This window comes from Arvicanthis niloticus, chromosome 11 (genome assembly GCF_011762505.2).
Source record: "Arvicanthis niloticus isolate mArvNil1 chromosome 11, mArvNil1.pat.X, whole genome shotgun sequence".
Classification (NCBI taxonomy): domain Eukaryota; kingdom Metazoa; phylum Chordata; class Mammalia; order Rodentia; family Muridae; genus Arvicanthis; species Arvicanthis niloticus.
Genome location: NC_047668.1, coordinates 48,029,473 through 48,101,561, shown reverse-complemented (window position 1 = coordinate 48,101,561; position 72,089 = coordinate 48,029,473). Strand labels below are relative to the sequence as shown.

Here is a 72,089-nt window from a genome sequence, read left to right as displayed (position 1 = left end):
TTTTTGGCATAATGTTAATTTTGCAGAAACATTATAAAATAAATAAATAATCTTTCACCCAGTTTGCCAGACTATTAGCATCTTACTGAAGCACAAAAAATTGGAAGACTGTATATGTGGGAAATTAACATTGGTATAATATTATTAATTAAACCAGAGGTCTGTGTCTTACTGCTAAAAACCATATCATGATTTAGGAAAAAAAAAATCAATGCTCACACTTTCAAGCTGCATCTACAAGTGAGTTTGATTTGTCAAAAGATAAATAAGAACAGATAAGGAAGACACCTCTATTGGGAATGTGCTTATCGTGCAAACATGAGGACCTAAGTTCAGATCCCCAACTCTCACATAAACCCAGGCACCACAGCATATGCCTGTATCCCCAGAACAGAGATGGGAGAGAGACAGACAAATCCCTGGTAGTCACTGGCCAGCCAATCTACACAAGATAAGAAATTCTAGGTTCAGTGAGAGATACTCTTTTAAAAATTAAGGTGGAAAGTGACAGTATAAAAACACCTAACATTAACCGTTGACCTCCACAAAGATGCACAGGAACAAGCAAACACATGTGCATATGTGTACACAGCATACATTTGTTCATGGGCATGCTCTTGAGTGCACAAGTGTGCATACACACATACACACACACAGGAGAGAGAGAGAGAGAGAGAGAGAGAGAGAGAGAGAGAGAGAGAGAGAGAGAGAGAGAGAATGTCCAGATATACAGATAGTTATGTGTGATGTTGCCACGTTCTTGACTTACCAGCAGCACGTGTTCCAACTCCATCCTTCCTGCTAATAGGATATAGTGTTCCACTTCTTGATCTCTGTTCATCTGATACATGAGAAGTATTGTGGGATTTCATTTCCATTTCTCTAATCACGAATGAGTTTGTACATTTTTCATCATTTGAGAACCATCTGTCTCGCTTTAATTAACATCCTAAGGAAAAGCACAGAAGAGAAACTTGGTCAAAATATCCACTCCCCCCCCCCCCAGCTGCATGTGGGCAGAAAGTATGAATTACAGGTTCTCTGCTCCAAAAGCAGTCATTGTCTTTCTGTCTCTCTGTCTTTGAGCCCTGGAATGCACTCTGTAAGAAAACACCAGACCCCATCCTCTCCCTCGATACACTCTAAGTATGGGTTTAAATTCAAGCTAACCTGGAATCTTTAAAGCAAATCACCTTTGGGGCTCTCAGTTTCTTTATTTCTAGAATGAGAACAAGCGAAACCTCTCTGTTTCATATAAGAATGACTGAGTTAAAGAGACATAAAGCTTCTCCTCAGTGCCCTACCAGTAAGAGACCCTCCCAAATTGTTAGTTCTACCTGGGCTACCTTCCCTGACCACACAGACTACCAAATATCCCATTGTGAAATATGAAGCTTTAACACAGGCATTCTTCTTTGACTATGGAACAAGAAGATAGGATGAATTGTTTCAAACCTTGTCTTCTGGAACAAGCAAGCATTTAGGGTGGGTGGTAGCCAGATTCAACCAATAAAAATTTAAGATACAGCTAGGCAGTGGTGGTGCACGCCTTTGATCCCAGCACTTGGGAGGCAGAGGCAGGTGGATTGCTGAGTTTGAGGCCAGCCTGTAAGGGAACATTTCACACCTAAATCACAAAAACACACTCAAAAAATAGAGTCGTTTAAGGAGATTAAGTTTGCCTGGTAAAATACATGACACTTATATTTTTTTTAATAGTTTATTTATTTTATATGTATGATGAGTACACTGTAGCTGTCTTCAGACACACCAGAAGAGAGCACCAGATCTCATTACAGATGGTTGTGAGCCACCATGTGGTTGCTGGGAATTGAACTCAGGACCTCTGGAAGAACAAGCAGTGCTCTTGGCCACTGAGCCATCTCTCCAGCCCCGACACTTATATTTAAATTTTGGATGAACAATTAACTTGGGGTCATAAATCCTACTCATGTTATTTATCCAAAATTTAAATTTAATTGGCTTGTACTTTACCTAGAAAGTCAAGTAGAAGGGCCTCCCCATCTTTCTGAAATTCACCTGCCTGTTTCCCTACATAGAAGGTAGGTGTTACAACTATTATCCACTTTGCAGCCACTAGACTGGCTGACATCCAAAGACAAGAGAAAAATGAAATAATGCAGGTGATTGAACCAAAAACGTTTTGAGAAAAATGCTTCCATGATAAAATGCTTATTAGTTGTACTGGGTAGGACTCCTTCAGATGTAAATAACAAAACTTAAAACTCTTAAGGAAAGAGACCATAAGCACGATCTATGTTGTCCAACGTAGCGGAAAGCAAAGGTGCTGGGGCTGACTTAGATATAGCAGAACAAAGGACTTTAGTGATGTCATCATAAACCACTGGCTTAGTGGTACACATCTATAATCTCACCACTTGGGAGGTGGATAGAGAAGGATTAGGAGTTCAAGGCTAGCCTTAGCTACATTGCAAGCCTGAGGCCAACCTGGGACTACATGAAAATGTATCCCTAAAAACCAAACAAAATCTGGGGTTTTTTTTTTTTTTACCCTCTGTCTCCTAGCTGTGCTTTTCTCGGTCTTACTTAATGAAAGTTTGCTACTCAGTCAATCCTCCAGTAACAGGAGAGATTCTCATTTTTAATGATCCAAGAACAGAAGGAAAGCATCCACACAGAGATGACTGAACTGTAGTCTTCTAAATAAAACAATCCAACCTTGTATCAGGCCACCGACATTAGAGGATTAAAACCTACCCCCCTTATTTTGTCTTCCCAAAATAATGAGGAAACTACATGGGAAAAGATCTTTATAAACCACTGGGCCTTAACAGAAAGAAAGATGATCTTAAGATTCTATTACTTCTACTAACTAGACTCCAAAGGTATAATGGAAGGAAATGACTGACATCTGTAAAACTCCAAGAAAGGAAGGATGTATATGTGTCTAAACCCTTGAGTAAGACACCCTCGCTTTCACAAACACATAACTATCTATGTCAAATCTTTCTAAAGTGGTCTCCCAACCTACCAGTTATATCCTACAGAAATTTGTCTGAATGGAAGAATTCTATAATTAATAAATGCTTCAAGCTTGAGATTACTTGCTTTAATGGAGGAAAGGAAGGAAAAATTTTTCCAAAGATCAGTTATCCCCAAAATCAAACAAATAGACCAAAGTGATGGCTAGAGATAGAAGCTAGGATAAAGGGAGGGAGTCATGCCTCTCACAGGAAAGATTATTGGGAATCCATAGTAGATTCCAGGTAAGTGATTATGCTTTGATTAAGGTTTAATGCACAGACATCCCTTTAAAAGATGCAAGGCAAGTACCCAGTGGGTCGTCAGTAGATTGTATTGCATTACCCAGCCATGATACACAGTGCAAACACAAGAACTCCTGGATTCACCCTGGATCTAGATGCTCAACTCTCCTCTGCTTCTGCACTTGTGAAAACCTGTTTTCTACAGTGTTGTTTAGAATATTTGAAATAATATAGCAGGCGAGAATTGGTCAGTTTCTTACGCTGGCTGCTCGGAGACATGGAATGTAGGAATGTAGAAAATGTACTTTATAACTAGAAGCTCAGTGATCGGCTTTTGAAGTTTAATAGAGGAAAAACTGGGTGAAATCCCATCTCAAATTACCTCAGCAAAGCATTTAATAAGTTCTGAGGAACCCCACATGGGCCAGCCTCTGCATGGAGTTCCATTCAAAGGAAGCAGAAGCAGAACCCGGGTAGCATCAAAGAAAGATTCAAGTCTTTAAAGTGAGAGATGAGCACAGGGTTTCTGTAGAAATCCATCAGCCTAATTGCTTCCCTGAACAGTTTGTACGGCCCATGTAGCCTCACAGCACACTCGGCCACAAATGCCAACCAAGCCAACCAAAATAAGAATAGAAAGTTAACCACTCCTTACCTGCAAACTGGCTCTGCTAGGTGAGCAGGAATGGCGGGAGCTCAGGTCCCAGTAATTACAAGTTCCTCAGACATATGTGTTTTGGCTTCCTGACACCCTTGTCTTCAGTGAACTTGCAAACCAACCAGTCATGAAATGACCTTTCCATGTGGTTCATTTCAGACATTAATCTATCATGGGTCTATGGAGAGGTCCAAGATCAAGGTGCAGATAGAATCAGATGGCCACTTTATTAGGTGTCCTCTCATGACAAAGAGAGATGCAAAGTGCTCTGTCTCCTTGCAGAGGCACTAATTCTATCATGAGCTCCCTACTCTCCTGACCTCAATAGGTCCTATCTGTCTCCCAAAGGCCTCATCAACAGCAACCATGGTAGCACTGTGAGTCAGGGTTCAAACACAAGAATTTTTGTTAAGTCACAAATACTGCATCCATAAACATTAATTTTAATCTGGATAGTGGCAGACATGCTTGTTACCCACAAAGATCCTGATTTGTTTTTGAATAGATAAGAATCATTGTAATAGTTTTTACATTTAATGTGTGTGTGCATTGTGTTGTGTTGTGTTGTGTTGTATTGTATTGTCTTTGCAATCTCAAGCCTGCACACACATGTGGAGGTCAGAAGACAACCTTGGGTGGCAATCCTTGCCTTTCTCCTTGTTTGAGATGGGGGTCTTTTTTGTTTTTCACTGCTGCTGCATACAGCAGGCTAGGTGACCTATGAGTTTCTGGAGATTGTCCTGTCTCTACTTCCCGTCTTTCTGCTGGAGTAATGAAGACGATCTACTGCTCCCAGCTTCAGAGGATTTAAACTCAGATCCTCAGTTTTAGCAAGCACTTTACCTACTGACTCATGCCCCCAACCCCACTGTAATGTTTTTGATTCTTTAACATGCCTCTGGTTAATGGTTTTTAATACAAGCAAGAAAACTGTTTTTTAAAAACCTGATGAATAAAATGGATCTGAAAACCCCAGTAGCTGGAGGCAATCAACACATAAACCTCCCAGAGTATAGATGCCTGGTCCTGTTCATTCAGTGCTCAGGATTTGTCACCTTTATCTGTGTGTTGCCCGGAGTAAATTCTCTAATGAATTCCTCTTGTAGCTTTTCTTAGCTAGAATCGTTTGTTTGTTGATTGGTTTATAACCAAAGGAATCTCAGCAGACACAGTGTTTCTTATTCATTTACTAAGGCTCTAGGCCTGAGAGTGTGAGCAGATCTCATGAGAAGCACAAAAAAAGGGAGATCTCTTTGTTTTGGGAGTTAAGAATGTCAAGATCTTGCTTTTTTTCCAAGAAGTGGTGTGATGTCACATGATATGCCCTCGGTATGTCTCAGGGTCCTCATCTGTGAAATGCTAAATGATTCCGCAAAGCTTTCCAGTTCTGACAGCTTATAATTTTATTTTGAGCTCAGAAAGGGCTGATGGATGTGTTTATTTAAAATTGCTCTGCTGATGTTCCACTCATTCCCTGCAATCCCTCGAAGCTCTGTGCCAACCCTAAGATCCAGCCAGAAACAGAGCAGAGAAACAATCCAGACATCGGCATAGATTTGGAAAGCAGAGAGTCTGGGTTTCCTTGAGCCACGCTTCTGCTTTTCTATCCATGTAATACATGAAGTCATCTAATTGCAAAGAGAAGCCCCTGAATAACAATGTGGAACTTCGGTAGCCTGTAGAAAGAACTCAAAGCAGAATTAGTCCACCTGTCACAGGGAAAGACTCCCCTGAAATTTTCTTTATTGAGACTCCCCCTCTCTTTCCCCACATATGGAAGCAAAGGGTCTATCCCTTTCTCATTGTCCTCTCAAACGATCTCCTAATGCCACGCCTTCTCCGTGAGCCACACCTAAGCAGTGCCCACTAAAGCCCTTCCTTAGCTTTAGGATTTTCCCCGATGTGCGGCGTCCATTTGCCCTCACCTGGTTCTGCATATTTTTTTTTAAAAGTACGATTTCCTGAAATAAATTACATATTAGCTCGACCAACTTTTGCCAAATAGTTCACTTTTGTCAACTGACACAATCGAGAATCACATTGGAAGAGTTTCAATAGGGACACTTGTCACAATCGAGTTGGGCTGTAGGTGTGTGTGTGACTTCAGGGGTTAGGAGCATGTTTCGATTAAACTAATCCATGTAGAAAGACACGACCTTAAGTGGGCAGTACCTCTCTCAGGAATTTAAGTTCAATTCAGTATAGAGAAAGCGAGCTGAGCGGCAAGCAGGAATGCATGTGTTCATTTCTTGCTTTGCTCGTGGCTGTGGATGAGCTCTGAATAGCTGTTTTAAATTGCTCGCTGCCTTGACTTCCCTGCTGTGATAGGCCGTAACCTAAAATAGTGAGGTAAGATAATCTCTCTCTCTCTCTCTCTCTCTCTCTCTCTCTCTCTCTCTCTCTCCTGAGTTGCTTTGTGTTGGGGTATTTTATCACAGAAACAGTGATAAAGTGAATTAAGGCTCTGAGTGCCTCCCTTACCCATATAGCTAGAGGAGAGGTGGTGCCACTGGAAGGAGGAGAGATATACTTCCCAAGCGAGCACTAACTCCATCCCATACTTTAATTGCAGTTTAATGACCATAAATGCACATACTCACCATGCAAGAGCATAACCCCTAGACTTGAAGGTAAAAGTCATCTTGTGTACCCCTGACTGCCTATGACCAGCCAGACCAGTGGTATCACAGTCTGAATGCAGAAGGGTCAGCTTCTCATCTTGTCAAGGTCAAAGAGGGTAGAGGCGTTCTCCAAGCACTGATGCTATCCAGGGTGCCACTCTTGGAGGGGCGCTCCTTTTATCCCTTCTGGATACAGATCTGTGGCAGGCTAGTATCTGGCTTTAGCCACTGGCTCATGCAGTCTGACTCCTGCATCATTGCTGACAGAAGAAAGACGAGAGAAACAGCCTTATGTGACAGCAATTCCTTAGGATTCCATGAAGTTCTTTGTTCTGAGGAAGAGAGCTTTTCCACAGCTGACACTTGAGTTAGGGAAATGAGAGTGCTCTCCAGACTGACAGACACTCGGGTGAGCTTGAGCCTCTATTCTTGTTGACTATTATACTGAACCACCATCCGGCTACATATCCAACCAATCTCCGCCTTTCTGTGTTCTCCACATTTGAAGTCAACATTAAAATTCATTCATGTCACTTCCCAAATACGCACAGGATAAAGACCAGTACTCTTGCTCACCCATCAGGCCATATGCAGTCTGCCTGGCCGCCTCTCAGCTTCACTCACCCTATTCCAAGGCAACCACTCTAGCCTAAATAATGCACTGGCTTCTTCTGCCCAGGCCCTCTGTGTATGCCATCGTCTCTTCCAAGAACATTCCCCTTTAACTACCTTTAACTACCTCTTAACTCATATTCTTCCTTCTATAGCAATTTGCACCTCACTTCTTAAGGGAAGAAAGGTGATTGCGTGTTCTCATACCAACACTGGTCATAAATGAATTGCCCCATTTATATTCACAGTTCCTTGAGGACACTCCATCTTTCCCATGAAAGAGTTCATGAGAGCAGGGGGTGGGTCTTTGTTTTGTTGCACAACTCCGTTATTACACTAACTAGCACAAGAGGTGAGCAATACAGAAAGAAGGGATGAAAGGACTGCAGTGCAATGGCTGCTACAATGATGTGAGGAGATGCAACAGAATAAGGGAAAATGGACAGGGAAGCAAGACCAGCCAATGCAAGGATGCTGTGAGAGACCACATGAAGCAGTGGGTAGAACATGGATGGCCATCAAAGCAGAGAAGTAATGGTGAAGGCTCAGGAGATGAGTCAATCATTATGGCTTTCCATGCAAATGTGAGGACATGAGTTTGAGCAAAGCAGTGGCAAGTCCAGGAGCATGAAGGGGCCTTCTGGGAAAGACTTATGCGGTTCGGCTTTGAAGTCAAAGGCTTTCTCTATGTTCCCCATGGAGGTTCTTGATGAAAAAGACAGTCCTTGGTTCAAAACTGTTTATTGATTGCTCATCATGGAAAATGGGTGCATATCACCTCCTCAGGGTAACCCAGAGATTAAATACCTTTTGCAGGAAGGAATGTCTGAGAAGGGAAGCTTATTGGCTAAACCCTCAGCGCTTCTAGATACCTCGTTAGCATGGAGAACTCTGTTCTTATTTACATAAGTATAGGTCACATTCCTATGTAGGGAGTGTGGTCATGTGACAGGGGCCTGCTTGGCAGCAGGTGGAACTTCTATTGTCCTCTCATTCCAAGCTTCTAACCTGTTCAACCTTACCAAGTTTCATGGCACCGTCCACTGCCCCACAGATTATGTCATCTACAAAAAGGAATAATTTAATGTCTTCCTTTCCTGTTTGAGTTATTTTTATTTATTTTTCTTGGCTCATTGCTCGAGCTAAGACTTTAAGGAGCATTTTGAACTAGAGTAGAGATATGGGCATCCTTAGGCTAATTTAAAGAAAACAACAAAGTCAAACACACAGACACAATATCATTGTAGTACAGCTGCCATTCCATATGTGGCACACTGCAAAAGATCAAAAGTTCCTAAAGATCCCTAAACGACTCATCATATTCACCATCAGGTGTCAAGGATTTAAGTTCAGCTTATGTAATAACATCTTAGCTGTGAGTGTATTCGTAATTAATAAAATCAGAAAGTAGCATGTGTTGAACACTGTCAGTCAGCTTTCTATTACTTTGACAAAATACCTAAGAGAAAATTATTTTGGCTGAATTTCAGAGACCTCAGAAGATCGTTACTTGGTTCTATCAATTTGGACTTTGGTGAGGCAGAGCGCCATGCCAGGGACCATTTGGTTACACTGAGCTACTCACCTTGCAGCTGTCAGGAAGGAGTGGTGGGAGGAGGAAGGAAGGTAAGGAGGAAGGGAGGGATGGAGGGCAGAATGGAGGGAGGGAGAGAGGGAAGGAGGGAGGGAGAGATGGAGAGAGGGAGGGATGGAGGAAAGTATGCAGAGGGAGGTAGAGAGGACACAAACACAGAGGAATGAATAGAGAAAGAATAGAGACAAGATAACGCTTCAAAAGTGTGCACTCTGTGACCTACTTCCTCCCAGTAACTCCTACCCACTACAGTTCCCACAGCCTCCTAATAATCCATTCAATTATGAATATATCAATGGACCAGTGCATGAATATCATCAGAGATGTCTGCTGCCAATCAATTCCAATCAAGCCTTTAAGACTTAGGAGACTGTATTCAAACATCAGAAGTGCCTACTAATTACTCTTAATATGAATTGCCTTAACCTTGTGAGATAGACTATGATATGATAAATCTTATGAGGTTTGGAAAAGGGAGGCTTCAGGAAAGTTAGCTAACCTCACCTTAGCTATAAATCAAAAGAGTGAGAAAATCAGGTCCTGAACTGCCTGATGTCCAAGGCCTATGCTGTATTTCTGTTGACTCATGCATATCAGCCTGATAAGCAGCTCTTATAAGCTTCTCATCCACAGGAGCTGCTTCCTTTTCACCATTGTCAGAGCATGGTCACACAGTAGCATAGAACACACAGTAGCCTGTATCACGTTTCTATTGAACAAAAGAGATACTCAGCCCTTTCTGCAGTGTGTTAGCAGATTGGACTCAACCCTTGCCAGCTGGAGACTGGGGTTGACAAGAGACTGCTTAGGGTAGACTCACATAGTGATCTGAAATATGGTCATACATACCACACATACACTGTTGGTTGAGGGAATGAATAGGAATGGGAATGAGAAACAGATGATTTGTCAAGACCCAGGGGTGAATGGTAAATAAAAGACAAAGCTTAAAGTCAGAATCTGGAGCACACCCAGAGCCAAAGGATCCAAGGGATTAGTGATGAGAGGTTAGCTTTATTCTGTGAACCTTGTAGACTTCTCTTCTATGTGAAGCTGGCCCAGAGACAAAGGAACTAGGTAAACAAGAGCCCATTCTCACCAAAGCCAACACCCTGGAGAACCTGAAAAGAGTTCAGAAATCCTACAAACCCCAACCATGAGGTGACACTGTTCCTGTCCTGTCTCTCCAGGTTTCATGTATAAGGCAGGAAAGAGATAAAGACGAAGATTCTGAAGCACTCTGACTCTCATGGGTCTTTATCTCTGTGACACCATGTTTCCTGCACCAGGACCCTTTGCCTCTAGAGTCAGCCAAGTTGGCCCAAAGAAGGATGGAAGCATTCAACTCAGGGCCTTGAATTCTGCCTGGCCCAAGATTAGAATCGCACATGCTAGAATTGTCATCTATAGAGAGACTCCGCAGCAACAATAGAGTTGCTGACAGAATTTATGAATCCATCATTAGCTCTTCAGAAACAAGGAAGCTATTTCTTACCAGCTCTCAGCAATGAATGTGTGCACCACACATGCTGACAAACATTTTTCTAAGTTTATAAATACCAGAGCATGTGTTCCCAGTCCAATGGGAATAGAGCCTGTTGGCCCGCTGCAGACAAGGCACAATTGCATCAGCTAATTGCTACTGGAGAAACAACTCTGTGTGTGCTTTAGTACATCTGGCTTCACAGTATGGTGAACTTCTCAATAAGATGCACATTCATGTTGGTGATGAGCAGAATTTATTTAAAAGGAAAGTTGTGTTCAAATGCTACACCATGCTTCAGGAACCAAATGTTCTACTTATTGATAATTTTTTGTTTATTTGTTTTTAATGATGTACTTAAGTCCACTGGGAACTCGATATGTAGTTGTTTCTCTGCTCTTATAAGGAAAAAAAACCTGTCCTATTGGAAAAAGCTTACTACTAAGTATTTATAGAATACACTAGAAACATGTTCATATCTTCACAACTGTGATCTCTTAAAACACTGTTCTGACTCTACATTAAGTGCTTGTCCCATCTTTGAATCTATTGCCTTTCTAACTTTTTTTTCTCAAAAAATAAAGGTTATTACAACTCTCTCTAAAGTTTATATTGTGTAATGTTATTTATGATTCTCCTCTTTAGAATTTTACATTTCATAATTTAAAATCTTCATCAGTGGCTATTCAGGCAGACCTCCTAAATTATCTTTGTTTTGATACTCATAGACATTTTGACAGTTTTTGAACCAGCGAGAGAACTCACTGAGATGAGCTGACTACGGCCATGTATTACAATATAGAAAATCATTTGTGGATTATTACATACAGTTATATACTGTATGTCAAACACTGCACTGGGCACTATGAACAGGCCACAGCATTTAATTTTTATCTTATTTCTATGAGATGACTGGTATTATCTCTCTCTACAAATAAAAACTGGAAGCTCACAGAGGTTAAAGGACTGGCCCATCATATGTGCCCACCAGTGCAACAGTAGCATGACTATGATGGACTGCTTTCTGATTAAATTTGAGGTCTGCCCAACAGGAACAAATACACACCTGATACTGTAAGTCTGGTGCAAAGCCTATGGCTGAGAATGTCACAGCCCCTAGAATGTACTGCTCATATTTTCCTAACAGACAAGCAATTTAACTGCCTCCTAAACATTTAGGCTATGCCCACAGACTGGCGCTGCTGTCCACCTGGATCAGAGAAACTTCTGTTGGCAGACGGCAACAGTTGGTATAAAGACTCACAATCAGTCAAATGTAGAGAATAAGCGACTATTAAGTGTCCGGCCCTAAATCAGACATCTATATTACAAGGTTCAGAGGGCATCACAGAAAATGGGTTAGAAAGACTTCAGGAGCCAGAGAATGGAGACAAGCCCTATGAAATGCTACCTTCTGAATATGAAGTAACCCTTATAACCATGAACACGTGGGTGTACTTACCTGCACAAACCTGAACACACTCAAAAGACACGGAGATAAAGAGGAGAAACTAGTGAGGGAGATAGGAGAGAGAAAGAAAAGGTGAAGAGGACTAAGAAGGGGTAGCGGGAGTCAAGATGATCATAATACATTCTGCACATGTATATAATTGTCTAAATTAGTAGTAGTCATGTTGTTAAAACAATTCACCCATGATCAAAGACAAAGCAAGTATTAAAATCCAGATTGTCTGATGCAAAACCTGTGTTCTTATGCACGGTTCCTACTGCTCGTCATTCCTAACTAGTAAAATACACTGAAAACAGCACATTATTAAAATGAAAGCTGCTTAGTGGTTGTGTATCTAGTTGAGGTTGCCCTCACCTATGGATGTGGGAACCCTCAAAGATATCCAGGTCCCAGTCTCTAGTGCCCATGACTGTTACCTTATATCACAAAATGACTGCAGATGTAGGCGAGATTTTAATGTAAGAATAGCAGCCAAGGGGATATGACACAGAATATGTGGGGGCAAGGTGGCCATGGAGGCAGAGACTAGTGTGATACGGCAGCAAGCCAAAGTTATCTGAAGCCACTGGAGGTTGAAAAAGACAAGAAGCAGATTTTCCTCTTAAAGCCTCCAGAAGAACGAGCTCTGCTGGCACCTAGAACTCAAGTTCAAAATCAGAAAACAAATTTTCATTGCTTCAAACCACCATGTAAGTGGTAACTTGTTATAGCTGTAATAGAAACCGTATACTCTTGGGAAAGGTGTCGGGCTCTCAACCGAAATCACTTGGATGTTGGTGAATCTGACGAACTTTATACTTTCTCTCTCCATTATGAAAACATACTGGACACCACACACATGTACAAATATGTGCACACACTCCAAAGACAGTGTGTGTGTGTGTGTGTGTGTGTGTGTGTGTGTGTGTGTGTGTGTGTGTGTTAAATAGGAAAGCAGGGGAAAAGGAGGGAGCCAGCTCTGTAAGTTCTAGGACAGAGTTAGTTTTTGTGTTGCTACATGACCTTGAGCAACTCATTCTTCCTCACTGTAAAATTAATAGTGCTATGACCCCTGAAGGCCTCTCCAAGCTGCCCCACGTTGTCAAGTCCTATGGCCTTAAGCAGTGCTTAACCATCTAAGACCTCTTTGTCTTATTTCCCCCAGCTCACCCCTCCTCTCTCCGATTCCCCTAAATGCTCTGACATCCTGCCTGGGAAGGACAAAGTTAACAGATGCTGCAAATGAGCAAGGTTAAGCTACCAGTGACGTGTGAACCAATCAAAGCCATGCACCCATGGTTTCTCAGGAAACCTTTCACCCAGCCTGGCTACCAGAACTACAAGAGTCTTCACTCCTGCCTCCAGACACAGAGAGATGAACAACCTTTTGCAAGTACCTTGAACACCTGAAGCTTTAAGGTAGCAAACTCTTAGGGCCCCAACAACAGAAGTCAGACCTCAATGATTAGGACTTCACTGAACGAGAACAGAAGGAAAATTAGTTAGCAAATTAAGACTGGTTCTTATTGGGTACACTTATAAAATAAGCAAAGTTGGAAAGAGCCTAGACAGCTTGAGAGGATATAAATTATCAAGTGTGAGATATATAAATCCTAGCAATCACCCACTCCCCTCCGAAAGAGATCACAAGCTCTGATTGCTTCTCACATCCTGATCATGCAACTGTGAGCAGTGGGGTTAACTGGAAACTCCAGGCTCCCCACTCCCACTTCTCACTAAGACAGCACACATTTGTCTGTCCTAATAATTTTCTAACCTAAGAGACATTTTCCCCTAACAGAAGGCAAGTTCACACCACTAAATGGAACCATATTGAAACTGCCGTTACCCTTTATCAAAAATAATAGATATTGACAATTCCATATGGTACAAACCACCCTTTTCTTAATGTTAACAAATATTTCTTAACAGGACTATAAATCAACCTTCACAAAATCCAGCACAGGTCTCCAAGCCCCAAGAAAATTAACAGCATACTATAACCTTCCAGACGGGGACAACAACAGTACTCCCCCAAAACTGTTGAGTTAAATACGAAATTAACACAAGATGGAGTACTGGGTAAGTACAAATAGGTCAGACAAAACAAGAAGACCAAACAATCAAAGTTCTACCTGTTCTACATAGCTGACCCCTACCAGCCAAACGTGGGTAGGAGGTCAGAGCACCTCAAGGTGAAAGATACCATCACTAAAATCAGGTGTTGAGCAAAAAGGGAGAGAGAGAAAACAGAGGTAGAGGTTAGCAAGCAATGTTTGCAGTAGGAGGCAGAGTCTATGAGGGAACAGGGGGCTTGTCGGTACCAATGCCTATTTTATCCCTAATTAAACTAAGCCAGACTCAGAACAGAGCCCCCAGATAGTTCTGGTGTCAACTCCTCCAGGAAGCTGTCCACTCTCCCCTTCCTCCTCTCTCACCCTCCTGACCCTTTTCTTTCTGTCCCAGGGTAAAGGACTAGGAAGGTGACAGTCCTTCAGCACAATTCATGGCCTTCCAAATTCTGGCAGGCTACGATAAAAACAAGAGTAAGGACGCAGAGTTCACAGAGTTGGGGGGGGGGGGGAATGAGCAACTTGTAAGGTAACAAACACTCCCTGAAGCAGTCGGCTGAAATGAATCCCAAGGTCATCACCACAAAATCAGCCGTCACGGAGCTTGCCTGGTTTCCCTTGCTCCCTGTTCATGTTCACATCCTCACCAGCTTCCTACAAAGTTGGTGTTTAGCCAGAAAGTCCACCCTTCCATAGAAAAGGGGCCTCTGTCTCCGTATGGAACGAGAGGGATCTCTGAGAAATGTGGGGAAGCCAGGAGTAGCTGCCTGTCACCAGAGCCTCATTGTGTGATTGATGCAAGGACTGGGGTAAAGAGGTACTGGGAAGCTGTAGACAAGACCAGGAAGGAGCCACAGTGAACACTCAGGCTATACAGGGTGACCACTGCAGGACCTCCCAGGAGCACAGACAGAAGCAGTTCCTACTGAGTGCTGACTCAAAATGTCCCCTGTGCTTCTGCCAATTGAAACCTACTCAAATTCCTGGAGAAATAGTTTATTCTCTGTGTCTACTATCGGTGTCTCTCAGAGCCTGTTCCAGCCTCACAGTTATTCTAGAAAATTCTGTAAATAATGATGTCTGGTTTCTAGATCAGGAAAGGAAAAAGTACCCAAGCCAGGATGCCCCTTTGACTCAGACACGGGAAAAATCAAACTCTGACTGTGCTTGCTAGTTCCTCTTCTCTGTGGGGGCAGCTGTTCTATGGTTGCCTCAAATTTACTCTCTCGTGGTAGTTCAGAGGCCAGCTTTGGGGTCTGTCTTCCAGAGTTCAAAGGTCGGTTGTGTTACCCATCTTGTGAACTTACCAAACCTTCCTGACAACCTCAGCTTCTACATCTTCAAATAAAGATGGAAATAAAGTCTAAATTCTGGGGAAGTTGCAAGGAATAAATGAGATTATGTCAACAAACACACACCAAGGTCTCTTGCATGGTGGCTGCTGCTAGCTGCTTCCTATTACAACAATGGCTGCACAAGCAGCCTCCAGTTACTTCACTATTAGCTAGGAAATATTCAATAAAACAGGATACCAACTCGTACTTTATGCTATAAACTACATTTACATGTATGATAATATCAAAAAAGCATTTTGGTTGAAAAGGTTTTCCCAAACAAGTAGAATTCTGATGACACGCTCATGTAATAAACATCAAGTTTAGAAGCCAACTATTTCTTCGTGTCTCTCTCAGATGTCACAGACATAGTAAGAGGAATGAAAAGTGCTATAGGTACTGACAGTCTATAGATAGACTTTCAATGAGATGCATCTCCACACATTAAATGTTCTGTAATAAATCCCTGTGGTTTCTCCATTCGAAAGAGCTCAGGGACCAAACTGGCAACCAACTGACAGAACCCATTAGCATCTTGCTACATCTCCAAAATGGAGTCTGAGGCTACATTCCCTCCATATAGGATGGAACTGTGCCTTTGGCTCTGGCAGTGATCAGCATGTCTCCTTTCATGGCATGGAGTTGCTGTTTTGAGGCAGTTCTCCCTCTATCTATGGCAGTTTGAAAATGCTGGCTCATTTTATAGCTGTCGGCACCTTTGCCTCAAAGATTTAGCACTTGCTGCTCAGCATAATGGTCCACATGTGTGTGTTTGTGTCTTCCTCTCTTCCACTCAGCAAGTAGCGCTTTCTTTATGAGTGGGTGGGCGGGCTTTACCCAGGTGTATGTAATTTTCAAGTTTTATCCTGGAAGTACAAATTATGAAATTCAAAGTGCACTGCAAATCCACCTAGATAAGGTATACCATTTGTTCGTATGTCTCAAACATCTACATATTTGATTATTTTAATTATTTTACATGAGACAGAATAGTTCAATTACTGATATGTTCTTCTACCTGCCAACCATAGCATATGGAACAAAAAACTATCATATCAGTGGACATATTCAGAACAAAGAGAAAAACTCATGTACATGCATGTGTACGTGTGTGTGCACGCGCATGTGTGTGTGTGTGTGTACAGGAGTGCATATGTGCATATGTATGTAGATGTCAGAGGATAGATTACTGGGGTATCATTCTTCAATATCATCTATCTTTTTGAGACAAGGTCTTTCACTGATCTGAGATTCACCAAGTAGGCTGGGCTGGCCAGCAAAAGCGCTCAACACTGAAGTTATAAACAAGCAATACCATGCCTGACTCTTTTTTTTTTAACTGTAGTTTCTGAGGATTAAACTCAGGTCACCTTGAGAGCACATTACCAACTGAACCATCACCTATGTTGTCATGAAAAAAATTCCTGATATTTTGACGGAAGCAAGTCCTTTCAAGCCACTTGTGAGCATAATGTACTTCCTTGACATAAGAACATAGAAACAAGGCATTCTCCATACCGAATTAGAAGTTTATTGGGCTCCTAATTCCCATGTCTGAAACATGAACATGGATTTACATGCATTGTCTCATGTTGTAGATCTTACATGCATGTCGCCTTCAGTCAGCTGGGCCTCTGCTCTATCATCAGTAATTTATAATTAGCTCAATGTGAGTGAATGGCAAATACAGAATGATGCATAAGCTGGAGCAATAAATCCTTCCCAATATCATTTACTTTTTTTCCCCCAAAAAACCGTATTACAACTCTCTCTTGTAAAAAATAAATTTCAGAACAAGGCATTTTAATTGATCTCACTGAGAAAAATAAAGATAATTCTATCATTTCAGAATTCAGCAATGAATGTCCAACTATGGCTAAAAGGTACACCCTGAGAATTAAATGATTTATTTGAACAAACCCACTGAGGTTTATAAAGCTGTGTTAACCTAATGTCAGGAAGGGGCACGAGCTATCTGTGCAAATGCCCCTGCTCATTTTGCAGTACAGTTCTCCAGGGATGCAGTGTTGTAAGCATCCTCATTGTCTTCGACACTCGAAGCATCTGTGGAGTCAGGATCACTGACCACGATGCCAATGGAAGACAGACTGGTGATGAAGGCATGTACTTGCTGTGCATAAACGTCCCTAATGTTAAAGTAAGGTAGCTCATGGCACTTCTCCGGTGGGTCCTCGCTGCACTGGTCCACATCCATGTCCTTCTGCTTCTGGTAGTACTTGGAAAACTTGTTGAAGATGATGGTGATGGGGAGGGCTACCACTAAGATGCCACAGATAATACATGTGCTTGCTATGATTTTCCCAGCTAAGGTGACTGGGTGGGTGTCTCCATAGCCCACTGTGGTCATACTGATAGTGGCCCACCACCAGCAAATGGGGATGCTGGTGAGACTGGATGCGAGTTCATCTTTCTCCACAGAGTAGATAAGCACGGAGAAGATGGAGATGCCCACAGAAAGGAAGAGAAGCAATAGCCCCACTTCGTGGTAACTGTGCCTCAGTGTGGCCCCAAGAGATCGGAGCCCTACAGAGTGCCGTGCGAGCTTCAGAATTCGGAAAATCCTCATGAGCCGAAGGATTTGGACCACCTTGCCCATGTTCTCAATGTCCTCACTCTCTTCTTCCTTGGTGTCCACAGCCAATGTAGCATAGAAGGGAATGATGGAGACAAAGTCAATGATGTTCAGAGGGTTTTTCCAGAACTTCTTTTGGGATGGAGCAGCAACGAGCCGGACGGCCAGCTCACCAGTGAACCATGCAATACAGGCAATCTCCACACCTTCCAGCACAGGGTCATCCACTTCTCCGTCCTCGTTCTGGAATTCTGACATGCTGTGCACACACATGGCCACGATGGAAGCCAGCACCACGCTCAAGGAGGATATGGCGATGAGCTTGGCCGACAGGCAATAAGCTGGGTTTTCCATTCGAATCCAGATCTTCTTTCGGAGCTGACCAAATCTCAGCTCGTCAAACTTCTCCAGCTCTTTCTCAAACAGAGATGATTCTTCAAAGGAGGAGTCTGTGCTCACATCGTTGCTTTTCTGGTCCCAGTCCTTCTCATGGCTCTCCTCCTTGCGCTCCTGGTACCGACTGCTACAGCAGGAGTCAATGAAGAGCTCGTTGATGCCCCAGTACTCGATCTCCTGGCAGAAGGAGAAGACACACAGTTCCTCCATGACGTGCAGCTTCCCTGTGTAATAAAAGTTCAAGACGTATCTGAACAGGGAGGGGTTCCGATCAAAATAGTACTCCTTATCCGCCACGCTGTAGTCATCACACAGCTCCAGAATGGCCTCCTCAGAATGGCAGGTAAGTAACTTCCCCAGTCGCGTGTGAGGAAACCGCAGGAGTGTACTCTGATCCACAGACTGCTTAAAGCCCCCCACGTTCAAGTTGACAAGTTCCTCATCTTGTCCAGGGCGATGGAAAAACTCACCAAACACCATGATGGATTGAGAAGGCAGAGTGCTGGCCCAGAAGGGAGACACAGAAGATAATGCTGAACCTGGAAGAAGCACAAGACAATATTAGCCTGTGCCCTATCCTGCCTCATCAGGCTTATTTTTAATCTGCCCTTTCAAGGATCATGGCCTGACTGCATGGCAGGCAGGACAGAAAATGCAATGACAAGAAGCAAAGCAAAACAAAACACATTCAAGGGTGCATGTTTGTGTGTGGGGCGGGAGGTGGTGGTTAGGGGTCAAAAAGTGAGCTTAAAAATCTGATATAAGAAAACAAGAAAATGGACAATATAATTTCATGAACTCTAATTCCCATTTCTCTATAAAAGCACTCAAATATCATCTTCTGTTCTCCCCAGATACACATAAATACACATACACTAAAAAGAAATGCACTTCTGATTGCTAAGTCACAGAATTTAAACACATCTCCTCTCAACCATGATGCTCTCAACAAGTCAGCCATTGTTGGGCCTGTAGCCCACTCATGTCCATCCCAAACTCAGCCATGTACCTGGAGAGAAAGTGCTTTCCTCTCCTCCACATTTGATTCATAGAGACTGAGATCAGCTCTTAAGGTGACTGTGGGTTTCACTTGATGCTCCAGCATTGTGCTCTTTCAGAAGAGCCCAGTATTTATATTTGGACACTGGAACTCAAGAGGATATAATTATCTCCCCGTACGTAATTAAGCACCTTATATCTTACAGCTCTCATTACACTTTCCGGGATGGGATTTCAGGATTATCCACATGGAAAGAAAACTGGATGGGGAAGACCTTTTCAAGTTAAACATACTCTACATCCTGACACTCAAAGTCTCTTCTCTCGTCCTGCCCCCATCCCAGTCTCTTACACAGCACCATTGAGACACATGGTTACACCAGTAGTCTACACTGGTTGTGCTCATAGCCTGCTTTTATTTCTGACACTAACCAGGATACATTAAGATCCAACCCTCAGAAAACATGGGGCTTGGGGAAGTAAAGATTTGTTTTTAATTTTATATGTATGTGTGTTACACGTGTACAAATGCCTTTGGAAACAAGAAGAGGGGATCTATGGATCCCCAAACCTGGAATCTCAGACATTGTGAGCTGCTGTATGCGAATATTAGGAACCGAGCCAATGATCTCAACAAGAGCCGTATAGCTGACCAAACAAGAGTGGGAAAGGGAGCTCTCAGGAGAGGGTATCAGAGGTGAACAGCAGGAGCTCTGTGAAGGGGCTGGTAAGTAAGTCTGAAGGAACTGGATTTTATTCTTTTGGCAAGACTATCATGAACTGGGCTCCCCTAAAGGTATGACATTTCAACAGAATGTTGTAATCTACAAAGTTCATGCCTAAGGATCACGTAACTGAGTTACAAAAAAGAAAACTCTATTTCAGTGTTGGTTTTAGACCCATTTATAGCTATCTTGAGCTGCATGCAGCCAGCAGACTGCAGGCTTGACATGCCTACAAGTAAAGGGTCTTCTCACATGTATTTGTGAGCATGACATAGACCCATTCAGACTCAGCCCTCTATGCTTCAGCATAACACTGATGGTAAAAAGCCCTCACCATGCTCCCAGACTCCTTAGCCTCCGGAAACATGAGTAAAATCAGTGATTTTTTTTTAAAACTCAAAAACAATAATAAAATATCAGTTCCACTAAGGGAACAATAAAAGACCTCTATGGGGAAAGATGACAGGAAAAGGGGGTGCATAGCACCAGAGTAAAACAGGGACTCGAAATACATGTAGTGGAGACGCTGATGAAGAGAAAGTGTCAAGTTCAAGAGTTTACAAGGTAAAATTGACAGGACTTGGTACTTCATTCAAGAGAAAAGAGATATGTACAGACAAGGTAAAGGAGAATATGCCTTCTAATTCTGATCATGCTTGTAAAGAATAACACCATTAAAAGATACAAGAGCAAGAAGGAATTGTTCTTCCCTTATGCTGTGGCCAGCAAAGCCATCAGCAAGAGAAAAGGATTCCAGATCTGAAATAGAGGGCTACGTGACAGGTCACAACCTTAAAAGACAGGCCCTGCCATCCACTCCAGAAGAAAATCTACAGTCATAAAGAATCCTTGAGTGCTTGCCTCTAAGACACGATGCTTCATGAAGCCAGAGACCAGAGCATGGCTAATGTATCTTCAATAGATTTCCTGACCTCTTCCAAAAATTCAATTTGCCTCCCTCTGCTTTCTGCTTTTAATTAGGGTTCTTCTTTGAAAGGCCTAAGTCAGAGCTGCTGCCTTGGTCCAAATATTTATGTAATGTCAGGTCTCTGATGGCCAGAGCAGGCTAATGGCACACAGAGTAGGAAAATGTTCCTGGGAGCTAGTTCAGCTAAGCTCACACTAAAACTTTAATGGAAGCTATCTTCTGGTGGATTGTTTTTCATATTGGATATCCTGGAATCCCAAAATGACCTAACGTTTCATGACATTGCAAGCATATAAAGGTCTCATAATTAGGGCGTGTAATCCACCTCCCCAATCTCTCCATGGTGACCTCTCTAAAGAATGTGATCATCCGTGATATCCACATTCCCACCGTGTCCTTCTGCTTTGTCCTCTGAATTCGAAGGAGAGGCCATTATGAAGTCCATCCATTTGCTCCACAGAGTCTTATCATAAAAGTAACACACATCATAAAATCAAAGAACCCATTGAGAGGTTTTCAAAACAGAGACAAAAGAAAGCATTGCTGGATCAGATCCAACACTACAGCTCAAAAGGTAAGTTGGGATGTGCAGAGTCAGAACTGGCTTCCTTGATTTCATCTGGTCCACAGCAGCACAGCTGGGGCAGGGAAGGTGATGTATCTACCTTTACAAATTGAAGTAAGAGTCCCTTGGTGCAGACAGTCTTTTTTTTTTCAATTGTGAAACATTCTTATATGGTTTGGTTTTCATTCTGGAGATTGACAGATGTGGAAACTAAGAATCTGACTGAAGGAATGGAGGCAAAGCCTAAACTGGGAGCTTGGTACTATCCACGCTTCAATACTTAGTTCACACAGTCATGATAGCAAGCTACGGTACATCATCACTTCCAAGGATGCTGCATTCAGACTAGAATTTATTAAAATCCATTCATTTGCCCTTTTCAGGAAACATTTAGGGAATCAAAAGTATACTTCTGCACCACATGATATGGTTCGTGTTTATACACATACACATTTATATACACTTAGCTCTCCATGTCCATGTGTTCCAGACCATAGGATTCTACCAATTACAAATCAATAATATTCAGAAAAAAAAGGCCAATAAGATGGCTTGGTGGGTAACAGTACTTACTGCCAAGAGTGACACTGTTCTTTTTTAAAACCTTAGGACCTACATGGTAGAGAGACTAGACTCCTGAAAAGTGGCTTTCTGACTTTCATACACAAATGATGGCAAGTTTGTGCCCACACACATACTTACAATAAATAAATAAATAAGCCTTTTTTAATTTAGAAAAAATGCATGTACTGCAATAATGGGCACAATGAAATATGTCTGAACTTTAAGATCAATGTAAATTATATACATATAAAAATCAATTTACATATATCAACTTGAACACTGTACACTGGCACAGTAAATGTCAAGAAATATGTTTAATCATGTTGGATTTGTATTTAATGCCACACGAGACTCATCTGTTTTCTTAACCATGACCATGTCATCAAGAGGCTGGATTTCAAGACTAAGAAGATGATTCAACAAGTAAAGCACCTGCCTCAAAAGCATGAATAGTTGAGTTCAGGTCTAAGCACACATGCAAAAGCCAGGTAGGTATGGCAGCCCATCCGTAAACCCAACTGCATGGAAAGTGGACACGGGGCATTCCCAAGAACAAGCGAAGTAAACAGACTATCTGAAACAGTGAGCTCAGCGTTCAGCAAGAGATCTTGATTCAATATATACAGGTAAAGATCCATAGAGAAAGATACTTGTCATTAACCCTGGGATCCATGCACACATAAGTGCACATGCAGCTACATGCATGTACCACACACATGAACATGCATGCACAAATATCCACACACATATACAAATACATACAAAAGAAAGAAGAAAGGAAGGGAGAAAGAATGGGATGGAGGGAGAAAAGAAAAAAGAAAGGAAGCAAGCAAGCAGCTTCAGTGTTTGGTTGGGTTGGGTTGGGTTGGGTTGGGTTGGGTTGGGTTGGGTTGGGTTTGGATTGGTTTTTGAGACAAGGACTCCCTGGCCTCAACTTGCTGTGTAGAGCAAGCTAACCTTGAATTCATTGAGATCCACCTACCTCCATCCCCTAACTGCTAAAATTAAAGGCCTTTCAAATAACGTAAATTTTAGGACCCTCACTCTCTGCACACAGCACGAACAGGGCAGAAGACACCCAGAGGCCCAGGTGCCACTAAGATGAGCAAGTAGGTGGTGGAGAGAGGGAGAGAAAGAGAAGTGGAGCAGTATGTGCACAATGAAGAGAGGCAGGCCTGGAGACTGAGGGGTAATGAGAAAAAGCCCGATATGAGAGCTTATGCTGCTACCTGAGACCATGTGATGCTCCAACCCACACTGCCACCAAGTACAATGTCTGAGTCCATAGCTCTACAGCAGAGAAGGAGTCTGTGCCAATGTCTGTGGCCCATGTTACCAGCAAAGGCCATAGACATCCCTGGTCTGGGCTGCCACCTGGGGCCATGTTGATGTCTGAGAGCTGCACAGGGTTGGCTCTACCCCTTACAGGTTACAGCACTATAGACAACAGACCCACACCATATTAAGGCATCACAGGCCTGCCCCTCTTTGGCCATGCAGTGATATGGGCACAGGAGAAATGCCCCACATACCTGACCCTTGCTACCTGTGGCAGGTAGGAGAGCAGGCCCCATCCCTTGCCTAGGTAGTGTGGGAGTGCTGACCCCCAAAAGTGTGAGAACAGGAGTGCTGGTCCTGCCCCTCTCCAGTTACAGCATGAAGGAGAGCTGATCTGCCGCTCACCTGGGCAAAGTGGGAGAGCTGGCCCTAGTGGCTTGGGTGCAGGAAAGCTGGCAACCTAACCAACTCAGCTACCACCTAGACCCAGATCCAGGGCTTTGAGTTGCCCCTCCCCCCCCCCCCCAATCTACCCTATCTATAAACTGCTGGAGTACATGAAAGGGCCAGTCTGGGAGAGCCAAAGCTGTAAGATGTTCCTGAGCACCAACAGGATATTCGAGAGGAGTCCTAGTGAGGATCCAGGTTGATAGTGTAGCAGAATCAAACCAATGACTCATTGCAATGAACATTTGCAAGTAAAGATGTTCGGGCAGAAGGGTGTACTGTGTGACACACTGTGACCACGGTGAGATTTTGTTGGTTTTGTTTTTGTTTTCTTTCGGGAGAGTGGTTGCAAGGGCCGAAGCCAGATATGGGGAGATGGTGATGAGTGGGAACGGAGTGCATGGTGTGAAATTCACAAAGAAGCAATAAAAAGCTAAAAGATAAAAAAAAAAAAGAAAGGTAAAATTTGTCATTTAAGAATACACAATTTGTTTAATTATTTTTTTTTAATTCTGGCTAATCGTATTATAAAACATTTTAGATACTAATTAAATCAAGAAACAACAGTACTTAATGAGAAAAAGTAAGATTATCTTATAACTAGGAAAGTGTGAATTTTGATGTATGATAGGAAATAAAACATAGACTAAGAAACTTAGAAAATGTGTGCACTGAGCATGTACACAGCTTTCTCTCCTCATTGTTCTCTGAACAATAGGGCAACAACTATTGACACCTCGCTTACATCGTCTGTGGTGTCACCCATCATATAAAGACCATTTAAAACATGCAGAAGAACATGTGTGGGGTTTATGCACATATTACACCATTATTGAATAACTGAAAATTAATTTATTAAGAACCTTATATTTTGTAGATATCGCTATACTTCATGGTTTCTGAAGTTACACTACATGGGGTTTCAGAATGTGTATCTGTAGGGGTCCTAGAAACCAAGAGATGACTGCCATTATACAATATACATGTGCACATATAGATAAAATATTGAATCACCCATCTACTAAATACAAATATGAGTCAACTAATTTATAAGCAGTAAGTGGGGAGATTTTTCTGATTCAAAAATTCTTGTTGCATAAAAGTAATTTTATATAGGGAAAAATACTATAGCAACATAAAAATGAATTATAGAAAAGACTGCTACATATATCACATCGAAGAGGCTTAGTGCATTTAATATGTAAAGTGGCTTTTGTTAAAGAAGAAAGCGAGCTATGAAAATGTAAGAAATGGGCAAGAGATAAGAACAGAGTTCATCAAAGAAAACCACAGATGGAACCAAAGCCAGAAGAAAATGCTCAACCTTGTTCATGAGTGCATGCGAAAACCACACTGCAGGTCACATGACATTTATTGCACACACTGGCAAAAGATCCCGAAGAATATCTCCATGTGCAGTGCTGGCCAGCCTGTGGGGAAACAGGCCTATCAACATTGTGTTGGGAATACATAATGAAGGGAAACTCCCTAGAGAGGAGAACTTGGCAATATTTGATGGACTGGCATAGGCTATTATGCTCAGACTTAGTAATCTCTCTTCTAGAAATATTTTCCCAAAGTTAGACAAGCAAAGCACTTGTGTGTAACAACGGGAAACAACCCAGATGTCCATCAATAGAGAAACAGCTCAAAAATAAATTATGATCTATTTTTACACACACACATACCACACACACACATATCACATACACACTACATATGTGTATGTATCTGTGTAATTATATATAGAAGGGTAGATAGATAGATCAATAGATAGATAGATCTATAGATCTATAGATATAGATATAGATACTAGAATATATATATATATATATATATATATATATATATATATATAGAGAGAGAGAGAGAGAGAGAGAGAGAGAGAGAGAAAGAGAGTGATTTTTGGAATATTTGTCCTAAGTGGGAGGAAAAAGGCAAAGCATAAGAAAGGTGTCAGGAACGTGCAGCAATTTTTCTAAAAAGTCACCTGCCAGCAAGCCTTACAACTTGGCTTTTGATCCCTGGACACCCTTGTAGAAAAAGAGATATAACTCCCTCGAGCTGTCCTCTAACCACACACAACATACACATACAATAAGCAAGTAAATAAATAAATATTTTAATAAAGAAATCAAGAGAAATTGCCGCTGTGCATTATATATATTATATATATGCATGTGTATATTTATAAATGTATTTGCTTTTAATATAAAAAGAAACAATAATAATATAAACAAAAAACATAAAATATCTATAGGGGACAATGTCAGAAAGTGAACTCAAGAACCATGTTAATGTTTGCCTAATTATAAAACAAAATTAAATTAAAATGAAACAGACATTTCTTAAAAAAATAAATATTATTGAATCTACCTGGTGGCTTAATCTCATGTAGATGAATTACTTCAATGAACTGACTATACATCCTACCAGTATGTAGCCAAGGACAAAAATAAATAGCAATATTAAAATATTTTTAGCAATCACAATTATGCACTTACTCTTTTTAAAAATTTTATTATTTCATATGTATAGGTATTTTGCTTGCATGTATGTCTGTGTATCAAGTGTGTGCCTGGTGATCCCAGACACCAAGAGTGTTGCTTAAATTTTTCAAAGACCTATTTTTAAGATGGTTCTTAAATGCTTTAACCTCTCCTCTAGAAATGGTTGTTTGGAGCAAATCCCATCTATGTTGTCAGGAAATCAGCAGTTCAGTTCAGTTCACAGGTCAGCAGCAGCAGCTCCATCTACTCACAAACACTTCATAGTTCATGAGTCTACCAGCAGTCCAGTTCAGTGGTGTCTGGATAGCAGCAGTGATGGCACAACCTAACAGGAACAGCCAGGCCTTAGCCAAATTGGCATGCGTCAGCAGGAGAGACCAGGACCACCATGAATGCCAGGAAAAGTTCTTTACCGTGCCTCTCTCTCAAAGTAGAGATCAGTGAAGACTTAAAACCAAAGCTGGCTAGGCAAACAAGCCAAGTCAAGCCTTCATCACTGTCCATTGAGTTCTATTTATACTCCCTCCAAACATCATGTGTCCTCCATGAGTCTTGCCTCAGCTTGTGTGTCTGTCTTAACAAAACTCCATGTGAGTCTGTATCAGCGGACATGACTCTACCAATCGGCCTGAGACTGAGTAAGTGCAAGAAGCCACCAGCACACCACTAGAAATTTTTTTGGAATGTTTCTCTCTATGGAGTCCCAACAAATGGAGCTCAACAATACGTGTAAGGTGAGCTAATACATGCATGTCATTAGCAAAGAATCCTTCATCACATGTCCTTTCACATGCTCGCTTTAGCTAATCATCCATTCATCTGTGTCTGCTTCAGGGAAACATTCTTTCCCATGTCTGCCTTAGTGAAATATCCTCTCACACAACTGTCCAAAGAACACTTAAGTTTCTCCTTCACAGGAAGCGTTGGAATTGGAATTTCATGGCTGCTAGAAATGAACCCAAGTCCTCTAGATGGGCACCAGTGCTCTCAACCACTGAGTTATCTCTCTAGCCCCATATACTTATTCCTAACCTTTCATGAACACACAGGATCAAGTAAAGAAAGAGTTACGTTAATGTACTTAAATGTCCCCAAGAGTTAAGGTTCAAAATAAAAGAAACATGAATATAAAAAGTAAAGAAATTAAATGAAACTCACTGATGTTGAGTTTGAATTGGAAATAGCAATCTAAACATACAACTCATTTTTTGCTCATGGACATTCCTATTACTTAGCTCTGTCTACCAAAACAATAATAACAAAAAGACAATAAACAAGCAAACAAGCCTGAAATCAATGACCATAGGATGGATGCTACTTGGCCACTCATATCTCTTCTTAGAAGTGAGGTACTTATTGGCATCCATGCTAGAAGCATTAATACTCAAGAGTTCTTAGATAAGTCAGTCACCACTTCGGAATCAGCTTCAGACAAAAGATAGCTACTTTTCCCAAGATCAGAAACAGCCAATGACTATTCATAAGAGGCCTGTCATAACCCAGCATCTTTTTATACAAAGGTGGTCTACCCAACCCCAGAGCTCTGCAACAGCCAAGTGTGTTTAAATCCTGTCAAAGTTCAACACTTCCTTTTCCTGAAGCCTCCTTTTCTACCTTCTCCACAGGCACTGATCCCAAGGATACACTGCAAATTCTTGTATATATCTGCCTCTGTCTATTTTAGAGAGCCTATGTAGAGAGACCAACTAGAAGTACCCTAACTTAGTGAGACTGAAACAAGTAAATATAATATCTCCTTAGAAGATCAAGGCTTCTTTGGATGAACAGCCAATTCCCAGTCTGGGCCAGAAATACACAAGAGGAGCCTGGAATGTCCTTGTATACCAGAAAACAAGGATGCTGTCAATGACAAGGAAAAGTCAAAAAAGATTCAAAAAAAACTAGGGAGACATCCACCTGCTGAAGAGAAGAAGCATGTGTCTCAAAAGGAAAAGAAAAAAATCTGCAACAGATCATAACATACCAAATACAATAAAATTCTTATATTCATAGCAATAATTTTCTGCCTGTGCGCATGTGTGTGTGTTGTGTACATGCAGCTGTGTATGTGCACAAGAGCGTAAAAGCCAGAAGACAACCTTGAGACAGGGTCTGTCACTTGTGCCTAAAACTCATAGATTCAGCTAGGTTGGTTGGCCAAAGCCCCAAGGATCTGTCTATGTTCACCTCCTAAATGCCTGGATTATAAACACACACTTGCTGTATCTGACCTTTTAAAATAGGTATAGGGTTTAAACTCAGGTCCTTCTGTTGGCAGAGCATTCTCCTTACTGATAACAAAATGCCAATGGTAATAATTTTTTGAAAACCAAAGCAGTACTTGGGCCAGTTTCAGAGACTACTAAAGTACTGACTCATTATTTCATGAAAGTGAAGAGAAAAATCAACTTCTTATCCTGCCTTCCTGTGTGAATTATACTTTAGAAAAATAGCACACAAGTTAATGAGGGAGATTTTTCTTTATAAAAATATTCCAATAATTTGAAAACACAGCAGTGGAAATAACTAAATGGTATAATAGTAATCATTTACATTTAAAAGCAAATTGAGATTTTAAAGGTTGAAAATAATAACTGAAAAGGAGTTTGTGTGACTATACTGAATGTCACACATAATAAAATTTAAGATAAAAATTGTTGCCAGAGTCAAAGAACATTTCTAGTAATAAAAATGTCAATCTATCAAGCAAAGGCATACGCACTATAAACATACTTAGCAAGAGAGCCAAAAAATACATGATGTAAAAATAATGGCAGAACTCCAGGGAGAAATCATTGGAATTTCAATATCCCACCTTCGATAACATATGGAACAATTATACAAATATCCACAGGGAAATAAAGAAGATTCAAACATCATTATAAACCAAGAAGATCTGACAAAGACAGAGCACTCCAGCTAGCGAGAGCATACTTTCTCTAATGGACACAGACATTCTCTAGTTCGGACCAAAAAAGGCTACGTCATCAAACAGCCTTAAAGTATACCAGCCATCTATCATCACTGTGTTAAAGTACCTGAAGTAATCAATTTAAAAAGAGACAAGGTTTGCCTTCTGGCTCACCATTTCAAACATTACAGTGCACCATCGCTGGGCCCTGTAGTCTTGGGCCTATGGAGAGACAGAGAGCACAGCATTGTGGAATTACATGGGTCATTCTCAAGGAAACCAGAAAGCAAAGCCAGTAAATAGAAGAAGAGTTAATATCTTCATCAGTGCACATCCCCAGTGAACTAACTTCCTACTACTGCCTCACTTCCTAGAGATTACATCACCTCTCAGTAGTACCATACCTGAGGACCCAGTCTCTACTAAACACAGGGTCTTTAGGATCTTGAATTAGAATTCAAGATCCAAATTACAGTAAGAAAACAAAACAAAACATAGTAAAGTACACCAACCACAATGCAATAAAATTATACATCATAACAAAAGAAAATTTTGGGATATTTTTTAATGTGGAAGCTAAACCACACTCTCAAGGACCAGTGATTCAAAGGGAATTTTTTTTAAGGCAATAAATAAAGACAAAACTCCCAACTTACAGGGTATATACAAGAGTGACTGGGAAGTGGGGTCACTTAAGAGATGGCTCGGCAGTAAAAAACACCAGCTGATATTCCAAAAGGCCCAAGGTTCAATTCTCAGCACCCATGGGGCATCTTACAACTGTCTTATAACAGTCTAAGGGATCTGACACTTACACACACACACAGGCAAAAACAGCAATGCATATAAAATAAAAATAAGTAAATCATTTTTAAAATGTGACTAGGGAAAAAACATAAAGATTTATATACCTATGATCAAACTGGAGAAAAGATCTTAAATTAAGAACTCTATCTCTCACAGACAGTCAGGAAAGTGAAAAAAACATCAGCAGCAGGAGGGAAGGGGATCATCCTAGGAAGTGCCAGAGGACTGGGAGGAGGGAGGCTCCAGGGAGTCTCTGGTGGTGACTCTATCTGAGTCTCCTAGCAGTGGGGAACATGGAGTCTGAAGTGGCCACCTCCTATAGTCAGGCAAGACTCCCAGTGGAGAGATAAGAACACCAACCCACTCATAAAACCTTCAACCCAAAATCTGTCCTGCCTACAAGACATGCAGGGACAAAGACAGAGCAGAGTCTGAGGGAATGGCCAACCAATGATCACCCCAAATTGAGTCTCATCCCATGAGCAAGAACAAATCCCTGATACTACTAATACTCTGTTATGCTTGCAGACAGAAGCCTAGCATAACTGTCCTCTGAGAGGCTCCACCCAGAAGCTGACTGAAAAAGATGCAGACACCCACAGCCAAACCTCAGGGAATCATGTGGAAGAGTTGAGGGGAAGGATTGTAGGACCCAGAGGAGATGGGGACTCCACAAAAAGACCAACAGAGAAAACTAACCTGGATCCTTGGGGGCTTCCAGAGACTGAACCAGCAACCAAAGAGCATACACAGGCAGGACCTAGGCCCCCTGCATATATGTAGCAGATATGTAAGTCTTCATGTGGATCCTCCAACGCCTGGAGAGGGCCTGCTGCCTGCCTATGGATCCTGTCCCCCTAACAAGGCTTCTTTGTCTGGCCTCAGTAGGAAAGGATGTGCCTAGTCCTGCAGTGACTTAATGTGCCAGGGTAGGTTGGTACCTGGGGGAGGGGGTCTGTGTGACATTCCTCTTGTCAGAGGAGAAGCAGATGGGGGAGGGGCTATGAGAGAGGGGATTGGAAGGAGGGGGCTGCAATCAGGATGTAAAGTGAATAAACAAATTAATGGAAGAAAGAAAGAGAGAGGGAGGGAGGGAGGGAGGGAGGGAGGGAGGGAGGGAGGGAGGGAGGGAAGAAGGAAGGAAGGAAGGAAGGAAGGAAGGAAGGAAGGAAGGAAGGAAGGGAGGGAGGGAGGGAGGGAAAGCTATTTTCATAACTTTAAAAAAAAAAGATTCTCTCCCTCAGAAGCATAGGAAAAAAAGAAAAGCTAAGGCCTAATTCTTCTCAAGTCAGAAAATGATGATTGCACTTGAAATGAATAAAACAGAAAATATGAATAGAAGTCCAAAAACTGGACTTTTTTTTAAAAATCAATAAAACTGATCAATCTTCAGCCACATTAACCAAGAAGGAATGGAAGAAACCCCAATTAACAAAGTCAGCAGTAGAAGAGGCCATGGCATAGACGAGGGAAGAATTGTAGGCGCATTCTATGATCAAATTTATACCCTCTCATTCAATAACCTATAGCATAGATCAAGTAGTCAAATTGCTAGAAATATCCAACTGACAGATGACGCAAGACGAGAATGAGAATCTTAGTGAATTTTCAAGATACTTAATTTGCAACTTAAAAACTCTCTGCATAGAAAAGTCAAGATCAACAGCTCTACTGAGAAGCCATCACAACTTTCCTTTATCTTTAGATGACAGATAAATATAGCTACTACCCCTCATCAAAAACAGCCCTTGTTGATGCAAATGGAGATGACCAAAGAAAACCACAACTGGATACAATGCAAAGAACCACAAATCATGGGCAGTCCAGCCCCAAAACATTACACTCCTGTGTGTATGACTGAGAATACTGTGGAAGGATGGGTAAAAAGATTGTAAGAGCCAGAATACTGGGAGGGCTGCTGTCGGAGTCCCTCCTTGAAATGGCTCCATAAACAAGACTGGAACAATGGTAAAATCAATGGACATGCTAACATGGAAAGGGGAAAGTTTTATGGGATCCTTCCCCTAGACAAAGAGCTACAGGCAACTAGTGACTGCTGGGAGAAGGATTATCCTCCCCCAGGAATGCTCCCTTTGTTGGTTACCAATAAGAGTGGTCAGTCTTGAAACTAATATGCACACCAAGAATAAAAACAGATCCAGAAGACTATGTGTGTGTGTGCTTATATACATATACATACACAGACACACACAGACACACATACATACACATACATACATACACATGTACATGTGTGTGTTATGTAACAATGATCAAAGAAAAGAGGCTATAAACTTGAGAGTGGCAAGGGAAACAGAGGAGAGATGGGGGGGGGACTAATGGGAGGAAAGGGAGGGGGCAAAGTGATGTAAATCTATCTCAATTAAAAAACTTTTAAAGACCTGGACAATGGTTATCAGTGGCTGCCAGATAACAATGGGGAATTTCCTAGCACATAGATCAGAGTTATATCATCTGTCTCCTTAGTAATGCCCAATGTAACAAAAGAGAGACACAAGGCAACATCCTACAGACCTAAATTGACTGGGGCTGGACTAAATCTAACGAATAAAAATAAAATAAAAGATTTCAGAAGAACATGTTCAATGACATCAAAAGGGATGTTAGAAGCAGAATTGAAACTACAGGAAAACATACAGAAAAAATGACATAGATCATTAAGAGACACAGAAAACAGAAGCAGGCTATAGGTTTTATGTGGATCTGGATTCTAACAAATCAAATGCATATCATTTCATTACTTGCATAAGTATTATATCCGCATTACACACACACACACATATGAAGGAACATCAAATAACAATTAAATGTATGATATTATAAGACTATTAATTTTTCAATTCTTAATAATATTCTAATTTGGAATATACACTAAAATATTTATAGATAATATTATATAGCATTTGGGATTGATTTATAAAACCAGATGTGGAAGACAATAACATTGCCTATACAAATTGGTCATATGCTAGTCACTGTCAGATATAGGAACTGGCTACATGGGAATTTAATGCATCATTCTACATTTGTATATGTTAAAATCTCCACCAATAATGACTTAAGAAACCAAACATAAGGGGTCACACCTGCAGTCCTAGCACTCGGGAGACTAAGGCAGAAATACTGCAAGGTCACATAGCAAGACCCTTTGAGAAAATTTACTGAACACATTTTTGAGGCAACCCACTGTAGTAAGTTTTTTTTTAAATGCTATATTTCAACCTTTTATGCAATAAAATTGTCACGGCACCTGGACACCAGTGAGCAATTGAAAAGTGTAACAGAAAAAAAATGGTCTCCTTCATTTAACTAAACAAAGAGATCCCACTGTGACCCTATGCTGGTTACTACTGACTGTCAATCTGACAGGCTTTTGAATCACTAAAGAGACAAGCCTCTGAGTATATTCATGGAGAAGTTTCTGGGTCCGCTTCATTGGGAACACACACCTCAAAATGTGGGTGGTACCATTCCATGGACTAGAGGTCAGGACTGCATAAAAAGAATATAGACAGATAAGCCCCAGGATTGACCTCACTGTGCTTCCTGACAGCTGGCACACGGTGAGCAGACACCTCACACCGCTGCCACCATCCTACCCTCACCATGATAGACCATACCTCAAGCCATGGGCCAGACTAAGTATGTCCTTCTTTGCATTGCTTTTGTCGGATATTTTATTGCATCCATGAGCAAAGTAGCTCACAAAATCCCCTAATTCAAGCTGAACTACGAAGGCAACCAGCAAGAGGAAAGGCAAGGTCTCAGAAAAACTGACATTGTCTCTTCTCAGATACAGGACCTTGAGTCAGGAGACTCTTCAAAGGTAGAATAAGTTGGTACCCCACCTTGAAGATCAAATAACAAGTGAAAAACAAAAACCTTGGAAACATTAAACTGTTATTGAAAGAGTAATATAATAATTACCCTTTCCCTCTCTGGCCCTGTTTCCATCTTTATTCTTTCTCCTCTGACTAGTACAATTATGTATATCAGAGTTGTTCTAGTTCCTGCTTTGTGAATTTGTGAGTTCTCAAGGACAGACCCAAAGCCAACACACTGAGCATAGGTTACTTCATAAAGCCTTCTGGATTTGAGTGTTTGTTCCAGTCACAGTGTGGCTGGCTGCTCCTGTCTGGAACCCCAGGGATTTCTGGACTGTTATACAGTTTATCTCAAGCAGTGTGTGTTCAAGGTTAGTAAGCCAAATAGCCAGGAAGCCGTCCCATTTATAAAAAGGCTGAGTATCATAGACGATGTGTTCTCAATGAGGAAGATGTAGGCTTGACCCCAAGAGGAGCTTCTAATCCTGTGTACACAGTTCATCTCTTGTCCACATGAGCCATGGTTTTTTTTTGGTTTTTTTTTTTTTTTGTATAGTTGGGTTTTTTTAATTTTACAAGTTGTATTTTAAAAACAATTTCTAAATAAATTAATAAATCACACACCAAGATTAACCAGACCCAAAATCTATGTAACTCAATAAAACTTCCATACAATTAGAACAGGTTTGAAAACAGAAGCTGTGGATCTTCATATTAAATTTTACCCTTCCAGTGTCAAATATATTTTATGCTCTTATTCACTCCCCAAACCAAAAACTCTATAACAGAGTCAGAACTAGAAAAACAGGTAAGTTAATATACCCTTTCATTGTTTTGGTTTGCTTGTTTTTTGAGACAAGGTTTCTCTGTGTAGCCCTGGCTGTCCTAGAACTCACTTTGTAGACCAGGCTGGCCTTGAACTCAGAAATCCGCCTGCCTCTGCCTCCCAAGTGCTGGGATTAAAGGCGTGCGCCACCACCGCCCGGCAATATACCCTTTCATAATTGTGCCCATTACCTCATCCCCTAATATTTAGCCTTTCTTGCTCTTTTCTTCATGTTACCTTGTGTACACACATGTGCATTTTCTTATGTATATACATAAATTATCGCCTAGATTCTGCATATCAGGGACAATCACTTTTCCACCTGAGTCATGCTGCATGGAGGGGTGCTCATACAGATGTCTGTAACAGAAGTTCTGGTACTCAGGGAAAGGAGTTTTGGAGAATTTGGTATACTGGATCAAGCTTGTAGCTCCCTCCTCCTGAACTTTCCTGCTCTGCTCATCTCCTCCAACAGCCCTTCCTGTCCACTTTATACTGACATTTGGCACACGGTGGTACTCCTGTACTTGATCCTTACACTGCACAAAAGTCAAATGTCTAGCTTGTCCACAGGATTCATCCATCTTCTCTACAGCTATAGCCTCTTTTGATAATGACTGGTCCTTGTCTGGTAAAAGACCCTGGTTTTGAATTAACAAAAGCTATTGCCATTTGTTAAAAAAAATCATATACATCATTAAAATATTATATATATATATATATATATATATATATATATATATATATGTCAGCAGAAAGATATAGATCAGGCATGGCAGGATTCAGTGACTCCAATGGTCAAACAGTAAAGTCAAGGAAATAAACGGACAGCTGGGGACTGTAATGTATTCTCCCCAATCCAACAGGGAGAGACTACCAAGCACCTCAATGCTTTGGGAGATTAAAGAATAGACTTAACAATGTTTGAGGAAAAATGAAACTGATTTGTATGAAGGATATCTGGGATGACCCACTGGACTTTAAACATTATATGACTCCACTGAAATGTGCTTCTGGCTATACCGTGACCTGAGCCAGTCTTCTGACAGTTCTAGTTTGGTTGCATTTGTATTAAGCTAGACACAAAAGGACTCTTACTGAAAGAGCAACAGTGTTGCTTCTTTAAGTCTGAACGGTAAATGTTGAAAAGGGAAGGGAAGGGACGGAGAGGGGGGAGGGGGAGGGGGGGAGGGGGAGGGGGGGAGGGGGGAGGAGGAAAGGAGGGGGAGGGGGAGGGGAGGGGGGAGGAGGAAAGGAGGGGGAGGGGGAGGGGAGGGGGGAGGAGGAAAGGAGGGGGAGGGGGAGGGGAGGGGGGAGGAGAGGAGAGGAGGGGAGGGGAGGGGGTGAGGGAGGGGAGGGGAGGGGAGGGGAGGGGAGGGGAGGGGAGGGGAGGGGAGGGGAGGGGAGGGGAGGGGAGGGGAGGGGAGGGGAGGGGAGGGAAGGGAAGGGAAGGGAAGGGAAGGGAAGGGAAGGGAAGGGAAGGGAAGGGAAGGGAAGGGAAGGGAAGGGAAGGGAAGGGAAGAGAGAAAAATGAAATCTGGGAAAGAATGTATACCACACACACAAAAAAAATGTGGTTTAAGACACTGAGATACAGCCTCATATAGACTAGACTGGCCTCACTAAGCACCCAGAGATAACAGAACTTTTATTCTTCTCGCCTCTGCTCTCAAAGGCTGGGAGTGTGCTACCATGCCTGATTTTTATGCTGAGCTTCGGATAAAACCCAGGGCTTCGTGATAGGCAAGCACCTTGAGCTATATCTCCAGTCCTACCCCAGAACGTACTAAAGCTGGCTTGTGATGTGATGTGACTCTAATCTAACCCTACCAGATCTATACTCTTTTTGTTTCAACTGCCCATCAGATTTTACAATCAGAAAAACTTCCCCCGAAATTGCCATCTGTGGTTTTCCTCTTTATCGCTCTATTGTAAAATATTTTCCTCTTCCTCTGATAACAATGACCACCAGAGAAATTGACACAGAAAAACAGCTCTTACCCTCGTGGTGGCGATGTCACACAGCCTGCCCTCATTCTGCACAGTGGAACGTCCATTGTCATCCAAGAAGCTCCTCCTGTCTTCCCTGGCTGGAGTGTGGAGTACACACCGGCATTTAGTGACTCAAAGAAGAGAAGAATTCAGTCCTCTGGTTGTCCAAGTCAAGGCAGATGCTGTAAAGTCAAGTTCACCTACAGAGGAAAGCACCAGCCAAGTTGTCACTCTAAGGTGGAAACAAAACCAAGATGTTCTATCACACACTCAGTGTTTTGGGCACTTTTTACTGATTAGACACCAGGCTTCAAGCTCCGTGGAATTTTTGTAGAGGAGCCGGTCTCTTCCCAATATGGTACCATCACTCCACTTGAACTCATGGATAGGACTAAGGACTCATCAAACATGATGGCAATGGAGCATCTGGAGCATCACATCTGTCACAGGCCATGAAACACCTGGACACTGAATTTTAAACTGATAAACTGGACACTAGAGTTATGGCTTTACTCAATTCCCACAGGGCTGCTTTATAAAAGAGTTACTCTGCTAGCCATCCCGTTGAGGATATGCTTGTAAACTTCTAAGTGAATATACTTTAATCCATTTCAGAGGCAAATTTATAGGGGTTACTGGTCTAATAGAATTAATTCCACTGCTACAATTTGAGATCAATAGATTTCAAAAGCCAGCCAAATTCAATTCCTCTTTATTTGCACATTGCTGTATGTCACAGTACATGAAAGATGATTTCAGGTACTAATGTAGAGGCCCTGACAAACATGAAGTGGAGTGCCAGAGAAATGTTAATGATCCCCCAAAAAACAGACAGGAGCCAATCTGATGTAATTCACACGCCCTGCCCCCACAACGAACCGCTGTCACGCAGGACAGTTTTTGGTGGTGAAAGAGCCTTGAATATCTATCGGGACAAGGCTTTATAGTAATCAGTAACTGGGGAGGGGGTAAGTGTGCAAGCATCCAATTGGAAAACTACTGTGGTCTTTAACCTAATTGGCTGGAGCTGGGAGCCATATCATAAACCTAATGTCTGTTCCCCTCTACATTGGTGATTTTTAGGCAAAGGGTGGGCTTGTAACCTTGGGGTATAGGTTTGTTAGGGAAATAACCTGGGATGCTGGTCTTGTTGGGGGTTAGCCTAGAGACTAGAGATAGGCTCGGGTTTTATTGGGGGGCAACTTGGAAACTAATGCTAGGTACCAGCCTGTTAGTTTACCTGAGTTTAAACTGAGGTCAGGTGCTCTAAAACGAAGTCTGAACTTAAAAGATTTGGCCTCTCAGAAGATGTTTGTTCAAGGACTGGGGGGGGGGGGGTAAGTTTATATCAAAACAAACACAAATATAATCTCTCTCTCTCTCTCTCTCTCTCTCTCTCTCTCTCTCTCTCTCTCTCTCTCTCTCTCTCTGAATAATTTAAAGAAAGTGCAAATAAAAACTCTCAACCAAGCAAGCTTTGCCTCATGTGGCTGTATTCCCATAGGCCTATGCTGGCATCCAAGGATCTATCCATTGATGTTTTTCCAATCAACGCTAAGTCCAAAAGGAGAAGTGGGTAGTCATGGAGAAAAAGAAACTATTGATGATAAGCTATAGATAAACAAGAAGTGCCTCTGGCTACATCAGTAATTAAACAAACAGTGTGGTTGAAGACCTTCTAAGGCCCTGGGATCTCACATGGCACACAGCAGCTTCTCCAACACCCCAAGAGCTCAAAGCACCTAAGCCAAGCAAACATGTGAAAGCAAACATGTCTGAAAAATATCCCGGGGACAGTGCAGGCAGAGACCAGGAGGAACAAAGTTTACAGGTTGGTCCCAACAGGGACAGAGCATGCATCCTGACACTCTGTGGGGGTGAATTTCCCCTTCTAACCGATCTGGGTCATGAGAATGATCCAGAAGTGAATTGCAGCTCCATCCAAACTGAACTTTCCAGGTGGAACTCTTGGTGGAAAAGCAAAGAAATCTCTTTAAAAGGATGAATAACCACAGTTGAAAAGTTAAAGGCTCCTGTGTTCTCCTCTGGCCTCCCCTTCTTCCTCTCCCTCCTTCTCTCCAGTGTTTCCCAGAACCACCTTGGACATTTGCCTCCCGAGCCAAGGCAGAAATGCTCCTGTGCCTAATGGTTCCTCTTAGATCCTTTCCAAACTGCAGAATAGTTTAAAAGAAAGTAAGGCTAAACTGGCTGGGAAATCATTATGTAACTCTGAACAGCTTTACCATCGCTGTGTTCAATACGGAAGGAAGAAAATCAAAAGTGCCGGGTGGTGGTGGCGCACGCCTTTAATCCCAGCACTCGGGAGGCAGAGGCAGGCGGATCTCTGAGTTCGAGGCCAGCCTGGTCTACAGAGTGAGTTCCAGGACAGCCAGGGCTACACAGAGAAAAGAAACCCTGTCTCGGGGAAAAAAAAAAGAAGAAGAAGAAGAAAGAAAGAAAGAAAGAAAAACAAAAACAACAAAAAGAAAATCAAAAGTACTTGGGTTCTTTGTCTAGAAGTTTATTACTTTGGCTCAGCACAGAACAGTCAGGGCTGACCCTGGGAAACACAGTAAGGTTAGCCAAGTGTATCCTTTCCACAGACACCTGTACCCAGAGAGGCGTTCAGTCAATGTGTCTTGAATAAATGACATCCCAAACAAATCAGTGTCCTCACTGCCACCTACACTCAGAATGTGTGCACCTTACTAGATTTTCAATCACCTTGATCACCATCTAATGATGAGAACTAGGGAGATGGCTCAGTTGGTAAAGGATTTGCATCAAAAACATGAGGATCTCGGTTTGATCCCTAGAGATCATGTAAAAATGCTGCATGTGGTGTCACACCTTTCTAATCCCAGCAGGCTGAGACAGGAAGATCCCTGGAGACCAATGGCCAACCAGTCTAAACTGAATTAGCAAGCTTCTAACCAATAAGAGACTCTGCCTCAAAAGGAGTAAACTGTGTCTCTAGATGACACCCAAAGTGGTCTTCTGGTCTCTGTGCATGCACACACAGACACACAGAAACACACACACACACACACACACACACAAATGCACCTTAACCCCTGGATTTTCAAAACAAGTTTAATATCAGTCAACAGTAATTGTTAACTTATACTAATCCACACCACTCTATGATAAAAAATGATAGCTACCATTTTCTGAGCCCCCCCCCCCCAACACTCTAGGCACATTTGTGTAATGTTTACAAACATCTCAGCCTTTAACCAGCACACATGACAAGTATTATTCTTATTTTAGAGGTAGGACATCCGGACCCAGAGATGTTATCTGCCCACAGTTCTACACCCAAGAAGTTCCAGAACCAAGGTTCCCAACGGTCCGTCTGATCTTATTTACTGTGGAATCAAGGTTCTTCCGCTCATCATCAGGAAATGTTGAGGGAGGACTGAGCGAAATACGCAAAACATAACCCAAAGCACAAGGCTTGGGGAAGGAAGTGTGAGCGCCCAGATCATGCAATGTTTGTTTCTTTACGGGCCTACCAAGGTGGTCAGGAAGGATCTGTTCAAGCAAAGGAATCATCAGGAGTGATTTAGCACTAAACAGGTCTCTGACTTTGTGATTCAGCTCAAACCTGGCAAAAACCCATCAAGTTCCCTCAAGGCCTGCTTCCTCCTGCAGAATTCCTTTTCCCAGTAATTGATTTGTCTTTCCCATTTCCTCCAGCCTAGCTATATTTCCTGGTGAGTTCAGCATTCAAAACATACAGAATGACTACCTCCATTATTGAGGGGGAAAGGGGAGGAGTAGACAGAATAGTTGACTCTTCCATCATCCAGACACCTGACATACAGAAGCTTGGGGCCTTGAGGGATGAAATGGGTTGTAAACCGTACACAGGAGTGACCACAGCTTCCATAATAAGCTCTTGCCATAGGTACAGGGTGACCTCTAAAACTATAAACATGTGCCTGGTAAATCAAAGGTAATAATCCTCGTGGCATTGCACTACTAGCTACTGTCCTCTGTACCCACACAGAATTCTGGATGTACCTATCATTGTCGTGCCATATTCTTCTGAAGTGTTATCACACCAGCATCCTAGCACCACCCAATAGACTGAGAAAGCTACCAGTTAGATACAGCATCCCACCATCCATCTTCATATTAATTATCCCTGTCATACAGTGGGGCTTCATACATTTTGTTCAAAGCAATTCCTTTCTCCCAAGTCAACAAAATGAAAGAGTAAATTATAGGAAAAAAAAATCAGTACATATAATGAAAGGCAGGTGGTCAAAGGCAAAAGAGGAGGAGGAAACTGGGAAGGACAAAATGGTTGCCAGGACCTATCCCAGCACTGGGTAAATAAAATAATCTTATCCCGGAGAGTCAGCCCACTCTGCCCCAGTGGTGGAGCATCTCAAGGCCAGGGTATTCTCATTCTTAAGCAAACTTGAAACCTCCCTTGCACTGACTCCAGGCTCCAAGATGCACTTCCTGGTGACTAAAGACCCACGTATGTTGTTAACAGGTACCACATGAACTATGCAGTCAATATATGCTCTCCCCTTGTGATTTGCCATGTATGTACATTTAAAAAGTGGAAAGTGGCTTATTTACACTTTCCTGTGAGTTCTGATATAAGTCAGTGTCTTAATTAGGCCTTTGGTTGCTGTAGTGAAATACCATGACCATGAACAACTTGGAGAGTGAATGGTTTATGTGAAATACTTCTACATCATAATCCATCACCAAAAAAAGTCAGGACAGGAACTCAAACGTAGCAGGAATCTGGAGGCAGGAGCTGAAGCAGAGGCCATGGAGGAGAGCTGCTTACTGATTTGTTCATCTTGGCTTGCTCATCTTGATTTCATATAGAACCCAGGACCACTATCCCAGGGATGGTACCACCCACAGTGAGCTGGGTCCTCCCCTACCAATCACTAATGAAGAAAATGCCCTACAGCTGGCTCTTACAAAGGTATGCTTTCAGATGACTCTAGCATATGTCAAGTTGGCTTAAAACTAGCCAGCAGAATTTGATCAGGTTTTTAATGCCAGAAAATGAATTTCTGAAGTTACACGATAGCCTTTGTCTGTGATAAGGACCCTGGGAAATGGCACCTATAAGAAGACTCCTGATCCAGACAGCTTCCCTGAAGACATCTTGACCTTACAAATTTCCACAGCAGATGTCTACACCTTGGCACCCACCACTGTTTCTATAGGGTAGGATGATTGTTTCTTATGGGAATGATCCACAGATTATAAAATATTTAGCAGTATCGATAGTATACTATATAGTATAGTAAGTAACACCCACTTATTAAATAACAAGGTTATGACAATCAGAAATCTCTCCAGAGACGGCAAAATATCTCAACAGCTAAAATGCTTGTCATCAAGCCTAGGAACCCCACAAGAAGAAGAAAACCAAGTCCCACAAGTTGTCCTCTGACCACCACAAGCACACCATGACATACATGTACACACACACACACGCACACACAAATTAATAAAGCTCAGTAAGATGTTCTTTCAAATGTTTTCAGACCCTGTCAAGTGTTCTGCTTGAGAAGCAAAATAATCTCCAACTAAGACAAGAGCTCTATAAACACAGTAAAAGTTCAGACCCTGCCAAGAGCCATAATAGAACAAACTAATAATTAGCAGGTAATCATCCTGAAATGGCTTGCTTGGATTATTATATAATTTGTGACAAGTGAGCCCTTATTCAGCAAGGTTGTAAGGGACTTATTTTAGGAAAGATTCCTGCTATTAATATGCTTTTTCTATTATTATTAAACATATGTAACCATCACTAAGCAATAGCACACCCCTTTGGAGCAGATCTCTGCAGATCCACGACAATGTACTGTCTTCTAGTGATGCTATATAGACTAATAGATGACTTCTTAAGTCTTAATAATGATCCTATAAGAATTCCTAAAATTATGTCAATGATTATTAAGCTCTTTTATAGTGGGACTGCTATTAGGTCCCTTTCTGATAATCAAAACTGCAATGAGAACTCTGCCAGTCTCTCAAGTGTCATCAGTTAATTGCTCTTAGATAGTAACCAGGCTTTCTCCTATGCAGAGCACATTCCAAGAAGTTGTAAAACATTTAACCAAAGGTCATTAAAAGGGAACTAACAATTTATTATAGGTGGTAGGACAGAAGATAAAATATTGCCTGAGTTTATCTATACAAAACTTCACCAATTTCTTACTTATAGTTTTAAACCTTCAGTGAAACTGTGGAGCTAGACAGGTGATGGATATTTAGCCAGATAATTACTCCTAATAGATACGCATGTAAACATTCTCTGTTTACATAATAATAATAGAAATTATTTTAATAGAAATAAATTTCTATTTCAATTTATGATTTGATTTTTGGTGTGAACTTGTGATGAACTTTGTAATATGTGACCATGTATTCTGAAAGATGTATAAGTACTGAAGACAAAGACAAAGAGGGAGTTCGTCGTTCATCCTGTTCTTTCCTTTTCCCCTGCCTAGAATTTTTTCCTTAGAACTTTTCCCTTATTAGAATTTTTTCCTTTTCCCCACTTAGGGCCTTTCCACTTTTCCCCTTAGATAGCTTTAATAGGAAACTTTTTATACTTATTAATAAACTCTATAATAACTTCTCTAAGTGTTTTTCTTCCTGTGACCTCAGACTAGTAGAGCCAGCACTTCCTGCTGAGATAGTACAAAGGCTATTTACTTAATCTTTTGCTGTTTTTAGGATGAGGTGCTAAGTGCCAGAAACTGCAGTTTCTGGCCTCAGAGGATCACAGAAGGCAGGTCAGCTACAGAAGCATAGATAAGTAAACTTTTATTATACAGCAACCCTAAATATCTTGTAAGACCAAAGTCTTACCCGAATCTCAATCTCATAAGAACAAGTCTTACTCCGGCCGACACTCTTCTCCCTCTGCTCCCTCAAGAAGAACCAAGAAGAGAGAAAAATAAGACTTCCCCACCACACTAGGACTAGCCACTGGCAAGACCCCTGTTTTCAACTGGGCATGCAATAATGCTTCCTTGTGGACAAGACACAGGAATTGTCCTCTAATATTTACGTTTTTGAAATCAGTCATGGCATTTCATGCCATATCAGCCAATAAAAACTTTACAAATAAGGAAAGTTACAAGCAACTTTAGAGAAGCTGAGAAGATGCCTTAGGAGGTAATGAACTTGCCACACAAGCATAAGGACCTGAGTTTAGATTCCAAACACTCACATAAAAGTCAGTCATAAATGACAGATACCTATAAGCCCAGCCATGCAGAGGTCGAGATAAGCAGATTACTGGAGGTCACAGGCCAGCCAGTCTAGCCAAATAGGTGAGTTCCAGGTTCAGCGAAAAAGCTAATCTCAAAAAAGAAGCAGAAGCGTGGTTAGGGATAGCATCTAACATTGACTTATACCCTCTATCATGAACTCATACATAGGCACACTCACACACACACACATGTGTATTCATGTGCACACACATGAACACACACATAGCACACATGCACAAAGCAAGTCTAACCTGTTAGGTATCAAATTATGTTTCATATGACTTGAATATAATGATAGTGGTTTTTTTTCTCTATGAGAGTTTGCCTTGTGTTTCCTAGGATGACATACCATGCACGTATATTTATATGGCTTCAAACACATAGCCTGCTTTCTGCAATAATACTGCTCCGGCTGAATATAACCACTCCTAGTCAAAGTTCTCACCTTGTAGAACCTCAGTGAATGTCTTCAAGGGAAAAAAATGCAAATGCATGTCTGTTTCATGGCCTTGCCACTACTCATCAATCACACACCAATTCTTAATAAAACCTGAGGGTAATAAAATTATAGGCATGATAATGGAAGATGAAATTCTATCCTGTCTGTGTCTTGCTTAACTAATGAGAATTTTCATCCAGTGTTTTGCTCCAATAGTATTAAAATATCACAATCAGGCTTCCATAATTGGGTTTACTGCGCAAGAAGAGTTGTGCTGATATTTAAATCCTATAATCCAAAGCCATCAGAAGAATACACCTTCCAGTCGATGCTGACAGTGGATTGCCACCAGTATCCCTGAACTATATTCTTTCTCCAAATTATCAAATTTCAATAATGTGAAAAATCCTTAATATGAAAAATCCTTACATTCACATGATATTTTTTTTTAATTTCAATCGGCCCCAGAAGGAAAAGGAAAGCTTCTCAGGTTCTAATATATTCAAGGATTAAAAATAAACTTATAGATGTTCTGGTTTTCGATGAGAGGCCTGGTTAGTGCTTTTTAAAGTGAAGTCTCTAAATTATACTAGAGAGATCCGTGGAAGTTCTGTTTTTCTCTTGAGTATCTGCAGTGAGTGGATGTAAAAGCATCCCCAGCAATCCCTAAGGCCCAGGGCATTCGTAACCAAACACCACCTTCCTCCCCTCTGGTTCTGTGTTTCCAGACAACCTCCCCTGTGGGATAAGAGAGCAGCAGCATCACAGCTGAGTCACCTCCCCAAAACAATCCATGACACCAAAGCAGAGACAACCAGGCCAGAAGCTGCCTAGGGAGATGTGCCCCACATAGATAAGAGCATCACACAGCCACTGACCCCAGACAGTCACCCCTGAGTACTAACCGGGCTCTCAAATCCCTCTGAATAGTCCATGTGACTGTTACCTTTTCACTGGCCCCAGGAAGAAACTATCCTACCTTCATGTAATCAACCTTGCTCAGGGTGGCTGAAGAAAAAGGTTCCTACTGCAGGCAGAAAGGTAAATTAGCCCAATCGGGAGCCTGAGATCGCGCACAGCCTAATCCTAGCTTTATCTCTCTCCCTTTCCGTGATATGAATGACAACACACTGTGCTGAAGCACTGAGGAAGGGAGGAAGAAAAAGCCAACAGCATTGCAGGATGCAGAGCAGTTTAACACACAGAAAACAGCAGACTGTAAAGTGACTCTGGGAAAGCGTTTCCTAGGACATCATAGCCAGAAGCTCACTCACCTTTCATATTTCCAGTAATATGCGAAGAAAATAAATCACAATTGCATTAAGGATGCATGGAGGAAGGTGTCCAGTGCATCATTAATTCCTCATAAGTTTATGCCAAAAGCCACCTAAGTGTCCATCAATGGGAAGGAGACACTACATAGCCTGGAGATAGCCATGGAGTGGAATCCTCTACACCAGATACTCTCACTGAAAGAAGCATAGTAAACTCTGGGATCTTGTTGGACCTGCGCCCTTCTGTGATCTTCCATGCCTGGGCTCAGTTATCATATCCTTGTCTTGGTTTTGAGTTTTAGTTTCTTGGTTTCCTGAGACAGGATCTCAGTGTCTAACCTTGGTAGGTCTTCAGTCCGCAATGAATTCCAGTCTGGCTTTGAACTTGTGATGTTCCTACCTCATCCTCCCAAATGCTGGCAGTATAGGGACATATGTAACAAGGCTTATGAGTAATGAATGGGGTTTTTGCACTCATTTTATAGATGAGGTAACTGGTGAACAAAGACGTTACTAACTCTCTTGAGTCAATGAATACTTTTTAAAAAAGAAAAGAAAATTTACTGTGTAGCTTCCAGCTTCTGATTCTCCTGACCTGCACTAAGCCACTAATGTTACAGACATATACCATGCTTGGAATTGAACCCAGGCCTGTGCTCACTGGAGAAGTACTCTATCAACTGAGCTACAAACTCGAGCCAAGAGTCAACAACTACTCCATGAGGGCTCCATGATTTCAACTCAAGCAACGCTCTAAAGTCATGTTCCTAGCCACTAATACAATAAGCCTATGCAATAAGGCTTAGTTGGAAAGTAAGACAATTATAGTATACTGTATGGCATGGTCCTGCTCTACCAGATATGCCTGTGCTGATTGCAGAGTGGGAAAGAAAATCTGTAATAATAACATTGAAATGACGTGTGCATTTTTTTCTGGATGATAGAATTTAACATGAGTCTCGCTTTTGACTCTGAATTTGTCAATGTTGTATAAACTTCTTGAAGTGTATTAAGCCTTATAAAATACTTAAGAAACAGTTACATCGGCAAGGAAATATAATAGCACACAAGCAGCCTGGGTCAGTAGTTGAGCAGGAAGGAAAAGAGAGACAGACATGAGGAAGATTTACAACCTGAGGGGAACTTACAGACTAACCAGTGGTAGACTCTTCATCTAAGCCCCCCTATGTCCTGATAGAATCATAAGCTGCTTTAATTCACTGGATGCTGCTTTACCCCCCGGGTTACCTGGGAAGACAAAGAGGCAATATGGAGCTTGACCTCGGAGCTTATAGGAGTATATTACAGAGTACAAGGTAAATAAGGAACTGCCATAGAAAGTGGTCAATTCAGAGGATGAATAGTCCCTGCAATAGGAGTGGAGATGTATATGAGTAGAAGCATTACAGCCAAACCTTGAGGGGCACAGAAGTTGTGATCTGGCAAAGGACACAGAATGGAAGGCAGTTCCAAATGGAGGAAGCTCATGCCAAATAAAAGAAGAGGAAAACCTCTGCTGGGTACAAAGAGTTGGGAAGCATAGAGTTCAACCAAGACAGAGCTTATGAATTCAAGACACTGACATACCCTTTCCTCTTCAAATGTCCAAAGAACTCCACCTGTACAGGTCAACCCTTTTGAGAGCTAGAAAGAAGGATGCTCCCGGAAGAGGGATCTAGCTTACCTATAGCCATACCTACTTCTCTGAAATGAGTAGACTATACCCCAGACCTCTAAATATTTGTCAATAATAAACCAATAAGAAATGCCAAAAATCTCCAGGCATTGGTGCTGCTCCTTGGATGTCTAGAACAGAAGGTGACCTTGGGTACCTTGGTGCACAGGAATTCCTGGGATCTCAGATGGTCAACAGTGAATTCTAGGAGAGCCATCAAAAAATGTGAGCAAGAACAGAAAATGAGGTAGCTTCAGTAACTCATCCCTCCTTCTATAGTCCCCTCTCCACAAAAGACAGCACAGGGCACTGCAGAGGAATCTCAGAAGGGATATATCTTGACTTCTCCTAACTCCAGCTGATACTGAGTGATTCCTTCCATCAAAACAGGCTTGGGGTAGGAGTGCTGATATGGTAACCACAGCAAAGGGTTTGGATAATCCCTGGCCCTGGTAAGAGTTGCTGCAGGAGCCACAAAATGCCTCTTAGACTCTTAGCTGCCTTGAATTCACAATAATCACACACCTACTCCTAAGACTTCTTTAATGATTTGATTAAGGAACACATATATTGCTTAATCACAAATTGGTTTTAGTATTTTGATAAGTGCATTTCAATATGGTAGGAGTCCTTTCTATCCTGTGGCTTTTCTGTTTTGCATTTTGTTTTGTATTTAAAAACACTGTTCTGACACTGGGAACAGGAGCTGTCCTACTAATAGGTCCCTTTTCCTTCTTCTGGGTTGCTGCCTTGTCTGGCCTTGATGTGATGGTATGTGCCGGCTCTTGTGTTAGCTTCTTATGCTACGGTATGTTCTGTGGAACATATGTCCACTGGAGGCCTGCTCTTCTCTGGCTTCTCTGATGGAAAAGGAGAGAGACAGCAGGAGGGGGTGGGAGAAGAGGAAACTGCAGTCAAAATATCTGAGAGAACAAAAAAAAAATACTGTTCTGAAAAATGGCCCACTGCTTCTTTGATTGCCACAAGGAACTCTGGCACACACACGGGGGGGGGGGGGGGGGGGGGGGCGGGGGTGAATTCCTGGACTCTGACTGGTAAATCATATTTGGCTGCTATTGTGTCAGCCTCCAGTGCCTTCCATCTTAGAGCCAAAGTCAAAGTTCCCTCTGTTCTTCTCTGCTTTTAGCTCCTCAAGCTTTTACCCATAAGCCATAAGGCTTTTCCTGATCAACCTTATTCCTGCCAGTGAGGTGTGGGCTGCCTCAGGGCCTTTGTCATAGCTGATCTCTTCCAAGGATGCTCTAGTCACAGGATAAGCTGAGAAAGTTAACATCAAGGTTCAAATATAGAATATGTTTATATCCTACTTTTAAAAACTTAAATATAGAATATCCTATAAATATATATAATATATATATATATATATATCCCTAGAAACAAAATTAAGTATAGGATATATGAATATATCCTATATCATATATATATATCATATATGTATATCATATATCATATCATTTATCATATATCATATATGTATATATGCATATATAGACACGTGTTTTCTATTTATCTTATTTATTAGAATTTGTACTCTACTGTACATACAATACTACAAATGCCTTCCAACTCATCTGTCACATAATAGCTTCTTAAAATTATTTGCAGATTCAATTGATAAACTTTTTTATTAACTTATACTTCTCACACAGCTTGGCCGTGAGCTACTACCATTCCACATTAATGCTCTCTTGCCCATTATATTAAATGAGAGAAAGTGGAGAAATCAGCACCAAGCAACCTGGCTCGTGATTAGTGGAAATGAGCAGCGTTCGGACTTGAGGCAGTGGTAATGGATCACCGCACGGCCAGGACTTCATATAACCCACAGATGATGACAATATAAGACAGCATTTCAAAGCTCACCACAGTAAACTAGTGTGGCCAAGGGAAGATCTGACACAGAAGAGCAGGCATCACAAAACACCTCGTCCCATTCTGTCCCCAGAAAGGGTTAGTTTTAATAGCAGCTACTGTTTCCTTTGGAATAATCCACTAAAGCTTGTCAAGATTGGACTCCTCTGGTTCGTTATAAAACATAGTCAAGGGCTGAGGTGTGGCTCATGGTGGAGTGCTGGCCTAGCACGCACAAGGACCTGGAGGCAGTCCTCTGTACTACCACAACCCCAAAAAAGTTAAGGACAAATAAAGTACTAAATGACATCAATCACAAACCTCTTGATGAAGATGTTCTCAAGCCCTTCAGATATGAAACACACACATACACACACACACATATACACAAAAGCACACTGAAACCTCCCTGAATGCTTCACTGCAACATGGCTGTGTGTGTACATGTGTGTACACATATATATATGTGTATATATATATATATATATATACACATATATATATGTGTGTGTGTGTATACATGTGTACATATATGTTTGTGTGTCATATATGTGTACATTTACATATACAGAGATTGTATGTATATTTACCAGATACAAATATAGATATAGATATTTGGTCAGAGGTTAACCTTTGGTTGGGCATTGTGATAGTTTGTATATGCTTGGCCCAGGGAGTGGCACTATTAGAAGGTGTGGCCCTGTTCAAGTAGGTGTGGCCTTTGGGAATAGGCATGGCACTGAGGGTGTGGGCTTTGATACCTTTATCCTAGCTGCCTGTAGGCCAGTATTCTGCTAGCAGCCTTCAGATGAAGATGGAGAACTCTCAGTTCCTCCTGCACCATGCCTGCCTGGATGCTGCTATGTTCCTTGATGATAATGGACTGAATGAACCTCAGAACCTGTAAGCCAGTCCCAATTAAATTTTGTCCTTTATAAGAGTTACCTTGGTCATGGTGTCTGTTCACAGCAGTAGAACCCTCACTAAGACAGGTATCTTCTTCAGTCACTATCCATCTTATTTTTTGTTACAGTGCCTCTTATTAAACAAGGAACTGAACAATTCAGCTAGACCTTCTGGGTAGTGAGTCTAAGAATCTGCCCATCTCCACCTCCCCAAGGCTGGGATTACAAGTGTACACCACATGCCCATTCATTCTGTACATGGGTTCTGGAGTTTGAACTCGTGTCCTCGTGCTTTCTCAGCAAATACTTTACCAGCTAAACTGTTCCCGGAGCACACAGCTCTCTGAGGTTAGTTTCTATACCCATCCTTTGCTCCTCTTGTACCACACTATGTGTGTTTTAGCTAAGGGCAGCTCTAAGCAGCAAGACCCAAAGATGCTACCAGTCTGCATGTGCATTTGTCATCCTGAAACTCCCTAAACCCTACCGTTCCCTACACTAACACCATTCTTTACTGTTCCTCCCACTTCTCAGATAACATTTGTAGTCTGGAGGAAATCTCACTACCTCTACTCAAGTTTTAAATCTCTGGCCACAAATTAAATACCTTCAGGGACCAGGACAATGCCCACAGTGAAAGGAGGAGAAGCCCTGGCCACTATGAGAAGCAAAAGTATGCTAGGTAATCCAAAAGGCTGAGCTCACCCTTGGGTCTCAGGAGGCTACATCATCCAATTTATCAGGAGCACTCACATGTCTGATTTTTATAATTTTTTTTTAAACATTGAAAACTATTGTTGCTCATGTTTTTAAGACTGTGAGCCAAACCAAAGACATTCATGGCCTGGAAACAACTGACAAGTTACCACATTGTCTTCTCTATACCTTAGTCATTCCCAGTGATCCTTTCTGTACTCCTGTTCTTCTCCCTAACCCCCATCTAAAGACAGAATGTAGACATGTAGCCCCTGTCACCTCCCCCTTTTTTTTTTGTCCCTACATCCCGGCCCATACACATACACACCACCACCACCACCACCACCACCACCACCATCACCACCACCACCACACCACATCACATTCTGGGCCCCTACAACTTCCCCTACTGGGTTTCTCCATTTGAATAATCCACTGAGACCCTAAACACGTCCAAATGTGCCATTTGTTCTCTACTCTCACCACACCTGAATCTCAAGTCAGATATCCAGAAATCATGCCAGCCAGATGCAGATCTTCCCCTCAGCCCTCACAGCACTGACACAAAGCCAGTGCCAATGGTAAACTCAGCTATGTTCCTGGAATCTTTCACATCTGTTCTCTTTCCTCCAGAAATGCTGTGTGTTTCTTCTGGTTGGCCACAGTAGACTCTGACTATACCCCTTGCCTTCTGCCCATCTTTATTCCTTACTAGGGTTGGATTTTGTTACAGCACACACACAAGAGGCTCTTCAAGCCTTCAGGATAAACACTAGATCCACAATGCTTAGGGGAAATGTGGCTTCTCCACTCAGTAGGTAAGTGGTATTAGAAAAGCTAATTGAGCTGCTTCAGCCTCAGTTTCCTAATTCTTAAAGTACAGATACTGAATGTGGCATATTGAATAGGAATGGCCCCAGAGTCTCATGTTTGAATACCTGTTCATAGGGACTGGCATTATTAGGAGGTGTAGCCTTGTTGGGGTAAGTAGTTAATATATCCTCAAGTGTGGCACACAGTCTCCTTCTGCTGCCTGTGGATCAAGATATAGAACTCTCAGCTCCTTTTCTAGCTCCATGTCTGTCTGCCTGTTGCCATGCTTTCTGCCATGATGGAAGCTCTGAAACTGTAAGGCATCCTCAATCAAATGTTTTCTTTTACGAGAGTTGCCGTGGCCATGGTGTCTTTTCACTGCACTGGAGACCCTAACTAAGACACTGAATACCAAATATGTCTTGTGTAGATCAGCTAGGAAGGTAAAAGAGGAGACAGAGTTTTCTCATCATTCCTTATCCATCATCCTCACCTGCCACAACCCAACTGATACCCTGGCACTGATGAAGAACGCCTTAAAGTTTGCCAAAAAGCTCCCCAGCTCCAAATTGTGGAGGTCTGCACACTTGCTTTGTCTACTCAGAGTGCCCTACAAGACTCCGCTCCATCCTTCTCTCATTGACCTCAGGTTCCTCCCTCCCCCAAACCCATGTCTGCTTCACCCCTGCAACCACCAGCCCCTGTGTCTGCCTGGACAGAGTTTTTAATTTGCTCTCTGTAACAGAGTAATCTGTTTACTGTTGCCACCTGCACTGCACTGAGAGTTCCTCAAAGGCAAGGGGTCTCATGTTCCTTAATCGTTGTATCCTTGATGCTGAATAATAAATCATGAATGTATGAATAAGTTAATGACCCTTTGAATTCCCAGACCAATCCAGAGAGGCACGTATACTCATGGTTCACCACTGGTGGTCAAGAAAAGGGAGGTTCAAAATGGTTGAGTACAGGACCTGGTATAGAATGCATTGCTTAGTAAACAAACTGTTTACCATATAAACAGTAGAATCTGAAACTGGTTCCCAGAACCCATGTAAAAATGCCAGGCATTGTGGTAGTAGGGGTGGCGTGTGCTTGTAATCTCAGCACTGTGGCGTTAGAAACAAGTGATTCAGGGGGCTTGTCAGCCAGCCTAGCTCAGCTGGTGAATCCCAGGCCAAGGTAGACAGTGCCTGAGGACTGACACTCAAAGGTGATTTCTAAACTCCATACATGTGCACATGCACCCACATACAACTGTGCGCACATACAAATGTGCATGCACACATACATATGCACATATGTGGTTGGGTACAGAGCAGAGTAAGTGAGGCAAGAGCCCACAAAAGCCCAGAATCAGGAAAAGGAGTGCAAAGAGACACCATTCTGCCTCTTCTGCTGATGGCTTGTTCTGTATACACCAGGCTCTTGTTCCCAAAACAAACCAACTTTATCTCCCTGAATGAGTAAAGGAATAATCCACAGGCGCTTTTTATCACCACACAACTGTTTATGTGAGAATCAACAAAATGTCTACAAAGTGCCCGAGATCTCAATAAACAAGTGCAGGTAGCCTTCTAACAGGGTCTGTCACTGAACAGTTTTTCTTAAAAGCCTACCTATACATGGCTTACTTTGTGCCAAGCACTGCATAAATTACTTTGCTAAATGTTGCATCATGCAAGGTAAATGTTATCATTGTTATTTCCAATCTGAAAATGAGGAAACCAGAACTACCAAGGAGTAAAAGCATCCCCAACCAGAAAAGGCAGGAATTGGACTCAAAGTCATAGGAACAAGGTCCACTAGCCAGTCTGCTAGCATATCAATCTCAATCTGCTGCTTTCTAGCAGAAGACAGATAGATGTAATGTTAGTTACTTCTTTCATAGCTGCAATAAGTTACCCGACCAAAGCAACTTAATGAATGAAAGGTTTATTTTGCCTTACGGTTTGAAGAGAAGTCCTTCATGATGGGGAAGCATGGTGGCATGTGTGCGAGACAGCAAACTGAGTCTCCAGGCAGAAAGCAGAGGGTGATGGATGCTGGGACTCAACTCCCTTCTCCTTTTTATTCAGTCCAGGAGGCCAGCTTACTGAATGGCTAAACATTAAGATGGGTTTTGCCACCGGAATTAACCTAATCTAGGTAATCGCTTACAGGCCTTCCCCTGAGGCTTGTCTCCTAGATCAGTGGTTCTCAACCTTTGGGTTACAACCTGTTTGGAGGGAGGGTTGAACAACCCCTTCACAGGGATCACATAAGACCATCAGAAAACACAGATACTGAGGTTGGAGAGATGGTTCGGTGGTTAAGAGCACTGAATGCTCTTCCAGAGAACTGGGTTCAATTTCTATCACCCACATGGTATCTCACAACTGTCTGTAACTCTAAGATCTGGCACACACAAACATATATGCAGGCAAAGCACCAATAAACATAAAAGAAAAATAAATTATTAAAAACAGGAAGAAAACATATTTACATTACAATTCATAACAGTAGCAAAATTAGTTATGAAGTAGCAACAAAAATAATTTTATGGTTGGAGGGTCACCATAACATGAGGAACTGTATTTAAAGGGTCACAGGGTTAGGAAGGTTGAGAACCATTGGCCTAGATCTTGTCTAGTTGATAATTAATATTAATCATCACAGATAGATACATAAATAAGTAAGTAAATAGGCACACAGATAATTACTATATCAATGATAAAAAACATTCTAACATAGATACACAGATAGCTATTGATGGGTGATAGACAAAAAGTGACTATAAAGTAATAGTACCTACAATCAAGCATGACTCAATAGGTTAATATATACATTGTATTTATTCCAATGTGTAGTGTGTTATAAGTCTTGCATCACACTTTATTATTTTATCACTAAATTCTACAAGAACCCTAAGAATCATCTAGATAAGAACTGGGAGTTTTAACAACATAAGAGTTTCCTCCACTTATCTGATGCTAATCTGAAAGGCTCCAGGAACACAGGAGAAGTCACTGGGGACTGAACCTGGGAAACAGCAGGGTTGGTCCTTGGGGACCTCATTTTCTCAGTACATCCCAGGCATCCCAGGCTCCATCTCTGCAAATAATGATCTTGATGTTCATCCTGCTCCCGTTTCAACTCAGTGGGAAAAACTATAAAACGAGCCTTTAAAATGGTGTGAAGTAGACCTTGGACATCTCTTACATCCTTCAGGGATCTTTGAACATATGTAACAGGAACTTGTGGTGACAAACCAGCACAAACATAATTTCTTTTTCCCCAAAAGATTGTGTGATGTTTCTAGAATCAAAGAAGGTGAGAATAAGCAGGAGCCTTCCTGAAAAAAACTGGAAGTCACTCAGCTAATAGGGCATGTAACTAGCTAAGGCCATTCCACCTGCCCACTCAATGCCTATTCTGAAGGACAAACAAGAAGCTGGCAGCAGGAACATCCAGGGACACCCCTAGTTGTTACCTTTTACCCAGATAACATCCAAATAGGAACATATCAAGAAACTCAGTCAAATAGTTATACAGCCAAAATTTCCACTCAACCCTTTCCAAAAATCCTCTGTGTATGTCTGTGTCTGTGTGAGTGTGAGTGTGTGTGTGTGTGTGTGTGTGTGTGTGTGTGTGTGTGTGTGTGCAAGAGAGAGAGAGGGAGGGAGGGAGGGAGGAAAGAGGGAGGGAGATTATGTCATTTCAGTGTCATTTCAGACATGAAGGAACACATGCCCTTTTCCAATGCCTCTCAATCACAGCAGTAGACAAGCAAATGATGTCTTCGAGTTCACACTACTGTCCATATCCTCTTGATATATGACCACATGAACTATCATGTATCCTATGTACATCTTCAAAAGTAGGCCAGCAGCATCAGGGAAGAGCCCAAACTCCTTGGCCATCAAGCAAGAAGACTACTTCCTACTCATCTGGCCACCAGGCTACTTCATGCCTCCCTGTGGCAGCCCCAATAGACCATTTATTACCCCTGGTCATACCAGGAATTCTCCCATTGGTTCCAAATTGTTGAACCAATTCCACTTAATGGTTATCTTCTTTCTATGTAATGTTCTGTCTTTAGGTAATCAGCTGAAGGGGCTGGAGAGATGGCTCAGCAGTTTAAAAAAGCACCAACTGCTTTTCCAAACAACTTAAATTTGATTCTCAGCACATACAAGGTGATTCATAACCATCTATAACCCCAGGACCAGGGTATCTGAATCCTCCCCTGGCATGCAAGTGGCACATAGACATACATACATACAGGCAAACTCGACACCAAATTTTAAAACAAAATTAATAAAAATACTACCTGAAATGTCACCATTTCCCAGGACTTCCATTGTGTTCCCTGTTCCCTTCCTGATGAACATGTACCCCTACAAATCTGTTTGTAGAACCCCATTTCCCAGCAATATCCCTGACATGCCATGATATCAATGTCTGATTCACAGCAGACAAGTGGGAGAAGTCTATCTGGTGGAAATATGACTAAATTAATGTTCTACTTCTTTCTTTAAAAAGCAATGGGAGTGGGAGAGATGGCTCAGTCTTTAAAGTGTCTATATCATAAACATAAGAACCATTATTCAGATCCCAACACCCATAGAAAAAGCTGAGCACAGCAGCAAGCACCTCTACAGCCCTCGGGAGGTAAGCGCAGGAGAATCTCTGGGACCCATAAGTCAGCTAGTCTAGCAGAATCAGTCAGTTTCAGGGTCAGTGAGAGACCCTGTCTCAAAATAAAACGTGGAAGATAATTGAGGAAAACATCTGTCTTCAGTCTGTGAGCCGACATACACACATACACCACACATTCCAAAAAAAAAAAAAAAAAAAAAAAAAAAGATAATAAAATTAAGTTTTTAAAAGGGGGCTTGACCCAGAGGCCTCATACCAGACCAATTAGTCATTGCAATAAACATCTGCAATGAAAGGCTTGTGTACGAAAGGGTATAAAGGTGGACATAGTGTGACACTTCCACAGTGAGAGTCTTTTTCTCTTTCTTAGGTGGGGAGGTTGCAAGGGTAAAGGGCAGGTAAGAAAGGAAGCGGGAATTAGTGGAACTGAAGTGCATGATGTGAAATTCACAAAGAACCAATAAAGTTTTAAAGGGGACGTCTCCTGCTCAAAGTGGAGAGGAGTTGGAGAGAGTGTTCCCAAGGAAGAGTCTCTCATACCAAACCACTGCTCCTGGGGCTGCCTCAAGTGTGTTGAGAAGAGACCTGATGTGCCTGGGTAAGGGGATACTCAGGGGACCCTACACCCTCTCAGAGGAGAAGGAGGAAGGACTGTATGAGGGGGTGACCAGGAGGGAGCAGTGAGCAGGATGTAAAGTGAATAAATAAAAATAAGAAGTCATAATTGTGCTCAATTCACTTTCTACTGATATCAAAACACCCGAGACTGAGTAGTTTATAAAGAACGGAAGCTTCTTTAGCTCATAGTTTTCAAGTCTGGGAAGTCCAAGAGCATGATGCAGCATCTGATGTAGACCTTCAGGCCACATGCTAACCAGCAGGAGCCACACGTAGTGAGCCAGAGTAAGCAGAGTAAGAAAGTGGCTCTCTTTCTCTCCTCACAAAGCCACCAATGCCATAGCAGGGGTTCCATCCACGTAACTTCATCTAATCTTAATGACCTTCCAAAGAGCCCCACACCTGCAAATACCCCCAACATGTGAATTTCACTCACATTCTCCATGTTCTTAATATCACCACAATTACAATTCCTAGACGTGAATTTTGAGGGACGTACACAAGCCGTTGTATAAGTTCTTGCTTCTCTGCACCCAGTCTGAGTCCTGGCATGTTATGGCAATTCCAGAGGGTTTCAGAAAAACATCTATTGCTGCTAAACGAAAACAGAGCGCATTTGCCAAAACATAAATCGTCAGTATATTTATAACGAAATTCCCAGAGGGCCAAGTGTCTTCTGCTGTAACATGTTGCCACAGTGACTACTCTGGGCAGTGAAAAACAAGTTTTACTTAACTTCTTAAAAGACATAATAAAATTAATACTATGGCTTGTGTAGTATCCAGGCCATTATATAAAAAGAAATGCATAGGGGATGTGTTTATGCTTCAAAACATCCACATCCAGGTGCGAGAAGCCATCCTGGAGGGATGCTTTTTAATGCTTTGCCCAGTCTGCTATGACTAACATTACACTTTATGAATACAAATATATATATATATATATATATATAATAATGAGATCCCCAGGCAATGTAAGTTTTAAAAATGCTTTTAATTTGACTTATTAAAATTAATTCTCATACCTCCTCTTATCCAACTCATTTTCTACATGCATCTACCTCTCTCTGAAGTTCCCAGTTCTTGATATGAGGAAGAACAAGACAGAAGAGAGCTAGGGGGCAGCATAAATCCAAAGAGCTGTTCGCCAGCCAGCAGGGACGTTAGTGTCTCAAGGGCTAAGCCGCAGAAGCCAGCTTTGCCCAGTACCTGTGGGCAGGTGCTCACTTCCCTCCCGTCCTACCATACTGCAAGAAAATCTTCACCACACAGGAAACAGGAACGAATACTGAAAACACAAAACCCCAGGTTCCCCAGAGTAAAATGTCGTGGTGGCTTTCTTAACCTGATTTGCACAAAGGTTCACATCTCCGTGCTTCCTACTTAAAATAAGTAGGGAAATTCGCAACCACTCAACACTCACCCATTTGAGTAGAACCTAAAGAAATTCCTGGCTGGGCGGTGGTGGAGCACGCCTTTAATCCCAGCACTTGGGAGGCAGAGGCAGGCGGATTTCTGAGTTCGAGGCCAGCCAGGTCTACAGAGTGAGTTCCAGGACAGCAAGGGCTACACAGAGAAACCCTGTCTCGAAAAACCAAAAAAAAAAAAAAAAAAAAAATTCCTGGCTTTCTGGACCTGACCAAGCAGAAGGTGTCATCGTGGCTGTTGGCATTTGCCACATGCCACATGGACTGAAAGGTTCAGCGCAAGGAGCCTAAGATCCAAGACATGTACCTGCGGCTTCTAGTCAAGCTGTACAGGTTTCTGGCCAGACGGACCAACTCCACCTTCAATCACGTTGTGCTGAAGAGGTTATTTATAAGCCGCACTAACCGGCCACCTCTGTCCCTGTCCCAGATAATCCGAAAGATGAAGCTTCCTGGCCAGGAGAACAAAACCGCTGTGGTTGTAGGGATGGTCACAAATGATGTGTGGACTCTGGAGGTGCCGATGCTGAAGGTGTGTGCACTGTGGGTGAGCAGCCTGGCCAAAGTCGCATCCTCAAGGCTGGGGGTAAGATCCTCACCTTTGACCAGCTGGCCCTGGAATCTCCCAAGGGCCGACGCACTGTGCTCCTGTCTGGTCCTCAGAAGGGCTGAGAGGTGTACTGACATTTTGGCAAGGTCCCAGGAACCCCACACAGCCACACCAAACCCTAAGTTCATTCCAAGGGAAGAAAGTTCATTCATGCCAGAGGCCGAAGGGCCAGCCAGGGCTATAAAAACTAACCCTGGTACTCTATTCACAGAAGGAAAAAAAAAAATGTTCTGCAATGTTTTGTCTTATTTCCTCTTTTCTATACCACATAGTAGCAAAGTCTCAGCTGAACAGTCTGAAGCTGGGCCCCATGATCTAATGACTTCATGAAAATGGATTCTGAGATTCCCACCAAGAAGGCTAAGAATGTGTTGCAGAGCTCTTAACTCTGTTGGTAAAAATGCCTGGTAAAAAGCAGTGGCTCCATTAACATTTAGAGCCATATAATGCAGCTGTGCAGACCATGCTTTTTACCTAACCATCCCATATGGAAGGACTAGCTTTCATATGATGCGGCAACATCATCTTAGGCTCCTTACAGAAGAGCTGGAGAAACTCAGTTGCTCACCAAAAAATGCATAGCACACTGATATTCACTCTCAAATCAGCATAAGATGTCGATGAGTCTGCTTAAAGAGCAGAATTCTCAACGCATAGAAAGGAAGTATCATCAGATTGCTATTTCTCATCTCAAGCCACTCTCTCCCAACAACAAAACACAGTATTCTAGCCCAAGAACTATTCTTAGGTTGTTAGAGTGTGTGCTTTTATACTGTACTACACTTTCAAAAGTTTCGAAAGATGATGAGGAAGGATAAAAGGATTTGAGGAGATGCTGAGAGGGATGTGGATATTGGGGGCTTTTTAGTTTTGACAAAGACCAAGGATAAACTAATAGACACAGATGGATGGCTGGAGGAATGCATGGATGGATGGATGGATGGATGGATGGATGGATGGATGGATGGATGGACGGGTGGATGGGTGGGTGGATGGATGGATGGATGGATGGATGGATGCATGGATGGATGGATGGATGGATGCATGGGTACTAGGTAGATGCCATAAAATTAGGTAGATAATAGATAGATAGATAGATAGATAGATAGATAGATAGATAGATAGATAGATAGAAAAATATGATAAATTTATACTGTCTTACACATTCTTTTACACTTTCATCCCAGAAAACATAAATTTTGAAAACAAAGAGGCTCAACCCCAGAACATAGACTCATAGCTGTTGATCACCCAGATAAAAATCTAATCACCAAAGTAATCAGAAACCCCAATAAAAATTTATTCATGTCTTCCCACTGCAGTCTGAATAAGCCATAACATCTTGAACTTGGCTTCAAAGCCACAGCATGATCTAGCTCCTGCCCCACCCTCAGGCTTCTCCCAAACATTCTCCTACAGCCTTCTTCCAATGCTTGGCACTCAGTCCTCAGCTTGAGATCCTCTTACCCCAACCCTTCCTTAACAAATTTCTTTCCACCCCTTAGAATGAAATGTCCTCTTCAAGTGGTCTCGTGAAATTTCCACACTTATAAAATAGGCATCATAAAAACTCACGAGACAACCATTGCCCAGTGTGTGTTATTTATTGACTTCAAAGACTACAACGTGAAAACATCTTTGCCAGAACCAAAGCATCTTCTCAGGCCAAATGCACAAACCACAGCCTTTAACCACGAAGTCTCCCTTCTTTTTTGGCCAATTATAACTTTTACCTCAAATAAATCATAGGGGATACTTTTATATTTACCTTGGCACAGGAATCAGAGTTTAAGAAAGCCAGACTTCTTCATAGAAGAAAAATAAAGAGACGTAAGCATATCCAAGCTCCTGGATCCAGTCTGCTGGCTACCTAATATCTGAAAGCACTACTTGCTAGGATCTAAGTCTTCTTGACTGAAAAGAGTCTTAACCCACTGGACATGGTGACTCAAGTTAATCCAAGATTAAATGATTCTATGTATCACTTTCAATCCTATGGTCCTAGCTCAATCTTACTACCTATAGCTTTAACTGGATCACTGAGAGTTCTTTCTTAAAGGAACAACAGCATAATTGAGGAGGATTGAATATGCTTGGCCCAGCCAATGGCACTACTGGGTGTGGCCTTGTTGGAGTAGGTGAGTCCTTCTTGAAGGAAGTATGTCATTATGGGGGTGGGCTTTGAGACCCTCCTCCTAGCTGCCTGGAAGATAGCCTCTTTCTGGTTGGCTTTGGATCAACATGTAGAACTCTCAGCTCCTCCAGAATCATGTCTTCCTGCAAGTTTCCATGTTTCATGCCATAATGATAATGGACTCAATCTCTGAAGGTGCAAGCCAGCCCCAATTAAATGTTGCCCTTTATAAGAGTTGCCTTAGCAGCATACACTAGCTGAAATGAGGCCCCTGACACATATACAGCAGAGGACTGCCTGTTCTGGCCTTAGTGAGAGAAGATATACCTAACCCTAGAGAAACTTGAGGTCCCAGGGAGTGGGGAGGTCAAGTGAGATAGAGTGGTAGGGACATCTTCTTGGAGATGGGGGAGAAGGTATAAGATGAAGAACAGTCAAAGGGTGGACCAGGGGGGATTACGACTGGACTGAAAAAAAAAAAAAAGAGTTACCTGGTCATGGTGTACCTTCACAGCAATGGAAACCCTAAGATAATAGTGATGAAATTCATTATTGACCTTCCAGTCACCATTCTTTACTAAACCTGATCTAATGGTTAGTTTAATTCTATGTGTCAACTTGGGCTGGGCTACTAGGTGTCCAGATATTTAGTCAAACAGTATTTCCAGTATTTCCATGGGAATTTTGAGTGAGAATAACATTCAAAACTGGTATCAAGTTGCAATACATTGTATGTTGGCCTCATCAAATCTGCTTAACAAACAAACACACACACACACAGACACAGACACACACACAGACACACACAGACACACACACACACACACACACACACACACACACCTCTTCCATATCTGTCACCCTTACCACAGTATACCCAGCTCCTACCATAGTATACACCACCAGACAGGTGCTCAAATTCTTGTAGATCAAATATCTGACTACGTTCATTAATCATTAGCTTTGATGAGCATCTAGTAGGTACTCTGCTGACAGTAAACAGGACATTCCATTCATTTGGAAGGTCGTCAAGCTCACTGAAGCCAGCCGCTTATAAACACTGATTGCTCAACTGTAGCACTGTTGACTAAAAGCAAGCAGACCACGAGCCTTTATCATTCAACACTTGTGCAATTAAAGACGATATTTATACGGTATCTCTTACAAGAAAGTTATGGCTGAGGCTCTGCAGGATTCCATAGAAAGTGAGATACCACCACCCCTAAACATGACAATGCCACAGTCTCGGCTAGGAGCCATTTTTAGGTTATTAAAGATTACTTTTATAATGTGTTCATCCTTGGGAAGCTTCAAACTATGGTGACAAGAAATAAAAGAGTCAAGCATTGCAGGGTCCAAATCAGCTTTTGTGTTTATTTCATTCCAGGCATTTTACTGCATTTAACTCCTCTCCTTTCCTTGTGTCCTGCAATCGCAGTCCCCATGAAAAGTGAAATAACATAAAAACAGTTTCTCGACTTCCTCTCCTATTCACTCCCCTTCCATTGTGCCCACTTAGCTCCAGACCAACATCAGAACTGAGAAGTCAGCGTCAGGGCTGGTGATACACAGAGTCCTGAGTTTGGGTCTTGGCTCTGCACAAGTGCCATAGTGGTGCTGGCCTGTCATTCCAGCACTCAGGAGAAGGAGGCAGGAGGCTCAAGAGTTTAAACTTACGGTCAGCTACCTAGTCGGTTTGAGGTGAACCTGGAATACTTAAGACCCTAAAGACCCTGGCTCAGAAAAGAGAAGAAAAAGAACAGTTGGCTTCAGAATAAAATTCTTACTCATCTTCCACCAAGGACTCTCCATTGGGGACCAGTAAGTGAAGCTGAAGGACAGTGGGTTTGGAATCAGGACAGACATGGCTATATCCACCTACAAGGCTCATCCCTCCATCCTGCCAGCTCTGCCTGCTGTGACTTACAAGATGCCATGAGGACTCCATGACACAAACCTGGGGACAGTTCCTCAGGACACTGGGTTAGGGAATGCGTCACTGTGGCTCTAATCTCTGAGTTTTCTAGGTTTCTCTGATATTATCTGAAAACAGTCATGATGTTTGTCTACTTGGTGATTTTTTTTTAAGATTCTTTAAGTTCTGCCTGCCCTCTTTCCTTTCAAATCAGCAGAACAGAGTTCATTGAGAAGCAGGCTGGAAAAGACAAAAAGCTTTGAAATTCTGTCTTGTGGGGGTGTTTTGTTGTTGGTTTGGTTTGGTTTTGATTTTGTTTTAGAGGGCTGCTTTTTGTTTTTTGTGGGTTTGGGGAAGGGGTTTTGTTTCGTTTTTGTTTTTTGAGAAAGGGTTTCTATGTGTAGCCTTGGCTGCCCCGGAACTCACTCTGTAGATCAGGCTGGCCTCAAACTCATAGAGTTCTTCCTGCTCTTGTCTCCTGAGTGCTGAGATTAAATGCATGCAGCATGCACCACCACTGCCTGACTTTGTACGGCAATCTTGGTATGACTTCACCAGTCTCTATTCTTCTGCCATAATATGACTCAGGTCCCAGTTTTTTTAAACATTATCTGACCTTTTAAATTCTGAGACACAGAACATAAAGTCACTTGATAACCATAAGCATCCCCTTCCAGTCACATGACCAAACTCTGTCTGAGATTCCACTACAGAGAGGGCACAGCAGGTGAGTCACGGGGTGCTGAGCTTCACAGTGGTTCTGCAGGCAAACTGCAGAACTCAGAATTCTGGCTTTACACTTTCCTAGCTGGGTGGCCTCGTGTCCTCCTCTCCTATAAAACAGCAATGGTTAAGCCTACCTCATGTGGTTATCCTCAGAGTGAAATGAGTTAATATGTGCTATTTTTTTAATTTTAAAAAAAGCCCTTAGCATTTAGATCTTAGTACAAGATAACAATGATAACAATCTAAGTCTTTGTTGCTAAACAGAAAGAATGCAGAGAAGTGACCTATGCTAAAGTGCCACAAAGAACCATTTATTGGGGTTGGTAGTCTATTCTCTTTGATTGACGTCTCCTTGTAGATATTTCACACAAGAGAGTTGGGGCTGTAGCCTGGTTGGTACAGTGCTTGCCCAGCGTAGAGGAAACCCTGGGTAGATCCCAACATAGTACAAATCAGTCATGGTAGCATGCATCTGAAATGCCAGTACTCAGAGGTCAGTCAAGTTCAAGGTCAACTTTGACTATAAAATAAGTCTGAAACTAATCTGGAGACCTCAGAATTTTAAAAGGTTTTTAGAAAAGCTATATCTCACTAGTGACACTGTAAGGATCCATCATCCTGGCACCTGAGAAGCAATCGTGAATTGTCCCTTCTGCCTGCACCTACCTAGATTGGCTATCCTTCCCCTCCTAGGGGAAACCTCAGGCCACCCTCCAGTTGGCCTCCTTCATACTCAGGAAGCACCCTAGAGGGCTCCATTCACTGCAAGCTCCCGCATCAACACTGCAGTGATATAAAGGATGCAAGCCTTACATGAGACAATCCCCAGAAAAGCACCTAGCAGAGTATCCAGCCAATGCCGTAGGCAGCCAATAAATGTTATCTATTTTAAATGATCTCTGTTTTAAACGGAAGAGGAGGAAAGCCCTCTGGTACCTGCTTTCTCCAAGCTGACAAACATTCCAACACCAAATGCCACATATGAGCAGACTGGAATCTGTGGAAGAAGAGAGAAATGCTATTCTCTGTCTGTCAAGAATCCCAGTGCAGGGAAGAGGTCACTGGACAGAAAATACAGGAATTTCCTCCTCTTCCCAAGAAGAAAAGCAGGAGAAGGAAGACCCTTAGTTGGGACATTGCTGGCAAACCCAGATGTGATGGTTACTTTTAACTATCAGTTTGACACCGCCTCAAGTCACCTGGAGGAAGGGCTTCCAAGAATGTCTATGAAAGATTATCTCCATTGCATCCTTTGATGTGATATGAGATGACCTGTCTACCGTGGGCAGCTTATTCCCTGAGCTTGGAGCTAAGGACTGAATGAAAAACCAAAAAGCTAGCATACGTGTGTTAATCCGTCTCTCTTTGCTCTTGACTGTGAACATAACGTGACCAGTTCTCTCGGGCTCGGGATGCTATGACTGCTCTGCTATGAACTGGAATTATAAGTCAAATACACTTTTAAGTTCATTTTGTGAGTAATTTACCACGGCACCAGAGAAGAGCTGGAACACCAATTCTGCGCATGAGGTTATCAATATTTTTAACATTTCTGAACAAATCCAAGACAGCTTTAGACTTCCCAACTTGCTCTCCTAGGCAAACCACACAGCTAGGCTGCCTTCATTCATGACTGTGTGTAGGCACTAACAGCTCCCACACAAAATCCCATTAGTTCTCTTAGTGTGTTCACAACATACTTTAGACCCAGAGGTCTTAACCACGTCAGCACGACCTTCTCCTCCCCATCCCAACACTGGCAACGTCTAGTCCTGAAAAGACAAACAGTGGTGTAAAAGGAGACAGAAGCCAATTATGAGGAAGGAAAAAAAGCAAAACTAACTCCGGCATCCTTCTCTGTGGCTGGCCAAGGACACACGGAGTGAATCGGGCACCCTCAAAGAGCTAGGGACCCAGGGAGATAGTTCAAGTACAGAATTAGCAGACTTTCGTGCAAACCATTACCTTCAGCAGGAGGCAAAGTGCTGGGGAAATGCTTGCTTCCTGTTTCCCTGGACGGGTATTCACAAGAAGTCCGGAGGAGTAAAACCCAGGCCTAAACCGATGCTTATGCAAATTGTATAAACAAACCTATGCAAACAGTGGGAAGCTTGCTGATCTAGTGTCCTCCCCTCACCTGTCTCACTGTCATCAGCAGACAGAGTCAAAGAGAAAACCCAACAGCTTGGAAGAATCACAAATCCACTCTCTCAGTATGATCAAAAGGAACATCCCGGTCCACCCGGGCACCTCAAGTCACTCTTAAGGATTGAGGGAGTTCTTGGCAGGTTTCTGTCCTTGCCAAGGGTCTCTAAAATTAAGCTATCACCGTGGTCTCTCTGGACCAGCCAAGTATAAGGAAGAGAGGACCAAGGTCGCAAAGGGTGCTCCTGTCCTAAATCTGACAAGGAGGCCAGAGATAGGGAAGAGAGGGGCACAAGGGGACATAAGCTCTGCAATGCGAAAGGCGTCCCGGCCAGGCTCGCCGCGGCCCCTGCCGGCAGGTCTAGCTCCTTCCAGGCACCTCCTGAGGTCTAATTGGAGTCACCAGCGAAGATGAAAGAGTTCCTGACCCTGCGGACCCACCTCGCGCAACTACTGCAGATTCAAACGCGGAGACTGGGGACCATTCCACATGGGCCCAGTGAGCCCCAAGCCGCCCCACCTAGAGCGCGCAGACTGTTCCCGGGCTCAGCGCCGCACCAGGGCAAGGGCCCTGGGTACGCTCTTGCCTGCAACTGTCGCGGGGCGCCTTGCAACACTGCAGGGCAGAGGGGAGGGGGAGAAATGGCAGAGAAGGCGGAGCAGGCGGCCGGGGAAACACAAACATTTGCCAGGAAAGCGCCTCCTCCTGAGAAAGGAAAGGAAGGGCTTCCCGGCTTAGCAAACGCCCCGGGGATGCCCCCACGCAAGGTGCCGCCTTTCCCTGGCTCACCCATGCTCCAGTCTCCAGTCGGTCCTCCACTTAACCTCCTACCCCCAAAAGCTAGTCCTAGCTCCCTTCTCCCGGCGTCCAAAGAGACCCATGCTCGGTTTGGGCAGTCCGCAGCTCGCGCAACAGGCAGAGCCAGAGCTCCAGCGACGGCTCCGGGACTGGAGGATGAGGAGGAAGCCAGGCACCCAGCAGGACGCAAAGTCCCTAAGCAGATTTTGCGCCCACGACCTGAGAGTCACTGGGGATTGGAAGAGCAAAAGGTGGGGGAAGGTACAATAAAGTTGAGGGGTCGCATGGAGAAGCGTCACGGACGCACGGGGAGGTGGGGACCCGATCAGGTACCTGCAGGAGTCGGGAGTCCAGGCGAGTCTGGCTGGCTGGGTTCTGCGACTCCGCCTGCCCGCGCTGCAGGGATCCGGCCACGCCGCGCGGCCCCGCGCCCGCCGCCGCAGCGGCAGGAGAGCGGGCTAGCCCGCACGGGTCGCCGAGTCCGCGGATCCCGCCCGGCGGGAGCTGGGTGCCTCGAGAGGCGGGCGGGACCGGGCGGGGCCAGTCTCCCAGTCAACGCCCTGCTGCTCTCCACTCCTCCTGCCGCCTGGCGTCCAGCTCTCTGCCAGGGTTCCCCCCCACCCCCGGCCCAGGGAGCAGCGCTCGTGCGCGGACCGCTGCAAACTGAGGGGGTCCCACGGCGAACCCACGCACGGATGGTTGGATTCAGACACAGCAGTGCGGGACTTGCATCCCGGCCCAGGCCCAAGTGCAGAGTCACCTCCTCAGGAGTGTCCCGCCCTGCCCCAGAGGGATATCAAGGTCATGTCCCACGCCTCCCACCCTGCGCACTCCAGGGAGAGAACCGCAATCCAGAAGAGAAAAAAAATGACCTCTCCATGGCCTAAGCAAAATGCCTCTCGAAAGTCGTGTCCAAAGCAACACTTCGTAAAATTGCCAGGGTTTTCTTGAGCTATCTATCACGAGGCCCCAACTTGTTTTACAACAAAGTGCGAAGGAGGCAAAGACCCCGATTCTGCCACTGTTTGCCACCACCCGCTCCCTGAAGACTCACACACAGTGAGGAACAAGATGGTTTGTTCCTTTCCTCGACTTACCAAGTCTGAAGAGATGCCTGGACTTATGCACCAAACATATGCACTTCATATGGAGAAAGGAAAGGAACTGGGGGGAGGGCGATGGGATTAGAGAGGAAGTCACCGGGAGATGGCTCCAGCTAGGGTTGAATTAACAACCAAGGACCTATGCAAGGGCAGCGTGTAGTCCAGAAGACACGCCTGGCCTCCCCGCACTGGCACTGAGCAAAAACACAGCCAGCCAACAGCCAGGAAGAGAAATGGGACGCGTGGGGACCCACCCCCGCTCTCCCCCTCCCGCCCCCAAACTGCAGATTTTTAAGTTGTGCAGGCATGCAACCGTTCCTCAAAGCCAGCTGCTCAGAGTTGTAGGCGCCCAGTGTTCTCATGGTTCCCACCAGACATTCCAAACTCTGCTGGCTGCTCCCAGCCCAGTGGCCCTAACCTAGACTTGGGTGACAATCACCTCAGACATGCATCTAGTAAAACTAGGCATCTTTACGTGATAGGAGGGATCTATACAAGAAGAAAGATGCTTCTCTGGCCTCATGGAAGCACTCTATGGTGTCTGTGGGGTTCTTTACCATTTCTTCTCCATCAAAATCCACACTGAGTCGGAGGGTAAAGAGCACTGGGTTTCAAAGAGATGAATCCTCTTACTTGTTTTTATTACATTTTATTTTTCTGTATGTATATGCATGGGTGCATCCACACTGTGGCATGTGGAAGAAAGACTCAGAGGACAACTCTTAGAGATCGTTCCCCTGCTTCCATCATGCAGGTCCTGTGGACCCAACTCAGAAGGTCAGGCTTGGTGGCAAGTGTCTTTACCCACTGAGCTGTTTCACTAGCCACTGAAAACTGTCTCTTCAAAAGAGGTCTGCCCCAGAGGAAAGAGTCCCCAGCAGTGGGCAGAAGACCCTGAAACCCCTGGCTCAAAATGAGGGTGCAGGTCACTGTAGAGCCTATTTGGACCTTCTGTCCCTTATGTCTTCATTATTTGGTCCCCTCAGGCCTGCCCCTCTCATGACACAGAAGACCCAAGGTATATGTCTACTCTGGTGTTAGCACGAGTTTGCAGAAAGGTAATTTTTATAAGCAATTCATCATCTTTAACCTAAGAGCTAAATTATTCTAAACGTTTACATTTTATCAGCATCATAGAATCAATGCTCCTGGGTCTGGCCAGCAGTTAGGTAGCTACTTGGGCATTTCAAACTCACCAAGTTTATCCCACAAGTCCAGTCTCCTTTGCCTAAGAAGGACAAGGACAAATGGCTAGCGTCTGTGGCCTGCAGAAGGTATCTGCAGTGCAGAGAGGGACTGCACCGCGATAGAAGAGGAGAGGAGTCTCAACCCCAGGCTGGCTGTCAGGAATGCTCTCTTTAGGAGGCAGGCACAGAAAGTGTAGCCTGCATGCTATATCAGGGTGTGTAGAGGGCCACCAGTCTGAGGCAGTGGGTCAGCCATTTGCACACATCTTTCTGAATCCCGCCATCGGTTCTGGTGTGTCACCTATAAGGGAAATTCCTTCCTCACCTGGTGACCAAGCAACAAACATGAAACAATAAACAGGAAAGCACACTTGCTCCTGGAAGTTTAATCTTCTCTCTCCTCCCCACTCCCCGTCTCTTCACACATATCATGAGCTCACATAATCACATTCTTCCTCTGCCCACCCAGACCTTTCCTTGATTTTTTTTTTTTTTTCGTTCTCAAAGTCCAAATGACAGAAAACCAGCTTGGCACTGAAGGTAAGACAGTGCTGATTCATCTCTGTTCATCTCATGAATGGGGACAGGCCTGCAAGCGAGAATGAAATGTTCTCACTTCAGGCTGCAGGACAGGGGTGAGTGTACATAGGTAACAACATTCAACACTTGTCCGGTTGGTACCTTACTCATCTCTACCCTTTACCCTGTGATGTGAATGTCAGTATAGCTGAGTAAGTGCATAAACCACCTCCCCCTAAACCACCAGGCTATTCGGGTCTGCCTGCCTCACAGTGAGTCTCTATTCCTAATCACCTGGTCCTTCTTTGCTGCACAGATGGTTAGTTGGACTCCATTAACAATTAAGATCCTCTGGGAGGTTCCTTCTCCCTCCTGGGTTATGAATCTCCTCTCCACCTTAGCCCCCTGTGCTTCCCCGGTGCACAGCCCCTGCACGCTGGCTTTTAACTATCTTCCACTAGTTAAGGAACTCCCTGGCAGCCACATTTCAGGGACCTTCTTCGGGATCTTCACGTTTATGCAGTGAATGACTGAAGGCTCTGTCATGGAGCCCACAGGTTCCATCTGTTCCTTGTGGGTACTTAAATCTTTTGTTTCTATGCTGCCTTTTGCCAGGTAGAAAGAAAACAGAAGCCATCACAATTCTCATTTTTGCTTGGTTGCTGGGAAGCTTGGAACTAAATTTATATAAATTAAATTTAGCTCTTAATTAGCTGAAGTGTTCTTGTTCCAGATTATTTCAATGATGATCATGCCTCTTTCATGAAACTATGGTACATTTACCTATCGCCTTATGTTGTACTGGCTGTTGTTGTTGTTGTTATTGCTGCTGCTGTTTCAATGAACATACCTTAAAGTTTTAAGCTCTTAGAGGTCCAAAGACTTGAATTCCAATTCTTCTCTGCCTCTGACAAACTCAGCAGTATTTCTTCCCTGGCTAGCTTTGGTTTTGGACCATATGATATTCATGGTCTTTGCCAGCTCTAAAAGCTTTATATTTCTATAGATGAAAGGAGACGGTTTATAAATTATTAATGAAAGAATCCTGTGACAGAACATGGCTCAAGTCTCTAGGCACAAAGGAATACACCCTTCAGGTACCTGAAAACACCCTTCAGGGGCTCCAGAGAGCTGGCCAAAGTGAGCCCTACAGAGTATTTCCCTGGCAGAAGGCTGCATTCCCTGGTGGGTATCCTTTACCCACTTAGCCAAACAAAGACTTTGACAAGTTAGGTCATGAAAATACCCTAAGGGGGTGGCCTTTCGGTGGCTGCTGTTTGACTTCTCACCACCTCTCCAGCTTTTCACATCTTTTTGTCTGAGTTTACTCAGCAACCTTCCTACTTCCTGACCTCTGAGTCTTGGCCTTGTCTGTGCCCTGTTCCTTAATGCTTTCCTTCTACACTTAAACAACAATACTGGATATTAAAGCTCGGAGTCACTCATCAGAGATGGCTTTCTCTCACTCACTGCTATGGGGTAGATGTGATCTGTAGATGTGAACCCCACAGTTTCTCAATGTATTCTCAATGTTGGATCCCAAAATCTGCTGATAGGAAATGAATCTTACAGAATGGGTTCAAAGTCTTAGGGTAGAAGGTTGTCCCAATCCCTCTCTCTCCCTCTTTCTCTGTTTCCTGCTCCTATGCACACTCCCACCACCATGTACTTACTTCCTCCTTACCACAAGCCCAGAAACAATGTGGCCCAGAATGACAAAACGTGAGTTAAAATAATCAGTTCCCTTTTGTTGTAATTATTTTTTAATAAATGGCCACCGGTTAAGCAGACTGTCTAGGCTGCAGCATCTCTGCCTAGCTCAACCACGTGGCCAGAGGCCACACTCGTGCTACAGCTAGAAACACCAGCCCTGCCACCCACAAGACACCAGCGTGGGAGATGGCTCTGCCAATCTTCCACGCTGTCTCTGCAAGGCTGGGCATTGCCCAGACCATCCCATCAACCATGCAGGCCCGGTAGAAAAATGAGATTCTAATGCTTAAAGATTAATCAAAGGCTTATATATTTGGTAATGCTCAATAACAAGATGCCCTTACAATCAGAAGTATAACCCAATACCCAACCTCGATATACCAACTACCTTTGACTGCTATAGACAAGCGAACATCAGCCTCCATGTCCCCCTCTCTTGTTCCCTGTCTCACCTTTAGCTCCTCCTCTTCCTTCTCCTCCTCCTCCCTTTACTCCTCCTCTTCCTTTCCTTACTCCTCCCACCTTAGCTCCTCCTACACCTTTTGACTTATTTGTGCCAAGATTTTTTTCCCCACAGAAATTAGAGAAGAAACAACTTCTGCGAAATTACTTCCAGGAGCAAGGTCATGGTTGTGAGTAATTCTGACCATATGATTCTTAAGACTTTGTAAATGGTTTGGGGAGGGGAAAATTTGGAGACACAGGCTTAAAAATGTTCAGGATCATTGTAAATGTAGCTTAATGTGACATTTTGTGGGGATTTGAAAATAGTAGAAATGTGAATAAATAGTAAAATATGAGTGGAAAAACCAGGCTAGTGTGTAGCTGCTTTTGTAAACAAAATGTCACAGTGATCAGATCATAGAAGTATCCACTGAGATTTCAAGGATTAACCAGCTAGGGGACCAAACAATGTATGGCAGGGTCAGAGTCTCTACAGGGAATTCATTGAGAGGACAATGAATAAAGGATAAAGAATAAGATATGCACCTGCAACAGAGATACCAGGATGCTGAAGATGCCAAGCACACGGAACAACTGCCAAGGCATAGACAATAAGTAGAGTCAGCTCATGAGAAACCCATGTGAGCCATAGGCACCAAGGCCATAGAGGTGGGGCTTTCCAAGAGTACTCAGGAGCTCACATCATGAC

The 72,089-nt window shown here is 42.8% G+C and overlaps 1 protein-coding gene and 1 pseudogene across 4 annotated transcripts; one reads left to right on the top strand and one right to left on the bottom strand.

Moving 5' to 3' along the window:
• Positions 1 to 16,580: 16,580 nt before the first annotated feature.
• Kcns3 (potassium voltage-gated channel modifier subfamily S member 3) lies at positions 16,581 to 67,621 on the bottom strand. 4 transcript variants are annotated; one of them, XM_076942121.1, is made up of 4 exons: positions 66,748 to 66,898; positions 64,407 to 64,467; positions 36,468 to 36,658; positions 16,581 to 18,600 (listed from the first exon to the last, which is right to left on the bottom strand). In XM_076942121.1, exon 4 carries the CDS (start codon positions 18,539 to 18,541, stop codon positions 17,066 to 17,068), a length of 1,476 nt encoding a protein of 491 aa, XP_076798236.1. In that variant the 5' UTR covers positions 18,542 to 18,600; positions 36,468 to 36,658; positions 64,407 to 64,467; positions 66,748 to 66,898; the 3' UTR covers positions 16,581 to 17,065. The 4 variants fall into 4 exon arrangements, with proteins under 4 accessions (XP_076798236.1, XP_076798237.1, XP_034370111.1 ...); XM_076942122.1 differs by lacking the exons at positions 64,407 to 64,467; positions 66,748 to 66,898 and adding an exon at positions 67,512 to 67,621; XM_034514220.2 differs by lacking the exon at positions 64,407 to 64,467 and having other exon boundaries at positions 66,748 to 66,905.
• Positions 38,230 to 58,948, top strand: LOC117716839 (large ribosomal subunit protein eL18 pseudogene; annotated as a pseudogene).
• Positions 67,622 to 72,089: the final 4,468 nt, after the last annotated feature.

What these genes read in the sequence shown, in the direction of transcription:
- Kcns3 (XM_076942122.1), bottom strand. Translation starts at nt 18,541, where the DNA reads ATGGTGTTTGGTGAGTTTTTCCATCGCCCTGGACAAGATGAGGAACTT.